Source organism: Nyctereutes procyonoides, unplaced genomic scaffold, assembly GCF_905146905.1.
Source record: "Nyctereutes procyonoides isolate TBG_1078 unplaced genomic scaffold, NYPRO_anot_genome, whole genome shotgun sequence".
In the NCBI taxonomy this organism is placed as follows: Eukaryota; Metazoa; Chordata; class Mammalia; order Carnivora; family Canidae; genus Nyctereutes; species Nyctereutes procyonoides.
Genome location: NW_026575120.1, coordinates 1,163,417 through 1,235,505, shown reverse-complemented (window position 1 = coordinate 1,235,505; position 72,089 = coordinate 1,163,417).

The window sequence follows — 72,089 nt, the reverse complement described above, 5'->3', positions numbered from 1 at the left end:
TGACTTAATATAATGTGTTTCCAATGGTTCTTTAGCTTTTAGATGCCCCATTAGCATTGTTTTTTCCCCATTAGCATTGTTTACTGTGTTATTAAATCTATTAAATGTGCACATGCATTTTATCCACATTATGAACTTGTATAAAATGATCCTATGCATTATATATAGGTGGCTGGTGGGCAGGACTCGTTGTCTATTTTGCTCATCTGTTTTATTAACCTACAAATATCAAGTACCTGGAACAAGGCCTGGCAAATGGTGAGGTATTATTTGCTTAATTAATTAAATAATTAATTGGCAATGAGATGGTAAATATAAATCTTGAAGTTATGAAAGAACTTCTATAACTTCTGCTTAGTCACACCCTGAATATTAGTATTGATTCTATTTACTACTTTATTCCATATTTTACCCAAATTAAATTAAATATTTCTCATTTCTTTTACAATTGATTCCAAGCTTTACAGTAAATTAGGCATATTACAACTAGGTAATATATTTCTCTTCTAGAATCCATCCTTCTAGAGACCCAGAGTATTAAAGATATTAGAATTCTAAAATGTTCACTACTTCTATTACTGCTTAAATAAAAAAAATAATGAATATATTAGTGCATCAACATGTGAAAGGAATTCTAACCATTTTCATTTTTGATAGCATTGAGAAGGTCAAAATAAAAAAATTATAATCTTAATGTTGCCTTAAGTTTGGGCAATAGAGAAAGAAAACAAAGAAAAGTAATTGTTCATGGGATCCCTGGGTGGCGCAACGGTTTAGTGCCTGCCTTTGGCCCAGGGCGCGATCCTGGAGACCTGGGATCGAGTCCCACATCGGGCTCCCGGTGCATGGAGCCTGCTTCTCTCTCTGCCTGTGTCTCTGCCTCTCTCTCTCCCTCTCTCACTGTGTGACTATCATAAATAAATTAAAAAAAAAATTTTTAAAAAAGAAAAGTAATTGTTCATATGTTTACTATCACAATTTACTGGGAACATCAAGGTCAGATACTTGTCAATGTCTTAGATAACAACAAGTTGGGGTTTTTTAGACAAGTTTATTTCTTTTGGTAATACAGAGGCCACAAGCTGCCTCCTAGGGTCATTTGGAAGCTCTTAAATGACCCTGGATGTATCATCTCTTTCAAATATTTTTCTCAAGTCATGTACTTAGTAAAAGAAAGCCTGTTGCATGATAAAATACTGCTGGAAGATTGTATTTGAAGTTCATCTTTTGAAATAAAAACTCTCCATTCTGAACCTCCCAGCAAGCTCTCAATAAATGAAGGATTCAAGAGTAAAATCTTAGGAATGGGAAGAGAAGAAAAAAATGCTGAATTTAATAATTATCTTGTATTTTTTATATAAGATACATGCCTGTACATGGGAGAGACTAAGGAAGAGAATAGAGTTTTAAGTCAACTTTTACATAAGCAATCTTTACTTTTCACTCCTGCAATGATAAACCCTAATAAAAAAATCCATAATTCAGTGGCTAAAATACTCACACTACTAAGTAAAGAAGTTACATTGAAAGAAGTATTTTCAAATATCTTTGAGAATTTTTTAACCAGCTTGAATCAGCTTGCATTTCTTTATTCTAGCTACATTTGATTCCATCATCTTGAAAGTGTAGAGACACTGCTTTATGGTGCTTATACCCATATATGTAGGAAACCAAACCATCCTTACCCATGTTGTTCATATGGAAAAGACACTGAGGCAAACATGAAGATCAGAGTCCTACCTTCCCTCAAGAGACTGGACTGTAAAATCTGAAGACTGACAAACTACTAGGTCCTGAATAACCACTTAATGCTTTTGTATTTCAGTTTCCTATTCTGTAAAACAAAGTAGATTCCAAACAGCTTCTGGTTTCAAAGATGACATGAGATGCAACATGAAATTACATTTTATAAATTCTGAAGTATTATACAAATATTTTATACTCATACTATAATGAGACTTTATTAGTAAAAACTATAGAATCTAACAGTCTAGCTTTCAAGTATTCCACCAAAAATACTTATTTCACTGAACTATCATCACTACAAATATATTTTAGAAATCTTCTCTCAAAATCCCTTCAGAGCCTGATTACTATCCTCATGACACTATCAATCTTGTTCAATCAAAACAAGATGATTTTACTGAAGCTACTCATCAACGTTAATTCTCAAAATTTGAGGCATTCCCAATAGGTGCACTTAGGCTTAACTTTAAGAACAGTTTATTTTTAAGAACAGTGTTTAGATGGGGGGTAGTAGCACTTATTCAAATATTGAGTTCTGGCTAATTTTATTTAGAAATAACTCAGATTTTTATAATACATTAAATATTTCATAATTTCTCTTTTCCCCCAAGAGGACTAGAGTGAATATACTTTAATAAAAATGTAACTTTTACTTAAGAATTATTTCCTTGGTAGAAGCTCACTTAATAAGGACATTTCTGTTAATAATGGATTGGTAATTTTTTATATGTTCAACCAAGCAGTGAATCATTCAATCAGGAAAAATTGAGTCCCTACTGGAAATACTAAGTCTTGGCCCTAAAGATAATCAACCTAGTAGAAGAGACAAAGTAATGTCTGTGTAAGAGTAGAGAGAAAAAGACAACAGAAAGCAGAATACTATGGGGGAAAGTAGATTTATTTACCAATTATTAGAAATCCTATTGAACAAGCTTTTGAAAAATCAGCCTTGGAATAAGAATCCAAAAAAACCTACAAACACTGGAGTGCTTATTTGCAGTTTTACTTTTTAAAAACATTTATTTATTTATATGAGAGAGAGAGAGCTCGGGTGTACACACAGGAGAGGGTGAGGCACAGCGAAAGCCTCAAGCAGATTCCCCACTGAACATGGGGCTCAACATGCGGCTCCAGATGAGGGGCCCCACAGGGTTGATCCCAGGACCCCAAGGTCATGACCTGAGCTGAAACCAAGAATCTGATTCTTAACCAACTGAGCCACCCAGGTGTCCCAACAGTTTTAAATTCTAAGTGTCCCATAGCCTTGGTATACATAGAGGACTTGATAACGGTCTTAAGAAGTGGAGATAATTTTATTTTATTTTTGAAGTGGAGATAATTTTAGACAAAAAGACACAGCCCTTTCCTCAGCAGCTGATAGTATAGCTGGAAAGACAGATATTAGACAAATGATTTCAAAATAATGAAATCATTACAACTGTGAAAAGTGCTGGAAGAGCATACAATATGCTCTGGAAGTATGTACTACAGAGAACTTGTCAGATTTCAATATTCATCTGTTTTATTTGAGAAAATGTAGACTGCTTTGTGTTTAGAAAAATTAAATTATCGAGGTGCCTGGGTGGTACAGTTGGTTAAGCGATCAACTCTTGGTTTTGGCTCAGGTAATGATCTCGGGGTTGGGAGATTGAGCCCTGAGACTGCTCCATGCTGAGCACTGAGTCTGCTTCAGAGTCTCTCTTCCTCTCCCTCCCCCTCTGTTTCTCTCCACCCACTACACACACATGTTCGTGCAATATTGTGCTCTCTCTCTCTCAAATAAATAAATAAATCTTTAAAAAATTTAAGTTACCAAAATACAAATATGCTGCAAAACCATCATGAAAGCTGCATTGTTATCTTTGGTGTAAAACATCCACACACAGGCTAGCTGTGAATGAATGTATTATTGTCAGTGGACCCTTTAGGAAGGTAATTTTTGTTTAGTCCTTCCAACTTGTCACTTTTCTCTAGTTCAAAGTTTGACAGGTAACTTTGGAAATCAGAACAATCCAGGACTACATGGGCTTTAACCAATTTGTATTTTCAAGTAGCTAACAAGTTACCCTTTGATCTGTGAAGGAATTCATCAAGTAGGAGGCAGTAATTAATCATTGGATTTCTATCTGGGTTCCACACTGAAAAATCACATAAATTACTTAAAATCCGACTTATAAATTTTATCAATTTAAAATTGAAGCAAGGAAAATATTTGTGAACTTTTGCTTCAAAACCATATCATGAGGAACCTGGGTGGCTCAGTGGTTGAGCATCTATCTTCGGCTCAGGTTGTGATTCCAGGGTCCTGGGATTGAGTCCTGCATCGGGCTCCCTCCTGGGAAGCCTGCTTTTCCCTCTGCTTGTGTCTCTGACTCTCTCTGTGCCTCTCATGAATAAATCAATAAAATATTTCAAAAAAAAACAAACCATAAGGTAATCCTCTAGACAACCACGAACTTTATGATGAAAGAAAGGTATGAGCTACATTTTAGAAAAACAAAACAAAAAAATTTTTAATGTACTAAAGATGAAAATATGTTAAAGAGAGGAGTAAAGATTTTTAAATTAAGGAGCTTTGTAAAGTGGAACAATTTAGAGTGGTCTCCAAACAAATCAGAACGGTTGAAGGAAGTTTGTTAAACACCTCTACATGACAACAGGATTCTCTTTTGGGGAAAGGCTGTATCATTATCAAGCAAATACCAGGGCAGCCCCAGTGGCTCAGCGGTTTAGCACCTCCTTCTCCCCAGGGCGTGATCCTGGAGACCTGGGAGAGTCTCATGTCAGGCTCCCTGCATGGAGATTGCTTCTACCTCTGCCTGTGTGTCTCTCATGAATGAACAAATAAAATTTTTTTTAAAAATACCAAATTTGTGTTCCTGTTAGTTTATAGTACAAATGATCTTAGAAATTTGGCTAGGTATCAGATTACAATATACCTACGATCATACCTGCTTCTTTTCAAAACAAAGCTCATGAAACTAATTTACTATTATAAATAATAATATTTACTATTTCCTTTCTTATTTTAGTTACAAAAATAACATGATTAATTCTCATTGCTAAAAATCAAATATAAGGAGTTCTAGTTCCTTTAGGAATATGGCCTTCATCTTCCCATTATTCTGCATGGCACAGGCCAATAGAAATGCCTGGGACACTGGAAATATTCTATATTTGCTGTATCCAATAGGGTAGCCATTGAACCACCTCTGGCTACTAAATACTTGAATTGTGATTAGAGCAGTGGAAAGACTGAATCTTTTATTTAATATCATCTAATTTTAATTAACTTGCATTTAAATTTAAATAGTCACTACGGTACTGGACAAGGCAGTTTTAAATGAAAACAGAGGGGCATCTGGGTGGCTCAGTGGTTGAGCATCTGCCTTTGCCTCAGGTTGTTATCCTGGGATCCTGGGATCTAGTCCCATGTCAGTCTCCCTGCACGGAGCCTGCTTCTCCCTCTGCCTATGTCTCTGTCTCTCTCTCCATGTCTCTCATTAATAAATAAATAAAATCTTTAAAAAAATAAGTCTAAAAAATAAAAAATAAAACAGATAATTCTTATCTTCAGGAACTTTAGACAAGTGAAATCTGTAAATAGGAAAAAAGGCAGTAGCCATATGGGAAAACATTAACTAACCATCCCACATAAAAATTAAGACTTTTTATTTGCCAAAAGGAATCCTAATAATATAAAGAGACAAACTCACATGTGAGACAATATAATCAAATATGACAAAGGACTCATCTCCAGAATATATAAAGAACTCATAAAAATAAATTAGAAAAAAAATTCAGTAGAAAAATTAGCTAACTTGAATAGCACTTCAAAAAAGAAGGTATCTGTCCTCATTAGACAGAAGGGAAATTAAAATAAAACCACACTGAGATACCACTCAAAACCCACTAGACTGGCTAAAATTAAGGAGTTAGCAAGAATACGGTGCAATTGGGGATCTACTATATTGCTGCTGGGAGTGTAAAGCGGTACAATTACTTTGGAAAACTGCCTAGCAGTATCTAGTAAGGCTTAAAATAAGCGTTCCTAACAGCCCAGCAATTTTATACTTAGGTAAATAGAAATGTGTACATATGTACATTAAGAGACATTCACAAGCATGTTCAACATCAATTTTTTTAAAAGATTTTATTTATTTATTCATTAGAGACACACAGAGAGAGAGAGAGGCAGAGACACCGGCAGGGGGGGAAGCAGGCTCCATGGAGGGAGCCCAACATGGGACTTAATCCCAGGTCCCCAGGATCACACCCTGGGCTGAAGGCGGTGCTAAACTGCTGTGCCACCGGGGCTGCCCAAGAGCAATATTTTTAATGGCCCAAATTGGAATAACCAAATATTCAACAGTAGAATGGATAGAATATTCACAGAATAAAATACACATCTATACATATCTACACACAAATGGATGAATCTCAAAATATTAAACAGACAAAGCAGACACATTAGCATATGTATTTTATTATTTAATTTTTATGAAGTTTAAATAAAAGGTAAAACATTAGGCATAAAGTTAGATTTAGGCAGGGAGGGATGACTCAATATTAAGAAATCTAACACATTGTCTTAATCGAACAGCTTCTCTTGGGAGGCTCTTGCCCACAGCTCTCTCTCTTCCCAGAACCTCCATTTCTTACTTCCCCTTTGGTCCTAAGGAGGGACATGCCACCTCACTACTGTTAGTTCTATAAACGTTACCATCCCTTTTCAGTAGCCTTAATACTGTCCACCATTTTATAAAAGACTTCTCTTCATTAAACTCTCATTAATTACTTAGTTTGGTTGTACGGTTGTGATGTTGTGATATAATAAGAAATATAAGTTTATTCTTTATCCCCAGTTCCTGGGGATAAAGCCCTCGTAATCTCCTGAGTTGGAGGGGCTAGAGGAGCATCTTCTGTTATTCATAATAAGCCCTTTTCAAGGCCATACCTGAGTTCAAGCAAATGAGATGATTCCTAGAAGGGGGGGCTGGTGACCAGAGGAACTAATCATGGGATTAGAAGGTTGAAAGCTTCAGCCCTGTTCCCCAACTCCAAGGAGGAGAGAGGGGCTGGGGATTGAGTTAATCCTAATGGTCAGTGGATTTAATAAATCATACCTATGTAATGGAACTTTCATAAAAATCCTAAATAGGGAGGTTCAGAGAGCTCCCAATTTGCTGCAAATCCCTACAAGCCCAGAAGATCACATATCCCAAATTCCACAGAGACAGAAGTTCCTACACTTGTAACCCATCAGACCTCTTTGTGTACTTCTCCATTTGACTATTCATTTGTGTCCTTTATATTCTGTATAATAAACTGGTAATAATAAGTATTTCCCTGAGTTCCATAAGCTGTTATAGCAAATTATTGAACCTGAAGAGGAAGTCATGGGAGCCCCCAATTTGTAGTCAAGTTGGACAGAAGTAGGTAACCTAGGAACCCAATACTTAAAATTGGCATCTGGAGTTTGAGGCAGTCTTGTGGGACTGAGCCCTTAACTTGAGGGATCTGCCTTAACTCCAGGCAGTTAATGTCAGAATTGAATTAAACTGTAGGATATCCAGTTGGTTTCTGCAGAGAATTGGGGAATTGCTTGGAGTGAAAACCCCACACATTTGGTGTCAGAAGTGTGTGAGTAGAGAAACAATCTTCCTTTATCTATTGCAAAGAACCCAACTGATACAACATGACTATAGATCATCCCAGACCAAATACCAGCATCTTTCCTAATGAGGAAATGCTGAAAGAACAAGAAAAAGATGGCCTCTCTTAACACTGCTACTTAGACTTGTATTAAACATATTCAGCTACATATTTACACAAGAGAAAACATTTGATGCATAAAAACTGGAAAGGAAAAGATGAAACTATATTTGCAGATGGTTCTACACTTAGAGAATGATACAAGACTTTTCATTTTGGGTTTTCTGTTTGTAGCAGAAAAGGTCTAGCAACAATGCAAGTGCCTAGCAAATATTGGACTGGTTGAAAAAACTTATTTCCACACTGTAGAATATTATGCCATTGTAAAAAATAGAAGAAGAAGAAAGAAGAAAGTACATACTGCAATGAGAAGATCTCTATGACATACAAATGCAAGAAAAAAAGCAATGCCAAGAACAAAACATAGGTACTAAAGGGGGAAAATAATAACATAAATTTGTTTTTTCTTTTATTGTCATTAAGGGCTTTGAATAGATTAACAAGATACTAATTTATTATCTATAGGTGGCAGAAATGGAGTGGAGGGAGAAGAGAGTGGAAGCTGATTTTCTTAGTGTATATTTGTAATGTTTTGATATGTGAAACATAAAAGTATGTCACCTACTCACAACTTAAGTTAAAAAATTAAAATAAATTCAAGAGTATAAAAAATAATTTTAATTCCCTCTTTACATTTAATCTGAATTCTTAGAGATAAAAATTAATAGTCTGGTGGCTACTGTTCCTGATCTTTTCTATGGACTCACACACAAATGTATTATTATATGGATCAGCTATTGTAGCAATAATGTTGTATAACAACCAACCTCAAAAATCAATGACTCAGAATATTTTTTTAAAGGTTTATTTATTTATTTTCGAGACAGAGCACTCTGGAGGAGGAGCAGAGGGAGATGGAAGAAAGTCTTAAATAGACAAAATGCTGAGATTGGAGCCAGACGTGGGGCTCAATTTCACAACCCTGAGATCAGGACCTGAGCCAAAACCAAGAGTTCCAGAAGCTTAACCAACTGCACCATCAAGTCACCCCTTAGAACATTTATTTTTATTGGCCAAGGAGTTATGGGGCAGCTAGAGCAACTCTGCTCCAAGCTCTGGATCAGTTTAGATCCTTGAGGCAGACAGCAGATGTGTAAGAGATCAGGTGAAACCAGACAAGTACATTTAAAGCTTCTGCTCACATCCTGCCCTCTAGCATTCCATTAATCAACACATTATGTCCAGGAAGATGATGGGCAGGGATATACAGACAAAAATAATCATAGCAATTTAGTGTATGATAAGGTCAGCATTTCATATAAAAATGATGTTAAGGTGCAATTCCAGTAGAGAGGCAAAGGGAAGAGTTGGGAAATAGAAAGTGATCTACCATACAAACCAAAATACAGTTATTTTGTTTGAATTTGTTTAATATTATCATCTTCCTAGATGCATTGTCTTGAAACCTATTTTCTTCAAAACTTAACAGTGTATCTTAAGTGTGTTCTACAACAACATATAGTAATCTTAGCTCAATATTTTAACTGCTCCACAATTTCCAATATGGCCATAATTGACCTATCCATTCCTTCATTGATGGACATTTATTTGGTCTGTTTCCAGTTTTCCACCTTTGCAAACACTAAGGCAATGAATATAGCTACATCTAAGTCTTTATGTGTATATGAAATTTATCACAAATTTACCTCCAAAATGCACACAGCGGGCATAAGGAATAATCTGATATACAATTTGAGAAGGAGGCTATAACCACTTACTGTGTTCAATTATAGGGCCTGGAATGTAGAAAGTATCCAGTAAAGGAATGATTAATGTTCATAATTAGATTGAAATCACAAAATCATAGAAAAGAACTTAAAGATTGTTTCTCTTTTGCATTATATATCATGTTTTGCCTCACATACCAGCACCATTACTACCACTAGATTTTGAACTGCTGTATCTTATTTATTTTGTCAAACAAGTGACCAACCTAAGAAAACATTTTTTTATTGTTTTCTTGTACTACCTTACTCCTGATCCCTTGTACTCTGCCTGTGTTCCTGCTTTAACAGATTTTAACCCAGACTACATGATTAAATATCTATTATGTTGTTTATTATCCATTTCCCTCAATTTAAAGGTAATATCCCCAAGAGCAGGCATTTTTTAAAATCTATTTTTCTTCATAATGCTACCTCAAGGGCCTCATATATGCTTTGAATTAATGAATTTTTAAAAATTCCCTGGCAGGGATCCCTGGGTGGCGCAGCAGTTTGGCGCCTGCCTTTGGCCCAGGGCGCGATCCCACGTCGGGCTCCCGGTGCATGGAGCCTGCTTCTCCCTCTGCCTGTGTCTCTGCCTCTCTCTCTCTCTCTCTCTGTGACTATCATAAATAATAAAAAAAAATTCCCTGGCATATTTATAAAGTGCATAAATGTACATATTTAAATGTAGCCCTCAAAATATTATAAGGGATATATAAATTGGATCAAATGCCATTTTGAAATTTAGTTTTCCCTCTGCTTGCCCCTGTAATAAAAATAGTTTCTTATGGTCATTATCAAATAAAGTAAGTTATTATGTTCTATAGACTATATTCGAAAACACAATCATAGAATATATACTTGACAGCTAAAAAAAATGTTCACATGAAATTATGGAATATCTGTCTACTAAGTAGAATCATTCAACACACCTTCTGTACGACATTCCAAAATGGTTCAAACTTTTTTCCCCAGTTATCTCTCTATGGAAGCAGTATTTCTTTCATTGTAAAAAGAAATGTATACTTAGCATGTTCATTCATGTCCCACAAATTCTTCCATTCTATATATCATTTTTAAATTAATACAATTTTTTAAAAAGAATTTGATATATCTCACAGGAAATAGGTAGTTACTTATCTATCAGAGTTCTCTAAAATTTCCGTGTTTGAACTAGGAGAAATTAAACAATAGCTTTTACTTTTTGGAGAAACTGGCATTTTTTACAGCAGATCCACCTCAAAAAAACCCCCACAATATGTAAATACTCAGAGCATCATCATCAAAAAAAAAAAAAAAACTCTCATTCTGTAACCAATAAAAAATGTTTTCAATGACCCTGGAATCAGAGTATTCTATAACAGACTTCTTATTTTCATTTTGAATAAATTTTTAGAAATTTTTTGAGATTTTTTTTTTTAGATTCCATATTATCTTAAAAAAAAACTATGTCCTAAAATCAACATGAATCAAGATTCATGTTTAAAAGCAAACTGTTGGTATTTCCACCAAGACTATTGTAATACTTCTTTATCTAATGTTTACATTTTAAAAACCTTTTTTTCACTAAATCATTCATGTAAAGCCCTCAATAATAACAAACTTAAAATCTCACAATGTCAACTATTGAAGAAAACTCCATATTCAGTTTAAGTACTTTTAAAACAATACAGATAATTCCTAATTTACAAATTTCATGTTTAAAAATTTCTCCATTAAACATTATAGTTAGTATCTCAACATCTCCCCCAAGTGAAATACTGTTAAGTATATGCCACTTAAAATACTCTTTAATGAGAGGGATCGTTAATGTAATTATGATTAAATAGAAGTTAATAATACTATTAGTATTAATTAAATGACAATAACATTTATTTGAATAATATTAATATATATAATTATGTTCAAAGAGGAATTCTTAATAGAACATTCTTAGGATATATTATGTTTAATATAATTATTCCCAATTTCCATCTTGTCGAAAAGAATTCTTTGGAAGAGGTCCACAAATTATATATTTCTTAGAAGTTATACAGAATAGTAGTAGTGTTTTTAAACAGAGATAATGGAATGGAATACAAGTAACCTACATGTTACCCAATATTACTGAAGGTAAATTGTTTTTAAAGACAGAATAAATAGGCAATTTTTTTCTCTGAATTGATTCCTCAACTAAAAACCTAGACTCAGGGGCAAATTCCTATGGAATCGATTTGTTTTCCGTGAGTCAGACTATAACACCAGAAAAAAAAAATCTTGAAAAAACCTCTCCTCCACATCCAAGGGCTCTGACCTAATTTCTGGGCACCATGCCACATTTCTAGTCATTCAAATAGATGAGGCAGTGCTCCACGGCCCTCCTCTGACTAGGTCCACTCAGCGAACAAAACCTCTTCATCTCCCCACAGACATCCTCTGTGATGTCCTCATTTAATGTAAAAGGCAAGGCTCCTTCAGTCCACAGATGAGGACTCAGAGAAGAAAGAATTCTCATTTTATTTCATCATTTATTCCACCTTGGGCTGCTTTCCAGTAGACTCATCGCCCACTCTGCAGACTATTAGGTAACCATCATTCGCAGGTCAATGGTTGTTTGGTTCTCTCAGTAATAACAATATTTGTCTCCCACATAAAAGAGTAAATTGTTATTAAAAGAATAGATTTTGCTTTCTGCTTTTTATTACCTAGGAAACAAGCCTCCAAATATGTAAAAGTACGGTTTCCATATATTCACCTCGGAACTCTCTTTTCCTGGGAAACTTTAATTTCCAGGAAAATCTGGGATCTCTTTTATGAATAGCAAAGGAAGAAAGGCAAACCACATAAGGATCACTTAAAAGGTAAGGAAAAATAACTAATAATTAAATAAAATTCACTTAATTCTACTATCAATTAGCAATTCTCCAGTAAAATACTGAAAATGTGACAATCTATATTCACATGGCACATTATTTCCAGAGTGTTTGTGTGTATGTGTGGTCTGTGTGGGCTTATGCAGTTTATCAAGTACCTATAACATTCTGGGTACTACATTAGGCATTTATTTTAGATTCTCATATAATACTCACAAAAATCCAATAAAGCAGGGGCACCTGGGTAGCTCAGTCAGTTAAGCAACTGACTCTCGGTTTCAGCTCAGGTCATGATCTCAGGGTTGAGATGGAACCCCATGTCCAGTCATGTACTAGAGGTGGAGCCAGCCTACTTAGGATTCTCTCTCCCTCTACCCCTCACCGCACTCAGGTGTGTGCTCTCTCTCTCTTGCTCTCTCTCTCTCCCTCTCCCTCAGAGGGGGGGAAAACCTGTATGAAGCAAATAATGTGTCCTCTTTTTGCAAGTGAGAAAACTGAGGGAAAGGTGGAGTGACACACCCAATATTAACAGAGAAAAGAGTTTGGGTGACTGTTCTTAGCTTGGCCTAGAGGGTTCCAAAGCTTTTACTCCTGCTAATGATATTCCTTCCCATACATCAAAGTGAAGGACTTGCATATCCTTTAAATCCAGTTCAAATTCCATCTCTTAAAACACTTCTCAATATCCCCCTCAATCAGAAATGAACTCTCTCAACCATATATTGTTATAGTACTTGGGTTTGATTTATTATTAACGGTTTGTATAACCACCAGCCTAATGGTAGAGTGCCCTATGAAGGCTCCACCTTGCCACTAGTTTGGGCCACTCAAGAACAGGAGCTAAGCCCCATCTTTGCATCACTCATAGAGCCTAATACAATGAACACAGCAATTCCACGTTGAATTGAATAGGCTCATCATTAACAACAAATAGAACCACCTGAGTAGCCCTTTCCTAAAGTCAGAGAGGCTGCCTTTAGGCCCATCCTGCATATCTATGGGAGACTGGTAGGTATAAAAACCTAGTGCCATCTTACACAGTTTCATCAGTGACAGCAAACTGAAAAAAACATGGTACACACATTTACAAACTCTACAGACACTCCAAATTTATAAGTCCCTAAAGTCTAAAACCCACTTAATGAAATACTCAAATTTTAAAATTTAAGAATGGCAGTCTCACATAATAATAAAATATATAATTCTAGATTTTAATTTATTCTGGAGAAAGACTAGTTCTATGGTCTGCCTAAGTTTATGTCAAAACTTCAAAATTTCATTAAAACTGAAAATAGACGGGATCCCTGGGTGGCGCAGTGGTTTGGCGCCTGCCTTTGGCCCAGGGCACGATCCTGGAGACCCGAGATCGAATCCCACGTCAGGCTCCCGGTGCATGGAGCCTGCTTCTCCCTCTGCCTGCGTCTCTGCCTCTCTCTCTCTCTGTGACTATTATAAATAAATAAAAAAAAAAAATTAAAAAAAAAAACTGAAAATAGAGTTGTTAAAATCCCAAAAGCAATATTTATCAAATTACTTTATGTGAACCTGTCCTTAGGACATAGAATATTGAAAATGATGTATTCTATTTAGAAAAGACTTTTCAGAGAATCTAATTTAGGCAATTTGTCTCTTTAATCTTATATATATTTGTTATATAATATTGACCTAGAGTCTTACTACCACAGAATGCCTATTCTTTTTTTAATATTTTTTAAATTTTAAATTCAATTCACCAATATATAGTACATCATTAGTTTTAGATGTAATGTTTGATAATTTATCAGTTGCATATAATACCCAGTGCTCATCACATTATACCTTCCTTTAGATCCATCACCCAATTACCCCATTTCCCCCTACCCCACGTCTAGTAACTCTCATTTGTTTCCTATAGTTAAAGTCTCTCATGGTTTTTCTCCCTCGCTGATGACTTCCCAAGAATGTCTATTCTTAAATGTAATTCAGTGAAACAGATCATAGCTGATTTTTTTAAAAGATCTATTTATTTATTTGGTGTGGGGAGGTTGCAGAGGGAGAGGGAGAGAAAGAATCTCAAGTAGACTCTGTGCTAGGTCAGCCACCCAGGTGCCCTGAGATCATAGCTGAATTTAAAGAATCATTATTTTATTTCAAGGAGCAAATCACATATATTATTTTACTTGAATGACCACATTAAATCATGTACTTGTGAAATACATGACTTTATTTTCAAATGGCCTGGGTTCAAACTTCATCTTTCCTGTTTACCAACTAGGCAATCCTGAGAAAAGTACTTGACCTCTATGCACCTCCATTTTCTCATTCAACAGATGGAGGGAATAATGGGACCTACCTCATATGGTTGTCAGAAGGACTGAGAAAATCCATGTGAAATACTTGGAAAAGTAGCAGGGACATTTCAAGTTAAAATGCATTTTAAGTACTATTTGCTCTTACTTTACAGTTGTAATGATAGTACTATTGTTCTTTTTATTATCATCATCATTTTTATTATATAAGGTTCTTAGCAGAACACCTTGCTTGCTCATAAGTGTATAATTAATTCTAATGACTGTCAATGGTGTTGTTGCTATTATTATTAGCTGGCAATAATTATATCCCTTCACAGGCTATATATATATATATATATATATATATATATATATATATGATATCATGATATATATGATTATATATATCTTTCATATATATATGGCTTATGAAGGGATATAATATATATATCATATATATACATGTGAATATGAAAGATTTATTTACTTATTTGAGTGGGGAGGAGACAAGAGAGAGGGAGAGAGATAATTCTTAAGCAGACTCCAACTGAGCACAGAGCCAGACACAGGGCTCAATTCCAAGACCGTAAAATCATAACCTAAGCCGAAATCAAGAGTCTGATACTTAACCAACTGAACCACTGAGGCACCCTGGACCAATATGCATTTTTAAAGTTAAGTTTTTAAAGTAACTTTAAATGGTACAGTAAATAACAAATCCAACATTAGGTAATCCAGTATTGTAGCAGGACAACAATTTACACATTTATCTATCCATCTGTTCATCCATCTATCTTTCTATCATCTATTTATTTATTTGGTGCGCATATCACCTAATGAAAGGGTGGCTTCCAACTTAGACCCACCTCAGCACTAGTTTCCAAGTTAGATTTTGAACTCAAATCTCAGCTCTACCACTACTGGCTGTGTGACCTTGGATATGTTGCTTTATAATTTCCTCATCTGCAACAAGGCCAAAATGCCTAACTTGGTTGAGTCATTATGAACAATAAATGAGACAATGCCTATGAAATGTGAAATGCAATGCTTATTAATAGCTGTGATGGGAAAAGAATTAAAATGAAGTACTTTTTATAGTGCTACTTATACCAATGAAGAAATTGAGAAAATTATAAGGGTTGCCTTTCCTGAAATTAAAAAAAAAAAAAAACTAGTTATTAGGAAGCCCTGAATTAGTAATAAAACTGCCATCTGGTCTTATGTTTCCACTTTTCTGGGGATGCTATCTGTCCTTGGGAGTCCAATTGAAGCAACTTAGAACAGCTCATTTTTTAAAAGTCAGGGCTCATTAATTTAAAACTTCAGTAAATGAATCATGAATACATGCAACTAGACAGCTCAGGAATTTGATTAGATATTCAGGAAAGAGTCTCATGGAACCTCTCTTGATCTAGTATTTTTACAATGAGAGAACACTGAAGTATTCTCTATTACCTTATTATGAATCTTTAGAATAAAAAATTAGAAAATTTGCCATGTTTTGGATAGCACACCAAAGAGTATTTATAATGGTATCCTAAGAAGAGAATCTAAATAAAACAGGACTATACAGAGTGTAACGTATTTTATACTTTATTTTTTCTTTCAGTTGTTAGCAATAAGCCAAAATTCGTCATTCTATAGAGAGTAGAAGTGATTAAAAGGTTTGCATTTGTAACCCTCCATAAAGACCCCACTGTCGCCCAGGACACTCTGGCTCCAGAATGAAGTACCAAGCAGCAGAGAAAGCTGGATTTCAGCCCGCACTCACTTGTTCAACGTGCATGAAAGCATACAGGACATTCTGTGGCTTCACAGATGCAGTCAGATGGTGCCTAGGAGTCAGGACCAGGCCAAAGCACTGAAAGGCTAATAATTTCATATTCCTGCAATTCTCCAGCCATATGGAACAAGCCCTATGGACAAATCTCTGTAGAGGCTTGAAGGTGGTGATGCTAAAACTTCTGGGGACTGTAGGAGTAGGGGCTGCCTTAACAGCAGACCCCTGTGGTGACTGGGAAGTTTCATCTAAAAATATGTATTCAACCAACTATTATTGTACCTTTTTTATCACTTTAACTCTTGAACATTTCTTTCCTTTAAGAATTCCTTTCAAAATATCTTTCCAGGGCAGCCCCAGTGGCTCAGCGGTTTAGCGCCGCCTTCCGCCCGGGGTGTGATCTTGGAGACCGAGGATGGAGTCCCACATTGGGCTCCCTGCGTGGAGCCTGCTTCTCCCTCTGCCTGTGTCTCTACCTCTATCTCTGTGCCTCTCATGAATAAATAAACAAAAAAATATATATATCTTTCCATTAAAAGTCTCAATGCTCGGGATCCCTGGGTGGCGCAGCGGTTTGGCGCCTGCCTTTGGCCCAGGGCGCAATCCTGGAGACCCGGGATCGAATCCCATGTCGGGCTCCCGGTGCATGGAGCCTGCTTCTCCCTCTGCCTGTGTCTCTGCCTCTCTCTCTCTCTCTCTCTCTCTGTGTGTGTGACTATCATAAATAAATAAAAATTAAAAAAAAAAAGTCTCAATGCTCCAGGCTGCATCCCAGCATCCCTGGGGGTGGGATCCAGGTATCCGTAGTTTTGCCCACTTTCAAATGCAGCCAAGACTGAGAAGCACTGTTAGCCCATCATTGTAATCCCCTCTTTCCATGTTAAGGAATAAACGTGACCCAATCCTTACCAAGGCATTACAAGTCTCTTGGATGGCTACTAAGAAAGCTTTCTCCACCTTAAAAAAAAAAAAAAAAAAAAAAAAAGATTATATTTACTTATTTGACAGAGAGAGGGAGCACAGAGGCAGGGGAAGGAGCTGAGAGAGGGAGAAGCAGGCTCCCCACTGAGCAGAAAGCCCCAGTGCAGTGGTGGGGGATGGTGGGAAAGGCTTTATCTCAGGACCCTGGGATCATGACCTGAGCCTATGGCAGATGCTTAACTGACTGAGCCTCCCAGGCACCCCAGCATTCTTCACCTCTTAAAAAAAAAAAAAAAGGATGTAAAAGTCTTGAGTCTGTCTTCCTCTGAGCATTGTTGATCTGAATCTGTGGCCACCATTTATGACCATGACAAAAATCAGCCTAAGGGTGGAGGTGACTTTGAAGATATCAAGGAAAAAGAAAGAACTTGAGTCCTTGACATCTTTGAGCATTGCATTACCTAATCTAGAGCCTGGCCCACTTCTGGGTCTCTTGTAGAATGGAATAAATTATCTTATCATTTAAAATATAGATGATTAGATAGATAGATAATAGATCTCCTCTGAAAAATGCTTACAAGGAGGTAAGTCTCAACCCAATACCTGCCGATATCTTAATTACCTGTTCATAACCAAGCAAGGATTAGTAACAAGTCTCCTGAAAGAACAGATGGCATTCGTGATGGAGTGTTTTCTGTACAGATGCTAGAGAGCTGGGCAAGACAAATGGGAGATTGGGTATCATAGAGACACAAAGTAGTACTGAGGAATAGCAAAGAGAAAGTCCTGCAGAATCATGTGACACATTCATTAAATGAGAAATGGTAAGTAATTTTTACAAAACCATTAATATTACAAATAAACAAAAGTTAGATTCTTAAATACAGAAAACAAACTGGTATTTGCCAGGGGTGGAGGTGGCTGGGTGAAATAGATAAAAAGGGATTAAGAGGACACTTACCTTTTTTAAAAAAAAAAGATTTTATTTATTTATTCATGAGAGACATACAGAGAAAGAGAGGCAGAGACACAGGCAGAGGGAGAAGCAGGCTCCATGCAGGGAGCCTGACGTGGGACTCAGTCCAGGGTCTCCAGGATCACGCCCTGGGCTGAAGGTGGCGCTAAACCACTGAGCCACCTGGGCTGCCCCAAGAGGACACTTACCTCGATGAGCGCTGTATAGAATTGTTGAATCATTGTATTTGTACACCTGAAACTAATAGAACATTGTATGTTAATTATACTTCAGTTTTAAAAACCATTATTATGCAACTCTTAAAACACTAAAGATTTAGGTTAAATACAGTTTCTAATATAATGTCTCTTTTAAGTAGACTTGTAAAGATCTTGCTCTGCTCATATTCTTTTACATTAAGGAACTGTCAAAAATCCTTACATATGCATCTATTACGATGAGTTGACTCATTGTTAACTGCAAAAAGAAGCCATTTGAAATATGATTTTATACAGTAATACCAATTTATTCTCATGGAGGAAGCTCTGAATGTCTCTCAACTTCTTTGGGGACCCATGAACATCTCAGCTTCTCCATGAGAAAAAGTTAGTAATATGTAAAGTACTCGCTAAAGTAAATCTCGATTTTCTTTAATTTTTTTTCTTTTGTAGGAGTAAACTGATTCTGAAGATGGAGGGGATACAAAGACCAGCTTCTTATTTCAAAATGTATTGTCAACTCGTGTAAATTTCTCCCTATCGAATTAAGATCAAGAAAGTGAATGTTGGTGGATTAGTTAACTATCAACAATGTTGATTTGGTTCCAGTTTGCAGACCCTGGTTTTCAGACAGGTAGTATCACATAAGAATGTTAACTGTGAAGGTGAAAACAAATACCTATTCTCGGTTTTCTTCTTTTATTCTTCCTTTATTTTTTTTTCTTTGTTGGACTTCCTTTGTTCTTATACTTTCTTTACCCCAGACTGACCCCTGTCTTCCCTCGGTTTGATTTCTCTATTTCATGTCTCCCATCTCCTTTTTCTACTCTCTCCTTTTCAAGTTCCTTGGTTTTGTTTAGGACTCTTCTATTGAAAGCCATCCTCTGCTTTTCCATAGATTGTGCCTCTGTCACTGGCACTCCCACCCTCACCTCCATTCTCTTACTGTGTTCTAGTCCTACCTCCTCAGCCTGGCACTCAAGACCTGCCAAGGCTGGCCTGTTGCAGAAGGGTGTACTACTGAACCCAGAGTCTTACCTTAACCTCGTCTTGACTATCAAAAACTAATTCGTGTGAGTGGAGGCAACTAATCTTGGAATTTTAGTAACTTCAAGGAACAACCTTCCAAAAATGCAAACCTAATCAGAGCCTCGTGTTTATGATACAAATAAATGCTATTGTAATGTGCCAGGAATTTATCACTGATGAATACCCCTTCAGAGGAGTGGGACTCCATTTACCACATTAGACTATGAAAATCAGGATTAAAAAAATCCCTGGGGGCAATGTTTAAAGAGAAATGAAGACAAAAACACCTAAATAATACAGTATAATTAAAAGATGAAAAGAAAAGGTGGAATAATTACAGACTAGAATAAACTGAGTTGTAATGAATTACCTTGGAATCTAGCTAGATGGTGCTAGAGCATGTGTGTGGCTAGTGGGTACAGCACAGTTACTGAATGGAAATTACTAATCAAACAGATGTTTCAGATTTTTTAGGGTATAGGATTCTGTTGGGAATTAAAGAGAACACCATAATTAGAATTCTTTAAAAATCTAACTCTTCTGAGAGTGATATTTTGTCTCTTTGAAAAAAAAGGAGGCATCCATTAATATTTATTACATATATTCTGTGACCTTAAAGTAGGTCTATAAATATTCATATTCAGAAGTGCCATCCTTTTGAAATCCTCTTTTTTTAAACTTTGCTCATTAATTAATAGTATCAACGTGTTTCCTGTATTTGGGAAATTCTTCAGCAGAGAATTTATAACTGGTTTATAAATCCCAAGGATCTTTGGGATTTAGATTATTCTGCCAGAAGCTTCTCTTTGATCCAAACTGGCAGTGACCCCGCTGATTTGTCAAGAAATGTTTCCCTCCCAAATGATATAATTTCAAATGGGGCAAATGCAAATACATAGTTCAACTCCTTTGCATTGCATACACATAGCCTAGTACTAACTACTCTATAGCCAACTTTTCTAATATGTCATTGTTCAGCTTTAATTATCAATTTGTTTACATCTTTTCAGGAATGTATTTTGAAGTTTGAAGATAAGCCACTTTCATCAGCAAGCCCACTAAAGAGAAGATTACTGTGCACTATGCTCATTTCATCTATATTAATTTAAAAATGAATCACAAAGTACTAAATAAAAGACATGAATGGATTTTAGTTGGTTGTTGTATTTAAAATTAGTATTTTTTATTTTTAGTATTTTAATGCTTTTTCAGGAAAAGTTTTTATTTTTATTTTGGTCTTTTAATTTTTCAGAAAAAGGGTTTTAAATTCTCTCCTATATATAGAACATGATGATTATCACTGCCTTCAATTTCTACTTGCAGAAACTGAAAAAAAAGATAGAATTACCATTTATATCCAGTATTTGAACTATAGTCCATAATTAAGCTATATGGTAAATATCATGTGTATGCATACACATATTCATGCTCATGCATGGAGTATATGACTACTCCAAATTTATTCAAGAAAAATGGTAAAATTAAAGCATGTATCATTTGACAGTAAAATTAAAATGTGTATCATTTTTAGGGCAGATTTTCCACCTTTTTTTTCTTTTTCTTTTTTTAGAATGCTATGGAACCTCTAGAAAGTGTCATTTAATCTGAAATGTCATATTTAAGTTAACCATTCTATCTTAATCTTCTTGAATTTATTTTAAAAGCTTCAAATAGATACCCACAGTGGTAAAGCCTAAAACAACCCTTTTTTTCTGACCTTTCTGATGGAACTCCGATACAAGCAGATGTTGAGACTGTATATTCTAAGCACCTAAGATTCCTACGCTCTACAGAAATAGAAACGAGCCAGCTACATCCCCTTATGGTCTGAAACATCCCTGCCATTCCATCCTTTTCCTCACTCACATTTATTGAGAACCCACCATGAGCCAGGTACTGTAGTGGGCAAGGAGAATTCAAAATGAATCACAAGTAGTCCTCCAAGAAATTCACATTTTTAAATGGTTAGGCAAATACTCAAATAGACAAATAGAATAAATGAGATGAGTATCATGATAGAGATACACGTAGTTTCTGAGCAAGGACAAAAAAAGTTCAAGTCAGGCTTCCTGGAGGTGGCAATGCCTGACATAAGCCTTACCCAAACACTAGATGTTAACCAAGTAAAAAATTCAGTCCCAATGAAACCTCATTTATGTGAAAGAGTCCTAAGAAAGAAATTGCAAAGACAATGAAAGAAGAGAAGTATTAAAAGAAGCCAGCTCTTTAATAAATTCCACTTGCTCCCTACACTAAGCCATTTCAAAACTATAAAAGAGCAGATTATAGGCCTTAAATACACCCTGCCTAGGAGCTGGATAATATCCTCTAACAATTTTATAACTTTGAGTGAGCAAATCTTTGAGACTTCTATGCCTACTTTATAAAAATAAGGAAATTATTACTTACAGTATTGTTGTAAGGATTAAATAAGCTAATGTACATAAACAATCTAGCACATTACAGACATTAATTCCCTACCCTCTTTTGTCTGCAGCCATCAATACCTAGAATAATATTGGATATGCAGTATGGAGTACAACCATGAAGGGAAAAGTTTTGGATGTAAAGTCAGAAAACAGTTTGTGTCCAACTTTACCAACTACTAAACTCTGCAACATTAAGTAACTTTTCTGAACTTATATTTAAAATATTAATAGAATTGGGATAATAAGACCTTCTGTACCTACCTAGACAGACAGGGTTGTGATGACTATCAAATAGGAAAATACATATTACAGTGCTTAAGTAAATAAAAGATGCTTTACATATAACACAGGTTTAATAAAGACTGTTGGCATTGATATTTTTACTAGGTGGAATGTCAACAATGAATGTGTATGGGTGAAAAAGAGAGAGATGCTGCTAGAAAAGTGAAAATATTTGGTGCCTTTTGCTTTAGAATCAAGGTCTAAATAAATGTTATTTTAAAACACAATAATTTTTAAAGTATGGTACATTATTAAGAAAAAGCTATTTGCATACTATCTAATAAACTGAAATCATTAATATGGAATGACTCTTAAAATCAGTAGAGAAACAAATATCACAATATAAAAATCACCAAAATTTGAGCCAGAGTTTGACTAAAAAATAGAATATCCAAATGGCTAATTAAACAGTGAAAATTTGATCAATTTTTATTAGAAATTAACATAAATAAAATTTATCTATCAAATTGTTAAGTAAGAAAAATAATTATAATATCACTGTTGGCTAATACATAACAAGGGGATGACTATCTCACACATTTCCGGTAGAAATAAAAAATCAAGGCAATCTTCTTGGAATGATGGGACTTGTAATATCACCAATATTCTTGGAATGATGGGACTTGGTAATATCACCAACATCAGTAATATTACATAATAAAATGTTTTTTATTCAAGTAAATCACTTTTAGATTCATATGCTTAAAAAGTAATGAATAAGCAATATATTTATGTAGAAGAATTTTTTCACAGAATTATTTAGTATCATAAAATGAATAATAAACTAAAAGTCTATGCATTATTTCATCAATTATATTTATATAATAATGCAATATATTTTACCATGAAAAATCTGGTTCTGTTGGTTTATTTAGTATTATAGAAATGTGTAGGAAAAATCAGGGAGCAAAACTATATTTATGTTATCCTAATTTTAATATGCATATATAGTTGTTTCTTGAAAAAAAAAAGACTTGAAAAGAAAACAATGAACTGTTATCAGTTGTATCAGTTATCTATTTCTGAGTCACAATACCCCCAAAATTAGCAGCTTAAAGCAACACACATTCTTTATCTTTCTATTTCTATGAGCCAGAAATCCAGGCAGGGCTTAATTGGGATCTCCACTTCAGACTCTCACAAGGTGGTAACTACATCATCAATCAAGCCTTGGGGTCTCCTCTGGAGTCTTGACTGAGGAAGAATCAAGCTCACTTACATGATTGTTGTCAGGGCTCATTTCTTTGAGGAGCGTTGGACTGATGGTTCACTACTTAATCACAAAAGTTACATCCTCTCAACACTACTACATTCTATTAGAAGCGAGTTACTCAGGAGGAGGGAATTCACAAAACTAGGACGGCCAAGAGGTGGGGATCATTAAAGTTCATATCAAAAGCGTTTATAACATCAGGGGGTGTCCAATTCTCTTCCTTATATATCTTCCTTTTTATAAATATTATTATAAAAAATATTTCATATACAAGAAATTATTTGACACTTGACGGGATGAGCACTGGGTGTTACACTATATGTTGGCAATTCGAACTCCAATAAAAACATATGCCAAAAAAATTATTTGAATTTACTAACTGATGCATGAGATCCAGTGTGACATGTAAATGTAATATTTGAATGTAAATATAATAAATTGACTAATCTGTTAAGAAAGCAACTAGAAAAGACACAAGGTAAGTCATTAAACTGTATCCTATGATGTGATAATAAAAAATACACTTATTTATATGACCAGTATCCAGAGCAGTTTAAAAATACTAAAGAGAGGACTGGGTGCCTCATCAGTTAAGCATCTGCCTTCAGCTCAGGACGTGATCCCAGAGTCCCAGAGTCCCAGGATGGAGGCCCACCTTGGGCCCCCCATGCAGCGTCTGCTTCTCCCTCTGCCTGTGTCTTTGCCTCTCTGTTTCTCATGAATAAATAAATAAAATATTTAAAGAAAAACCACTAAGGAGGAAAGAAGGGAAGGGAAAAAGCAAAGAGACGAGAAAAAAAGTGATTTAATTGTCAAACACTTGGTGAACAATTGGCTGAAAAAAAGTAAAAATTATGTCATTACATTAAAAAATCTTTTAAATGAAAAATATTCAGCAACAGAGATATGAAAATGTCAAAAATTTTTAAATTCCAAGTAAAAAACATCAAAAAAAATATACTATCATTTTGTAAAGTAAGAGTTATGCCTATACCATTATGATTAAACTCTACTTACCCATCAGTGATATGGTAAAGGCATATTTCGTTTTTAAGTCATGTTTGTATTTCCTATTGAAATGAGATAAATACCTTTTTAAAAACTAAATTAGTCTCGTTATACTTGATCAAAGCAGGAAGATGCAAATTATTTTCTCACCTCAAATTTTCCTAAAGCAAATTTTTAGATTTTTAATGGCAATTTTCTCTATTTCTCATAACTATTAGAAGAAGAATAAAAGTCTAATACAAGTCTAAGACTCTTTCTCCTTAGACTGAACTATGTCCTTATGTTGGACAAAATCTCTTTTGGGGAGAAAACAGAGCTGTCTGTGAAAAGAAAAGACCTGTGTTTCAGGCCAGACAGTTTATCTGATTAAGGAAAGAGAAGAAGGTTTACAGTCAAAGATTAATTCTCCAGCACCACACAGTAAGCTCTCCAAACAAGATTTGTGTCACCCCCAACTTCATTCACAACAGCTGAAAAGTTTTTCAATTCCTGGTGGTATAACCGATTCGTGGGTGCAGTTGTTCAGCCCAATCTCTTGCAAAATGGCATGAGCAAAGAACAAGCCACACATACCTACTGCCAGCCCCAGACAGAATTATCAGTAACGGTGTGAGATGCTCCACCCACAACACACTTGTTGGAAGCTGATTTTACTAAACAAAATTAAACCACGAGTTTTAAAATAAATGAATACACCATCTATCGTAAGGCTTCTCTTCAAAATTAAGAAAACCTGAATTCATGCAAACAAAAGTTTAATGCTAATGAAGTGAGCTGATAGATGTCATTTGCTTAAGAGAATAATCACTCCAAGAGATAGTAGCAGAATGAAAAATATTTAGTTATATATTGGATATAAAGTTGTTTATCTCCACAGGGCATAAAGAGCTATCAGAATCCTTCTATTGCAGAGCTTTGGGGTTTTCTCTTGGGCTTAAAAAATCCAATAAGAGAAGACAGAAATAGAATGCTGCTGTGTGTCTCCTACCTACGAGCATTATTTCTTGCCCACAAACATTAAAGATATTTAAGAAGTTGGAGTTCAAAGACCCTAAAGAAAATGACTCCTATATTAGAACAATGCCAAAGAGTTATTTTATCTTTATCTCGGCAATAACATGCAAAGACTTTTTCTAACGTATAGTGTTTCTCCTAACTTGCCTTTGTTCTGTGGGGTTTGTTTTGGAGTGGGGATTTTTTTTTTTTTTGATGTAACTAAACTGAGATTGAATCATTATCAAAGCAGCTACTGTAGTTCATCAGCTTAGTCACCAAACTAACCACAGATATTCCCAAACGGTAAACAGAAATAGGAAATTAAGCTTCAAACCTGGAGTCAGGACCTCAATTGTGTTAAAAGATTCTTTTTCCTTCATGTGTGTATAGTAGTGACATAACGTGATTTATGACAAAGCAAGATTAATGAGCACTTTGTTCAGGTTTATAAATAAGAACTTCATCAATATGTAGTGAGGAGGGAAAAGAGCAACGGAAATAAATTTTGTATTGATTTCTAATTATAACAATTCCTCATTCTACTACCAAGAGACCTCACCCTGATCATGTGCATCATTTATTTATTTGTTTTTAAAGATTTTACTTATTTATTTGAGAGAGAAAGCATGGGCAGTTGTTTGAAGCAGGAGAGGCAGAGAAGGGGGAGAGAAAAAAGCAGACTCTCTGCTGGTCTGGGAGCCTGACTCCGGACTGGATCCCAGCACCCTGGGATCATGGCCTGAGCTGAAGGCAGATGCTCAACTGACTGAGCCACCCAGGCATCCCTGGACCACCCATTTAGTTCACATCCTTATTTCCCAAATAATATGGCATGTGGACTCTGAGTTCAACTATACCTTGATCTGACTTCTGATTTTTTTTCACTTACTACTTGTAGGGGCCATAAATCAAACACTTAATTTATGTATAAATGTATGTCATGGCAGCAGCTTCTGCACAAGAGTATTGAAATAGAAGACAGGTAAATCATTCAGCACAATGTCTGACATACACAGAAACATTTAATATTGTTCTATAATATTATTGTTAATGTTATTATTTACGTTGATGCAATAAATAAGTTTCTGTTGGCATGATCTAGGAAATAATTTACCCTTATATCAGATTCCCTGTGGTTTCCAATACTTTCACCTACAGTTTATCTAACCAAGTCACTTAAATAGATTTACCATCAAAAACTACTTAGTAAGGTGTTTCAGGTAAGCCTCATGGTAAATTCTGGGATCTAATGCACACTAAGGTGCCTATAGTTAATAGTACAGTATGTTTGGAATTTGCTGAGAGTAGATATTAAGTGTTCTCACCATACTCCCCCAAAATAATAACTGTGAGTTGATGGATATGTTAATTAATGTAATTGTGGTAATCATTTCAAAATGTACACATATATCAAACTATCACGTTTGTACACCTTAAATATATAGTATTTCTATTTGTCAATTATGCCTCAATAAAGCTGGAAAAAATGTTTATTTGCTTTCCAATTTAGAGCCAGGCACAAAGGGATTAACCCAAGAAAAAAGAATAAGTTAAATAAAATAAAGTTTAAAAATATCAGGCCCAGGGAAAAATAGAAGAGATGAATAATACACTTTTAGAGAATTTTCTCCTTAAAGAAATACCTTTATGAACCGAGTAGTAGGCTCTCACATATGGTTCGTAAATGACAGATCTCGTAAATAAAGAGTTTCATAAATGGCCAACCACCATAAAATATATTTCTTGATACTTTTTCCCCAGTTATCAGCACTTTGATGTAATCATTGCTGTTTTCTTCACTAGCTATCTTTCTACTAAAAATCCATATATCCTAAATCCACAGAATTTATTCTAATCAGTGCTTCTGATGCAATAATAAACTTATTGACTGTTACATGCTGTGAGAAATATTCTGTTGATATATGGTGAATTTCTTCTGTTTTTACTACCTTCTCATCTTATGGTGATTCTTAATTATGTGTTGGGTGGGGAGGGTGGTTAACAATAATGAAAATTTCCAAAAAAAAAAAAAATTAAGTAGAAGTGTTTTGGAAAGAAGAAACATTGGACAAATTTTGGTTTAAAATTGTGTGCATAAAAAACACTATATTCATCTATAGAGTCAACAAGCATTCTCCATTTGCCTGACATTGTGCTAAGGGCTAGGGATTCATTTTGAGAAGACTTGGGGAGGGAGTGAGAAAAGGGGCTCTGGGAACCCAGAGTTGAGCACAATAAGGGACAAGGCAGCCCAGGAAGCAATTCCCAGTGACGGCAAAGGCAAAGGATCATTTTAGAAAAAGGATTTGTGGTATTCAATTTGAAACCCAAATGTGCAATCAAGTTTACTGTTTTTACCTATTCTTTGTGTAATTTTATTTGTTAGGTTGGTTAGTCCCTGATTGGGTTTGGCCTTTGAACCTTGGTTGGGGATTGGGAAAAGAGCTGATTTGTACATCTGGACTATCAGTAGGCAGGACAATCCAAGATGTGTAGGTCAGTGAGGTGATCCTCAAACCAAACTAATTCACAGGATTATGAGTTGACAACAGGATATAAGCATCTCAGAAAACGCATATATCTGTGGGTAAAAAGGAGCAGCTTTGGCCTTTCAGAGAGCATTGGCAGTTCTAATCAATCTTACCTAGATTTCAAAAGACAAGAACTAAGAATGACATGTGGATTACTCAGAAAATACCCAGTAATTATAAACCCAGTTATTCTCAGTGAGCTATAGTCTATATATTTACAAACCAATGAGCTACCACCTACAGTGCTTCATATTTAGCCTTACATTTTAGCTTGACTTTCTCAAAAAAAAGAGCCTGAGACAAAAGCTGGCTTGTGGATAATTTCTTTGAGGATGGAAAGCCAGGGGGGTTGGGGAGAAAAGAAATCACTCTGATCCAAGGGTATGGTGCTACCTGGGTACTGCCACACACAACTAGGTCTCAATTCCACTGGACATAAGGTTGCCAGATTCAGAAAATAAAAATGCAAGCACTCCGATGAAATTAAATGTCAGATGAACAATGCTTTTTTTTTCCCTTTGGTAGATGTCTCATGCAATGTTTGTGACATACTTCTACCTAAAAAAAAAAAAAGTATCTGTTGTTTATTTGACATTCACAGTTAACTGGGAATCCTATATTTTATCTGGCAACCAGAGCTGGGAGCTCTCTGAGAAACTTTGTATAATGTGCTTGCCTCAGATTATCTGCCCAAAGATGTGAAAGAAAGGAGTTTTTACCGCCTACCCGCCTACCTCCCATCCCCATTGGCCAAAGTTTGCAGGGGTGGAATGGGCAAGCAAACAGAGAGCAGAAAGCAAAAGATAAGCAATGCCCTGAAGCAAGGTGGCCTCAGGCTACAACCGCACACTGCCGGTTGCCACAGCAACAGCAAAAAATGTGGGCCGATATAACATTAGTTAGCACATAAAATATGTCTCACATATCCTACATCGGAATTGCAATATGAAATTTTCACATTTGGGGAGGGAAATACAGCCTAAAAATTGATGCTACCACTGCTCCTTTCCAATGACAGATGGAAAAATCCTATTTTCTTTTTTTTATGGGCACCAGCATCTAGGAAAAAGAAGCCACAAAACAGGACTAACACAAGCATGGTATTTCACCATGTTCTAACCTCAGAAAAAGGTGAGCCAGGCTGTTCTTCAAGAACGCATCAAGAAAAGCCACACAACTGCCGAAAGCTTTTCTGAAGGCCTCACAAGATCACCACGAGTCACTGTGGGGAAATGGTTTGAATGTTCCCGATGAAACAATGAGACAAGCAAATGAGATTGTATCTGGATCCCAGTAGAGGTAAACAAGAGCAGCCTGGACACACAGCCTTTCCCAGGACAGACAATGCCATTCAAGCAAAGAGCTTCCAGCCACTTGGCAAGCATTCCAAAGGGAAGATTCTCTCTAAACAAAACTTGAAGAGCAAATCTCCTGGGAGTGAGCAGAGGGGAACTTCTGTGGGAGGAGCTGAAAGGTTTGCAAAATGAATCTTTTCCAAACCAATTGAGACTTTCTCAGAACTAATGTAAAGTTCCAGGGCACCGGTTCCTGAAGAATGAGAATTGAGTTTGAGATCCTCATCTTCTGACCTTTGCCAAGAGCTGGTGATTTTCCGTATTTCCACTTGATTTTAAACTGTTAATAATTCTCAGAAGAAAATGGTGTAAGATTTCATATCTCAAGGATTTATTACTCTGTGAACCATTTGTATCTACTGACCTTTAAAAATAATCCAGTTTAATTCTCAGTTGAGTTATTTGCAGAATTTTTAGACAGTGGTATTTGCTTATTACAAATACTTATCATCACCTAATAACCTGGAGCTGGGAGGGAGAATCAGGGGGAAGAAAGAAAGAGCCCATCCTGTATTCTTACAGAATCAATTCTCTTGCAATATTTGGCACTGAATAATATATCACAACAATGAATGATTTTGTAAATGATGATAAGAAGATGAATTTCAAAGTGTTCTTCTAATTCCATTTGCCCTAGTAACCAAAACTCACTGGTAGAAAAATTCTACCTACAGAAGTGACATTCTCCCCACAGCGAAGTTATATACCACATTGTCATCCTGGTTGCTCTTTCTTTTATTTCCAAGATTTTGTTCACCTTTGAGTTCATTGCTCCTCTTTTCTACAGTGAAGAGGGTATTTAGTCCACCTGGCCTCTGAAGGGTGTGCTATTCACCTGAGTGGGTGTGTTGACACAGGTAGTTTCTTGCAAAGCACCGAGGAGGGTCTCCTTTTTCGAACTTTGTTATCAAAGTCAATAGGCCCCTGAGTTTACTCTCTGTATGGTTTACTATCTGCATTGCCAGAGAAATTCCACATAGAGCTAAGCCCATTAGTACATCACTTAAGTGAGGAAGTTAGAAAGCTACAGAGAGTATTGAGGATCCAGATAAGAGGGGAAAGTTTTTCAGCATAAGGAATTACACATTGAATGAACACTGTGTGCTAACCTCCTTTCTTCCAGATTGTCTAAAACTAGAACACCAACAATCGCCACTATGCTCCAACTGTTTTCTCATCTCAGAGAAATCACATTGAGTAGGCACTGAAATAAATTAAGGGCTATTTCCAATTTGAGGGTTTTTTTCTAATTATTCTAAATTTTAGGTGTTCCCTGGACCAGAGGTCAAGGATATAGGCATGTAAATGTCTGACTTTTTCTATTTTTGTTTATTTAGAGCCCCAAAGAGAGGATGGAAAATAAAGCAGTCCCATTCAAGATTTTTAAATACTGAAAAGTAAGGCTTATACTTCTATGTCTGTGGCTACACACATTGCCTCCTACCTATCATTCCTAAACACCTACAGTTAAAGAAACATTGTGGATCAACTCTTTTGTTTTTACATATGAAGAAACAGAGACCTTCCTGCAGATGTCAGTTACTGATGAAGCTAGGAGGGGTACTTGAATCCTGTTGACCCAAAACTCCCTTGATTCCTTTTTACCTCTGGCTAATACTTCTTCCTTTCTTTTCTCTTTCTTTCTTTCTTTCTTTCTTTCTTTCTTTCTTTCTTTCTTTCTTTCTTTCTTTCTTTCTCTTTCTTTCTTTCTTTCTTTCTTTCTTTTCTTTCTTTCTTTCTCCCTACGCCTAACATGGGGCTCAAACTCATGAACTCAAGCTCAAGAGTCATACTCTCTACCGACTGAGCCAGCCAGGCTCCCCCAGCTGAGATTTCATTCGATTCCATCATAACCATATGATGTCCCACTCGTGCCCAACCACCAATGGGAGAAAGGCTGAAATGCAACAGAAGTCCCCTTTGTCTGTTCAATGTCTAGTGGGCTATTCTAGCACTACAGGAATTTTTAATACCTGAACAGCCTTTCAAAGTAGACATGCCGGGGATCCCTGGGTGGCCAGCGGTTTAGCGCCTGCCTTTGGCCCAGGGCGCGATCTTGGAGACCCGGGATCGAATCCCACGTCAGGCTCCCGGTGCATGGAGCCTGCTTCTCCCTCTGCCTATGTCTCTGCCTCTCTCTTTTTCTCTCTCTCTCTCTCCCTGTGACTATCATAAATAAATTTAAAAAAAATAAAAAAAAAACAAAGTAGACATGCCTTGATCTTTTCTCAATAACTCTGTGGTTTTCATTAATCAAATCATTAATTGAGTTCAATGAATATTAAGCTTCTGGACCTATTCCCAAAGGTCAGTTATTTCTGCATTGATCTATATCAATTTCTGGCAATATATATGTTCTATATATTTTAGGTTCATCTTTTGAAGTCTCATAAATGAATATGAGACATATACAAAAGTGTGTTTTTTTTTCCTTACTCTAACGATTTCTCTTCAAAGTTCTCATTTTTCCACATAGTAGAAAACCAGGACCTAGCCTGGTTTTCTGGCTAAATTTGGTCATCTGTGGTTAAACAGAGTTAGTTCAGGATTTTTCCTACCTAATCTTTCTCTTCAGGACAGTGTATATTTTTATGGTCACTATTTAGGGGACACAAAGCTAGAGGAGATCTTTGGCCACCTGTCAGCTGGCATCATCCTGACAGTATTCATTCTTCTCTTATGGCCTCCATGCAGCTGCTCCATCTCCATATGGTATGAGTCTTTCAGCCCACTACTTCTAGATGTAGCCTTCTGTTACCGTACTCTTAAATAATAAGCTCCTTTCAATTCCTCAGTTCTCTACCATCTAATGTCCACACTGTTTGCAACAGCATGGGAAAAGTCACACGCTACTCAGGGACTCCAGGAAATTTGCTGCCTAGTCAGCGTCACTCTATCTAAACATGGCTATCTGTCATTGCTACTATATTCTCATTTCACTGCAACAGGGTAGGACACACTTGGGACCTTATCAACTTCATGGTTTCTGCCTAGGAAACAAGACCCAGGTCTCCTCTATTCTAGAACTCCCAAGCCTAGCTGGGTTCTATCACTCTTCCCACGAAGAGTTCAGCTCTTTTCTATCTCTGATTTTTCTTTGTTTTGCCTTCATCCTACTCAGTCCAGGTTTTATTTATTTTTTAATTTAAATTCAAATAGCCAACTTTTAGCACATCATTAGTTTCAGATGTAGAGTTCAATAATTCTTCAGTTGCATATAATACCCAGTGCTCATCACATCATGCCCTCCTTAATTCCTACCACCCAATTACCCCATCCCCTCACCAACCTCCTCCCTAGCAACCTCAGTTTGTTTCCTAGAGTTAAGAGTATCTCATGGTTGGTCTTCCTGTCTGATAATTTCCCATTCAGTTTTCTCTTCCTTCCCTTATGATCCTCTGTGCTGTTTCTTATATTCCTCTTATGAGTGAAACCATATTATAAATGTCTTTCTCTGATTGACTTATTTCCACTTAGCATAATACCCTCCAGTTCCATCCATGTTGATGTAAATGGTAAATATTCACCCAGGGTTTTATATTTGGGCTGCTATAATACTCTTTTAATCATAACATTATTGCCAGGACCTTGCCCTTATAAGTTCAAGTTCTGTTTCTTTCTACATTTCTTCTGTGGCTTCCCTTCCCTGAGGTAGGCATAATAAAAGGTAAAGTCTAAGAAGAAAAACAATCATCTGAGTAAGCAATAGTATTTTAGTGGTAATCCAACAAATTGGCTCTTTTTTTTTTTATCTCATCCACCTGACAAAGAACCAAAAGAAGTTGAGAAAGATTGTATAGATCGGTTTCCTATTATTTCAAGCACTAACTATGACACAATTTAAAATTTTTTCCAGAACAACCCAGCCCGGGTGGCTCAGCGGTTTAGCGCCGCCTTCAGCCCAGGGCCTGATCCTGGAGACCTGGAATTGAGTTCCACCCACTTCGGCAACCTGCATGGAGCCTGCTTCTCCCTCTGCCTCTGTCTCTGCCTCTCTCTCTCTTTCTCTCTCTCTCTCTCTCTGTGTATCTCTCATGAATAAATAAATAAAATCTTTAAAATAAATAAACAAACAAATAAATAAAATTATTCCCAGATAAGGAGACCCATAACTTGATCTTGATAATGCAACCCAGTTATGATTGTATGGTTGACAATGTGTGTGTATGTGTGTGTGTGTGTGTATGTGTCTTGCTGCTGATCTAAGTTGGCTATGCCAATTTAACCAATGGAAAATAGCTGTTAGCAAAGTAGGAAAAAATAAAATATCAATAGAAGTATAGCAATGTAAATAAAAATTGATAACTTTATAAAAGAGAGGCAAAGTTGGAGTCATAATAAATGTTAAGGTTTGGGATTTCATTTAAAATAGGAAAATAAATAAATAAATAAATAAATAAATAAATAAATAAATAAATAAATATAAATTTAAAAAAAATAGGACTACAGGGGCAGAGTGGGTGGCTCAGCAGCTTAGTGCCGCCTTCAGCCCAGGGCATGATCCTGGGGACCTAGGATCGAGTCCCATGTCAAACTCTCTGCATGGAGCCTGCTTCTCCCTCTGCCTGTGTTCCTACCTCTCTCGGTCTGTCATGAATAAATAAATAAAATCTTTGAAAAATATATAAAAATAAAGCAGGACTACGTAGATGTAAAGAATTTTTTTATATGCACGCTAATTAGAGATGAAAATAGGTAGACCAGTTTTACAAACTGAGAGCCTGTCCTTCACCTCTGTAATGGAAAAAATAGAAGAATGATAAGTTACTATTAATATTATGTCTAAGTTCAAATAATGTTACCAATAGTGAAGTATGGTTTAAAAGCTTGAATATTTAAAATTCTAATTTTAAAATTAAAAGTAAGGTATTTTTACCTTAGGATATAAAGTGCTCAGAATTCTTTAATATCTGCATGTTCAAGATAGTGTCTAGGAGGAATCAGTTAGCAATAAACCATTGGTAAACAGTTTTGATGTTTACAGTGCTGACAGAAATGAGACCTACAATCTTTTATTATATATGATCAGTCAGTCCAATCACTGTCTGTGATTTTGACTTTTTTAATCTCAGAAGCAGTTGCAAACTATTGCTCAAAATGAGTTTATCCAAGATGTGGTTTATGTATACAATGGAATATTACTCAGCCATTAGAAATGACAAATATCCACCATTTGCTTCAATGTGGATGGAACTGGAGGGTATTATGCTGAGTGAAATAAGTCAATCAGAGAAGGACAAACATTATATGTTCTCAATCATTTGGGGAATATAAATAATAGTGAAAGAGAATAGAAGGGAAGGGAGAAGATATGTGTAGGAAATATCAGAAAGGGAGACAGAACATAAAGAGTCCTAACTCTGGGAAACGAACTAGGGGTAGTGGAAGGGGAAGAGGGCAGGGGGTGGGGGTGAATGGGTGACTTGCACTGAGGGGGGCACTTGATGGGATGAGCACTGGGTGTTATTCTGTATGTTGGCAAATTGAACACCAATAAAAAATAAATTTATTATTAAAAAATCAAATCAAATCAAATCTGAACTTTAAAAAAAATAATAAAAAATAAAATAAAATAAAATCAAAGACTGACAACGTGAGGTTGTAATTTTATATTATTCTGGAACCGGTGTGTAAGACCATGGTGTCAGTACAAATACAGTATTTTCTATTTTATTTTTTAAGAAATCTTTGCCTTACTTGATGGGATGGGCACTGGGTGTTATTCTATATGTTTGCAAATTGAACACCAATAAAAAATAAATTAAAATAAATAAATAAATAAATAATGAGTTCATCCATTTCTGGCTGTCAGACAACTAAAACTTATTTAATCAGTGTCCACTCTAGAGATACTTTGCTGACCAAGAAAAAAAATAAGAGAAATGAAAGATGTAGTCCCTCTTTCTAGGTGCCTACAATTTAAATTAGGGCATAGGCCTTCCATATAGGAAATAATTAAGAAAAGACACTAAATATCCTGAATATGCTAAATTTGATTTTCAACAATTGCTGAAGTGAAGTTACAAGTATCTCCTATATTTCTGTTGCTGCTGCTATAGCTGAGCCTTCACCTCCTCTACCTAAATAATCTAGTTCACTTCCTTTTCTTAATTCAATTTCGTTAACATGTATACTGTATTATTAGTTTCAGGGGTAGAATTTATTGATTCATCAATTACATATAACACCCAGTACTCATTCCATCAAGGGCCTAATTAATGTCCATCACCCAATAACTCCATCCCCACCCTCCACTACCCTTCAGCAACCCTAAGTTTGTTTCTCTCATGGTTTGCCTCTCTCTGTTTTTATCTTATTTTTCATTTCCTTCCCCTTATGTTCATCTGTTTTGCTTCTTAAATTCCACATATGAGTGAAATCATATGGTATTTGTCTTTCTCTGACTTATTTCACTTAGCATAATATCCTCCAGTTCTATCCATGTTGTTGCAAATGGCAAGATTTCATTCTTTTTGGTGACTAATATTCCATTGTATATATACACCACATCATCTTAATCCATTCATCTGTCAATGGACATCTGGGCTCTTTTCATATTTTGGCTATTGAGGACATTGCTGCTATAAACATCGGAGTGCATGTGTCCCCTCTAATCTATCCAGTCATCTACCATTAGTGCTCCACTCTGCCCTGAATATCTCTCCATAATGTTTTTACTTTTTATTTTGTTGCTTTGTTGGTTTATATTTCAAAATCACAGGTGATATTCCTTCTTTGCCATTAAAAATTACTAATAGTCTTACTAACATTTATACTTTTTAAAATAACTTTTATAACTTACATTACTGTTTAAAATATCCTTTCCATTCTCGTTGACCTGGAAATTCTACTCATCCATCTATAACCAGCTAAAATTTCACCTTTTGTGAAAGTCTTCTATGATCTAACTAAACAGAATTATACATGTAATCTTCTATACTTCTACTCACTTGGACAATAATGCTAATAGAACACTTCTTATATTTTATTAAGATAGCTCATATCCACTCATCGACCTTCCCTGAGAGACTGAATCTAACTCTGTTCTATTATCTTTGTATTTCCCTGATCCTACTCCATACTGATATTCATTAATATGTTTAGAAAATGCACCTGAAAACTAAAAATGAAGTAGGTGTAGAGAAAGTGAATTCATTAACAATATGTTGAGAAAGAGACAAAGAAGTCCTATTGCAGAGGAAAGACACTGAGAGTAAGATTTAGAAAAATGAAGGAGAGGGAGTTTCATGTCAGGGCCCAGTGTTGCCTTTAGGGTACTTGAGGTGAAAGTCACTGCACATATGACCCACTTCAGAAAACCAAAGCCAGTTGAGAAAGATACAATTCAACAAAATCTGTCATGTTATGAATCTTTACAACTAAGCCCACACTGCTTTTCCCTAATGTCTCAATTAAGTTGAGCCTCCTGACTGAAACTGGAATGCACTTCATACACACAACAGCCTAGAAAACTGATATGCACTGAAATGCAAAATTTTTCAATTATATTATGACTGAAAACTATCCTTATACTAACTATCTGCTGGGAAGTCATAAACTTTATCTGGTTAATTTCAGATACACTCAATCGAGATTCAGGATTTTTCAGTCAGTGAAGGGTGATACTTGCTAGTTCCAAAGATACACTTGATACCGTCTTTACCCTCTCTTTGCTAGAGTTCATTCTAATCTCCTACAGTTTTATACAATTGCTGTAGGGCTGTGGGAAGGGTTCTTCTTCTCTAGATTGCTCAATAGCAATCCCATGCTGACATCCCACCCTAAATATAATTTGCTTTGTTGTCTGCCAACCTCTACCAGGTCTCCATCTCTGACACTACTTTTCAGAGGTGTCTGCACTTTGGCCACAGTGTCTAATCACCAGGTAAAATCAGGTCTTTTACGGTCTTCTCTCCCTGAATTCTAGACCTCTTGGGATTCACCAGACCCTCCATCAGCCTTTCTATGTCCTCCTTGAAGGCAATACATAAGTTCAATGATTCTCGCACACCTTTCTGGTATCCTTGGGAGACCTGGGGTTGTCAGGGGACAGTCTGCTGCTAATACCTCTCCCTGTCATCTCTGTAAAACAGCTAATGGCAGACAAGAATGGGATCTGCAAACCAAAATTTCATCATGTCTTACAAAACTGTCTCCCAGGGGAGTGGAATAAAGGAATAAAGGGTGCTGAGCACCTGGTTCACTTCTAACCCTTCTTGTCTCATTATTGGCACAACTCCACTTTAGCTTGAAAGCTGTTTGTGTTGTTTCATTTTGTTTTTGAAGTCTGTGGGTAGGCATGAAGGGATGGAAGACAGGTTAGAGAGATGTGGCAGTACTACCAGGTCACTTTCAAACTTTCCTCTCTTACAACTGAGAAACAGACCATCATGTTATCAATTGAGGGGTTAAGAACTTGGTCTCTTTTTCCTTCAGCTGACCTGAGAATTATTCCTTCCTGCTCAAAGGGAATGATCACAGAGCAAAATATGTGATGATTAATTGCTTAAATTATTATTATGTCCGGGATCCCTGGGTGGCGCAGCGGTTTGGCGCCTGCCTTTGGCCCAGGGTGATCCTGGAGACCCAGGATCGAATCCCACATCGGGCTCCCGGTGCATGGAGCCTGCTTCTCACTCTGCCTATGTCTCTGCCTCTCTCTCTTTCTCTCTCTGTGACTATCATAAATAAATAAAAATTAAAAAAAATTTTATTATTATGTCCAATCTTGATGACCTCTCTTCTATTCAGCTCTGGAAACTCCTTCTTAGTATAGCCATGTTCTTTTCTTTACTCAATTCACATTAATCTTCCCAGATGTTATGTTTAAAGCCCATTGGCTGATTCTACCTCATGATTGTGAATTAGCTGGTTTTGAATGAGAAAATTCCCTCTCTACTATTATTACCTATTTATTGCTCTCAGCTGGACAGTATAGATTCAAAAAGAGAGATATAAGTGTGAGGTAATTAAGAGACAGGTAATGGATTGAACCAGAAGGGTTTAGAATAAGGTTACATATAGAAAAATATAATGTTGAATATGTTGAGTTGGATCAAATATGGATGGCCTTGACAACTATATTTCATTGTTTTGAAAATGATATGGCAGGCCATGGGACCCATGGGACCTTTATGGAAGATAAGTGATATGATCACGATGATGTGTTAGGACTATCAATTAAAAGATGAATTAGAAGGAAAATGCCATGCCCAGAACTCAAAACTTCAACTTTCCAGCTGAGTGTATCTATTGTTGCTGTTTCTCGTTTGTCAAGACACTGTTTCAAGACATAAAACTACATGCTTCAACAAATATTGATGCTAGACTTAAACAAAAATTTCTCAATTCACCTGTTATGGTGAACAATTTATAACAGATAGAAAATAATGTCAACAACCTTTCTTTGCAGGAAAGACTATCTGACATAATGAACTTGCAGATGAAGCTGTTATGCTCCTACCAAGGGTCAGTTGTATGTTCATGGGGGTCTGTGGCTCAGATATTTAGGAATTATAGTGACTGAGGATGAGAAGTGCACCAAGCTGAGAGGTCCTGCTCTTAGCTGTTTCTCCCATGATATGCTAAAGCCAGGCAGGATGATGGCAGAGACTGATATGAATAGAAAGCCTGTGACACAGATGCCAAAGTTTTAAATGAATAAGGGAAAGTCTACTACAAGCACTATTTAAATGCCCCAAAGTTTGCCTATGGGCCTGCTCCCTTCTATGATTCCAAAGCAAAAAATTGAACTAAGGGACAATTTTAATCCTTAATAAATACCAACTCTTCATATTGCCATAAGTTCTATCCTATTTAGTCTAGATATTTCTATACTCCAGGAAAATTTACCAAACTGGAAATAGGAAACTTCTTTTCTTAAGAATAACTATATCTACTGAGTAGCTTATACTCTAAATAACTTTTCTTTGATAATCTCTCTAAACCAACTCTGTTTTAGCATGTCAGTCAATTCAATGTCTAACATGGGAAGGCCAAGAGATTTTGTTTTTCTTAGGAAGTACTTTCTGACTAAGAAGTAGTATTGAGTGCCTGGGTGGCTCAGTTGATTAAGTGTCTGTCTGCAGCTCAGGTCATGATCTCAGAGTCCTGGGATCAAGCCCTATGTCAGGCTCCCTGCTGAGCTGCTTCTCCCTCTACCCACCCTTCCCTATGCTTTTGTTCTCTCCATCTTCTTCTCTCATGCTCTCTCACTCTCATAAATAAATAATAAATAAATAAACAAACATAATTAAATAAAAATAAACAAAAATAAATAAACTCTTATAAATAAATAAATAAATAAAATTATTAGGGAAGAAAAAACCTTAAGAAATGTCCAAAAATCCTTAGTAAAACAGTATTAATACAGGTTTGGGATGGAACTGGTACAATCCTTGACTTAATACAAATAATTGAATGGAAGAGAAGGAAAAAGAGGAAAACCAAAATATTTAAATTCTGATGTGGAGGTTATCAAATGTGAATTGGTTTTGTGATTGATTAAGCAAAACAGTGCTGATCCTACTGCTAAGAATGTTGGGTATATCCCCTCTATATCCAATTCTAACTTAATAATATCTAAATCAGAATCATAAATACCTTCTCCAAATATATTTGAAGTTATCACAGAGCCTGCAGGACTCATATGTATCTCATGGATATCGTATTTTTAATTTAGCAGCATTTTACCTAGTGAGAAGCAGAGGAGAAGAAAGGTTACTTTGGAAGTAACCAAAGTCCTAATTATTGCTCTCAAATAAACCCTGATAAATTTAGAACAAATAACACAAAATGTAAGTGATTAGGAGGACACTATTCTTGGCTCCCAAAATAGCACAGCCATTGGTTTCCTAATAGTATCTGATAAAATGTGTGTATCAAACCTATACAGTCATCATTTTTCCTATTCACCAGATATGGGTGAGTATTTCTCTGGTCTCCCTTTAAACAAAGATTCCTTAAAATATTAAATATAAAGTATTAATATAAGTGTATAATTTACTTCCTGAAGTTGTAGTGGCATTCAAATCTGGCATAAATTTTTCCAGGTTTCTCAAACTAGAGACTTGAGAAAATGTGCAAGGGTTACTTCAGCAAACCTGTTTCAATGTTGCAAAATGGTTTCAAGCTTTGCTGTATTAAAAGGTCCTAGAATTCATTATAGCTTGAAACAAGAGATCAAAATATCAATGCAAATGAAAGATAGTTCGCTCCTGGTGAGAATTGAGATGATTGACCACTTTGCAAAATTGTTGGGACTTTCTTTAAAAAGGAATCTTCCATAAGACTTAGTCGTTCCATTCCTAAAAATTTACCTAAGAAAAAGAAAAACATACATTCACACAGAAACTTGTACACAAATGTTCATTTGCAATAACCAAGCTAGAAACCACCCAAATGTCCATGAACAGGCAAATAGATAACTATGGGATGTTCAGACAATGAAATACTACTTAGCCACAAAAAGGATTGATACAGGGATGCCTGGGTGACTCAGTGGTTGAGCATCTGTCTTTGGCTCAGGGTGTGATCCCGGGGTTCTGAGATTGAGTCCCACATTGGGCTTCCTGTAAGGAACCTGCTTCTCCCTCTGTCTGTGTCTCTGCCTTTCTTTCTGTCTCTCATGAATAAATAAATAAAATCTTAAAATAAAAAAGGATTGGTATACATTACAACATGGATGTCTCTCAGAATAATGAAGCTGAGGGAAATAAATTAGATAAAAGGGAATATGTATTGTTTGCTTTTGCATATACACAACTCTAGGAAAGGCAAACTCATGTATAGAGACCAGGGTTACTTCAGAGATAGTGGGAGCATGGAAGAGAAGAAATGTGGTGGAGACTTATCAAAGAGCTGAAGGAAACTTTCAGCAATGATGGATATGTTAATTAATGAATGTAAGTGAGGATTGTATGGGCATTTTCATATTAAAAGATGTCATATTGCATACTTTAAATATGTGTGTCCTTATATGTCAACTACACTTCACTGACGTTGTTTGAAAATAGAGATTTTGCAAGAAGTAGGTGTATTATTGAAAATACTGTTACTTCTTATCAAAAGAAGAGCTTTTTGTTGTAAAAAAGGCAATAAAATGATAGTTGTATCATCTGGCTACCTAGCTTCAAGAGTTCTATTGTCTGTACACTGACTTAAGTATGCATGAATTACACTGACTGGGAGAAAATTTTACTTTTTGTCCTAACACTTCTCAGCATTAACAGTTTAAACAACCAACAGTGTAAGTAATTAAGAGCCTCATTTAAAGGTGCTTCTTTCTATCCAACACTGCATTTTAAATAATTTGAGATAATGTAAAAAGTCGTAAATTAGAAAGAATTAAATGTTGGGTTTATGTTGTTAAACCAAACTGCCAAATTTAAACCTGAGCCTCCTCTGATCTCATTAACCTTCTCTGATCTCATTTTTCAGATCATCCCAACACCACCTACATTTTCTTTCCTGTCCCTCTGCCTGTCCCATTTCATACCCATTTCATCTCTCTTCTTTGACCCATTGTCCTTCATTTTCCTCTATATTGCTCCCTTTTCTACTTTTTTATGTCTTTTTATATTTCATACATGTTACTCCTTTTTATTCCTTCTACTGAAAAAATTTTTTTTAATTAAATTCACTGTGAAGGGTTTTTATTTTTTTCTTTCAGAAAGAGAAATATTAAAGAGCATGGGGCGTCTTGGGTGGCTCAGTTGGTTGAGTGATTAACTCTTGGTTTTGGCTCAGGTCATGATCTCAGGGTCCTGGGATCCAGGCTCTGTGGGGAGTCGGCTTATGATTCCTTCCTTCTCCCTCTGCTCTTCCCTCCTCCTGCGTTCTCTCTCTGTGTGTGTGTCTCTCTCTCTCAAATAAATAAATAAATAAATAAATAAATAAATAAATAAATAAATCTTTTTTAAAAAGCATGAATCTCTAAATCCAACAACCATAAAATATGTATTTCAACAGACATAGAAAGAAAGAAGAAACACTGAAACAGAGACCAAAAGGCCTATGGTGTGGGTAGGGGGAGGATCTTAAAAAGGAGGCAAGAAGGAAGCAAGAAGAGACCTTTAAGAAAAGTTGGTAGTTTTGCTATTAATCTCAAATGCTTGATTGCTGAGATTTACCTTGCAGTTCATCTGTGATCTTTTGTGAATGAACTTCATTCTCCAATTTAGGATGTCTGTTTCTAATGGTTATGACAAGTTTTTCTGGAAGTTATTAGGTTGCCCTACCTTTGTCTTTGAAAAATTATAGTCATTTCATTACAGTGCATGTTAAAACAAGGCTTGGACCAGTATTGATTTATTCTCCGGAGTCATTTTTGCAGTGATTCAGATTGTGTGGGTTTTTTTGTTTTGCTTATTATTGAGGACAGGAGCATTGATTTCATGCTAGCTTGTATGTTTAAAAGTCTTCACCCACATACAAAAACACGAATCACTCTAGAGTTCTTTGTATACTACTTGATAAAATTCAGAAGCTCTTTTTCCAAATGGAACAAACCACGGGGATTAAAAGGAGACCATAGGCCTTGGGTCAAAAGATACTTTTAATCCCTATGCCATATGTAACAAAAACAAACTAAAGGTTAATGTTGGTCTCCTTGGTAAAAACTCCATGCTCTGAAATCCATAGGCCTCAACTGTTCTAACAGCCATGATGCTACAGCAGAGAAGGAGCAGGAAAGCACAGATAGGATGAAATAATGACATAACTCATTTCCTCCTTAATCCATGGGGTTCTGAACTTTGTGGAAATTTCTTTGACAATGATATCATTATCAAAACCAAATAAGGAGCATGAGGCTCAAGCAAAATCCTGCATTGAAAAAAAAATGTTCTTATCAGGACTTAATGCCCTACAGCTCAGAAGTATGAGAATTTTGTTAGTGATTTACACTATCTGTGCAATCAGACATAAGGTAGCCGTCAATATCCCTAGCAGCAGGTGATAGTTCCAGATAGTTCACAGGTGGGTATTAAGCCAAAGGATTACAAGATTGTCAGATTTTACTGGTATTTAAGTCACCTCCACTGAGCTGAAATGATAGTTATTACCAGGACTGCTCAAAAGAGAAGTAGTTTACTATGTTTTGAAGGGCAGAGAACAGAGTAGCAAAAGGGTAAGGTATCTAAGGATGAGCTTAAAATAATAGTCCGGAACACACTTGATCACAAGTCTACCATAGTTCTCGAAAGATACAAAAAAGGCACAAAATCTGCATTTACTTTGCCTTGAACTATCCAGGAATAACTGAATCCTTAATCTATGGAATATTGACCCTGGAAGCATACCAGATTTGTGCATTTGCCATGAACTAGGCATCTTTTAAAAGGTCTTTCATAATTTTTATAAGTCAAATGTAATAGATCTTTTTTGTTTACCATGAAACTATGAATGTTACATTGTAAATTACTGAAAAGCGTGTATAATAGAAATTAATGAAATCTCTTCTAGCTAATATTGAATTTTGCTAATTCTGATCTTAGAAGTCAGAAGTATCCCTGAAGATGAATCACCAAAATTTACCTCTGAAACTAATAATACACTATGTGTTTATTAATTGAATTTAATTTTTTTTAAAAAAGATGTCATCAGATTTGTAATCCCAGAAAATATAATCTTATACTTCATCAATTGAAAATGTTTTCAGTTTGATAAACTACAATGCCATGAGAGCTTTACCTTGTCAGTTTTTATTGAACATTGAAAATATCAATGTTCAATAAAATATCAATGATTTTTGATAGGGATTTGTAAAGCCTAAATGAAATAATGAAAGTCCTTATATAGTCAGCCTTGTCTGCCAAACAAAGTACCATAGACCAGGTGATTTAAACAATATTTCTCATGGCTCTAGAGGCTGGGGATTCCAAAATTGAGGATCTGACCAATTAGGTTCTCTGGTGGGGCTCTCTTCCTGGCCTATATATAGATAACTGTCTTCTTGCTGTGCTGTGTGTGACAGGGAGAGAAGGGGAACAAATTCTCTAGTGAAGTCTGTCCTTATAAGGGCACTAATTCTGTTATGAGGATCTTATCCTCAGGCCCTTACCTAAACCTAATTATCTCCCAAAGGCCCCATCTCCAAATAGCAACACATTAAAGGTTAAGGCTTCAACACACGAATTTTGGAGAGACACAATTCAGTCTGTAGTAGTCTCTATGATGGTCCTATAATTTGCTGGCATTCTTATGACATAGATAGATATTGTATTTGATAATATAAGCCCTCAAGAGTTTTTGAATTGTTTTCTGCCTTCCATCTTAGCTTCCATTATGCCTCATAATTCTGATATTCAAATTTTTATAACCACTCTTCCCCATCTTCCACTAGTTTCTTTTTCTCTTCATACCCATAGCTTAAGACTATCATAGTACCAAAAATGAACAGCAGATGAGAAACTAAGACCAGGGAAGGAAATGAAATGCAAAGGATCAAGTCAATGGTGTGGTCAGAGTCCAGAAAAACTAATGGAAATCAAGGAGATGCAGATTCTGGAGGTCAGAATAAGAGCCATGATTCTTTTAACTTGAGATTTTTAGCAAGAATTGAAAAAGCAGGGCAGACAGGTAGTTAAAAAACCAATGCGATAGAGATAAAGTTTTAAGTGAATATATTTGAATAGATACTGAACTTAAATTGAGGAGCAATGGATTTTTGACAGTCCTCAGCTCTGTTCTCTTTACTTTATAGTCTCTTCTTGAGTGATCTTATTTACTCTCATGATTTTAAATATTATCTCTAATCTTATAACCCTTAATTGACAGTTACAAGCCTAGCCACTCAAATCTTAAATTTTCTCCCTGTGCTTGGGCATTCTATGATCATACATTGAAACTAAATATGTTTAAATCTAAGTTCATCATCTTTCTTTTTAAGTCAACCTCTAACCCTATTTCCAGGTCAGCAGTACTACAATTCTCATAAGCAACCTGGAATTTCATCCTCTATTGTCAATCTGTAATCAATTTAGTTCATTTTTCATGTACAATAATTCTTATATTTGACTTACCTTTTCAATTTCATGCTCACCAACCTCAACAAGGCCTTAATTTCCTTACTTCATTGGGCAAGTGGGAACAGTGAAGCTTTCCTGAAACAGAGAGAATGTGGGTTATAGAAAAATAGAGATAAAAATCATACAAATTGTGGAGTGCAGTGAATGTGTCTTATAAGTGAGAACTCCGATACAGATGTGACTCAGGACACATCTATTCTATAAAGCCTTCATTTCAACTAAGAATCATTAGGGAAGGATTTATGTTATTACATTCTTATGTGGTCTGGATTATCTTGAAGGTTGGTGTTTGACCAAGCAGTGAAGAACACATCATATCACTTGCTCTACTTAAAATTGTACTAAAATGGTAAGCCAGTGAAATATATAGACTCTTTACTCAAATAAATCTGTAAGTTTTCACATTTAATAAATTGAAAATATTACTTGAAAATTTAATCTCTTAAAATAATCTCTAAATTGTTCTTAAGATTAAAAATCAAGAAATACAAATTATTTTTATAAAGTCTTATTGTAGCAAGATGTTTTAATAAGATGAAAATCATCATTAAATATCTCATTCTTGTAGGAAGCTAAAAGAAATCATTATTAAGTCATATTTTTTTACCTGAAAAATGTGAAGTATAAGAACAAAAGGTAGAGAAGAATTTAAAACAACAGAAATTTTTGGTTGCCAGTTCAAGACCTTAGACTTTATTCTATTAGTAATAGATATTGAAGGCATTTGAACAGAGGAAATATGTCAAAGATTTTATACTTTTTAAAGATTTTTATTTTAAAAAGATTTAAAAAATATTAATCTGACCTGAAATAGAATGGACCAGGGGAAAATATCTGTAGTCTGGAACCCAGTTAGGAGGTGGTCATGATGGTACAGGGGAGCGGTGATTGAATGTTTGAACAAAGCCAGACGTAGAGTAAATGAAAGGGAGATATGATCCTGAACAGGGTCACAAAGCAAAACAAAACAACAGATTTGATCAGCAAGTTAGGGTGGGATGATTAAAAGAGAAGAAGCAAGATGATGCTGAGATGCAGAAAAATGGTAGTAATATTGAGAGAATTTAGAACTTCAAATAGGAAACCTACTTGTGGAGAGGAATGATGATTATAATTTTTAGCAATACTGCATGTGAAGTGAGAAGAGCATACACAAGCTATCCCACAGACATTCCTATCCACAGCTGGAAATGAAAGTGTAGGACTCAAAACAAGGGTCAGGATTCAACAGATAGCTTTGGTATCTTTATATCTACAGATACAGATAGGAGAAAGACAGACAGATAGAAAAACAAGAGAGAAAGAAGAAAAGAAAGAAAAAGAAAGAAAGAAAGAAAGAAAGAAAGAAAGAAAGAAAGAAAGAAAGAAGAGAAAAGAAAAAGAGAGAGAAAAGAAAGAAAGAAAGAAATTTGAAAGGTAAAAGAGATGTGAGCAGACACAGAGCTGGGGGAATGGGGAATGGGTTCTGGCTGAGTTTTGGAGCATTCTTTCGGACCAACAGATTTCTGTGGAAGTAGTCTTCATTACAGCTGGATTTAACTTGACATTTTATAGTCACACACTTAAATGCAAATCCTACTGTTTTATAAAGTACTTACCTATTTGCTATAAAAGAAGGCATTATGTTGAAATGTGAAAAATGTGTCTTTATGATGGGTCCTGATACAACAACACCCATGAGTGCTGAGACAGGAGCAGGGAGTCCTGGATTCCTCCTCCCAAATCCTTACTCTCCTGCTAATGCAAACTCTGAGAACAGGAGCTGGGAAAGAGACCGACCTCAAAGTGCCTCTTGCCATCTCCTTCCTGAGATCATCTACATTTTCACATCTCCAGCACTTGTTTTCAGAGAGGCATTTCCTCTGTGCATTAAGCCCACAGGTCCCCTCCCTTTCACAGTTTAGTTGGTCCTCTCACCCAACAGAGACAGTCCTAAAAGCTTCTTATCTTGTCTTCATTTGTTTTTTAAATTAGCCCAAATCCCCTTATCTGCTTTTATTTCTTTGTTTGTCGAAACTCCCAAAATGTCCTTTGGACAAGATGAAGACTAAGAGGATCTTGGTTTGCTCAAAGAGCTGAGCTGACTTAGCTGCTGTGCCTAGAAATTTGTATAACTAAGACCATTTGATTAGAACAGAAGGCATTTGTGTGCTCTGCCTCTAGCATGTAAAGGGCACTGCCAAGTCGTCTTGCTCTTATCATCTATAAAAGTATAATAGTGCTTATAAGTTTCATTCCCATAACTGCTTAGAGAAGTGTTATGGGAATTGATGGACACAAAATAGTTAAAGTCCTTAAAGGGAAATACTCTCAGATATATATGTGTGTGTGTGTGTGTGTGTGTGTGTGTGTTTATTTTTTTTTGTATGTGTGTTTATATATAATATGTATTATATGTATAACTTACACTTTATATATAATAGCATACATTATATATATGTTATATATGTGTATTAGATATTACATACATATTTATTAAATTTAAGAACCTATTGCTTTTAAATGCTTAAAAATATGAACTACTCACTAAGCAAATGGACAGAAAGCACAGATTCTTACAAAAAAGTGCTATCTAGGTGATGGGCACTAAGAGCACTTGATTGGATGAGCACTGGGTGTTATCTGTTGGTAAATTGAATTTAAGTTAAAAATATGTGAAAAAAGGTGCAATCTAATTTTTAAAAAAGCAATTTTAAATGAATAAATGATATGACTATAGAGCACAGGATAAACACTCTATTACTAGATCGTTTCCAGGTTTGGGTCAAAATCTCCCCTTGAGGCCTGTGAAATTAATAAGGTACCCCTGTATTCTCCTAAGTAAAAGATCATATCGTTTATCACTCAAACCAGTACATTACTGAAATTGAAAGGGGACACTCTTAGGTAATTAACTCCAGGGAAACAGTATCAACTGGAACTGTCCCAGGCAAACAAATCTATGGTCCCTGTAATAGGCTGAATTGTGTCCTGCCCCATCCCTACAAATTCATATGTTAAAGTTCTAATCCAGTATCTCAGAATGTGACCTTATTTTGAGATATGGTTGGTCTTCACAAAGGTAATAAAGCTAAAATAAGGTCATTAGGCCCTAATCCAATATGACTAGTGTTCTTTTAAAAGGTGAAATTTGGAGACACACATGTATACAGGAAGAGCACCATGTAAACTGAAGATGCCATCTATAAGACAAAAAGAGAGTACAACAACTTCTTCCTCATACCCCTCAGAAGGAACTAACCTTGCCAACACCTTGGACTTATAGATGGTAAATTTATGTTGTTTACCCAGTTTGTGGTATTATCTGGCTCATGAGCCCTAGCAAACTAATACAGTCACTCTACTAATAAATCTTTTGTTGCTGTGTTAATTCTTTTTTGTTGTTGTTAAGATTTTGTTTATTTATTCATGAAAGACACAGAGAGAGAGGCAGAGACACAGGCAGAGGGAGAAGCAGGCTCCACTCAGGGAGCCTGATGTGGGACTCCATCCTGGGTCTCCAGGATCACGCCCTGGGCTGAAGGCAGCGCTAAACCGCTGAGCCACCGGGCTGCCCTTGTTGTGTTAATTCTGTCATATTTTCATTACTTATAACCAAAAGTCCTTTGACTTCAAGAGTTCAGAAAGCCAATGTGAACAAGGAAAGAAGGCACTGTCCAAATCGTTTGGGGCAGCAAAGTGTAGGCAGCAGGAGTGTTTTAGGCTTACCCAAGCAAGAAGGTTAACTGGCAAGAAGTATCATGTTTCAACTTTTTCTTTTTTCTTAAGAATCTACCAAGGGTGTAGAGAGTCTGAGCAACAGCAAGAATGACTTCTGAATATAGGATCACAATTGTGGAGGATTATTATTTAGTTATTCCTCTCTTCCCTTGATCATGAGATTTATTTTAGCCTCATGGTGTATCAAAAGAACTTCTGATTGTTTTACTTTGGCCACAGGGATATGGCTTGCTTTAGCCAATGGGGTCCTAGCAGAAGTGGTTCAAAATGAGGTTGGAAATGTATAAGGGCCATTTAACTTGTCCCCTGGCACCTGAACCATCACACAAGATGAGCTTCCATTGGGGAGTCCCCATTCAGTTTGGACTATACAATTAACACACCTGGAGTAGACCTGAAACCATATCCACAGGCAGACACCAAGCCCAAATGGACCCACAGCTTGGAGCAGAACCAGCCAAGCAAAATCTAAATCAGCCAATCTGCAACCAACCCACTCACAAGTAAATTACATAAAACTATTTTTATAAGGCACTGAGTTTTGGAAGAGTTTGTTAAATAGCATTATTAGAGCAATTGCTAACTAATATGCAGACTTATTGCAGATATTATTAACTATGCTATATGGTAACTGTTATGCCAATCTTTGAGCAAGGGAGACAATATTCATATCTTCAAGAAGCTTCTAGTTTGAAAGAGAAAAGCACATTTTAAAATTGAAAATTGCAAAATAGTATATATCTAAGTGCTAAGTAATATACCATGAAGAGGTATGAAGAGCATTAACAGTGATGCAGACAAAAATCTTGGTCCCACCTGGGCCATGGATTATGTAATCTGTTGGGAGTTCTGTTCTTTCAACTCTAAAATTAGTGCTTTGGATTAGGTTGGCCCTGTGGGGACTTCCAGTTCAAAAGATGCAAGACCTTGTGCTTACTGCTCTTGGGATCAGCCTGGGACTAAGTCAGGCAGGATTGTTCTCATGAAAGAGCATAATCACAAAGAAATATAATATTCCTTGAAATACAGGTTGAATTTAAATAGGTTGGTGTATAACAAAACAAAAATTATATGAATAAAGGATCTCAGCATGTATCAAGTAAGATCTGAACCAGTAGAGAAAGGAATTATATCAAGGAAAACACTATATCACATTGTAGCTGTTCAATACATGGCACAACCAAATGAAAACACCTTGATGAGGCTTTCCTTTTAAACATGCTCTTATTTTATGAGATTTTAAAATTATTCAGTGTGAAAAATTATCTTGCCCCCTGATTAGTTTTATATTCTGAGACTGTAAAGTATGAAATCTCTTTAACCACACTTTTAAGAATTACTCTGGCTTTCATGCTGTCCCTAAAAATGCCTTGAAATTGATTTTTGCCTCAGTAGCAGATCCACCCAGCACAATCTAGCTGTGTCTCTACATCTCAGTGAATAGCCAATCAGTTTGTAAAATCCGATATGGATTGCCACACAATAACTTAACCATAGAAATCTTTAGAGGTGGTGAGGACAACCATGATGCAATCATGAATATATATAACTAGAGCTCTTTGCTCGCTTTATGATGACACAGTCTTACAGTTCAAGAATATCATTTGAAAAAAAAAAAGCTTGAATTCAAATCATTTAGAAAAATAAGCATGTGTTTCTGGTTGTCATTACTTGCCTTTGGAGATCAACTCAGTATAAAGGCTTTTCCAAAATGTTTCAAAGTGTCCCAAGGGATTCTGGAAGTTTTTTGTGTAGGCTACTGTTCCCCAGCTGCAAACACTCATTGGGAGAGCAGAATCTTTCCAAATGGCTCAGCTTTGCAGCATTGGTAAAAATAATCACACAAGAGGAAGTCCTTTGACAGGGTGCCTGGAAAACTCTTCAGTGCATGTCTATGAAAGATAACAAGGGAATACAATAGCAACAGTCATAGGAATGTCATCATGAAGGCACCAATGAATAATTCCTTATTATCCCTTATTCTACCATTTAATTTTCAAATTGTTAATTCATAATTTTAAAATTACCATGCATTTTGAGATTTCTCTATACCTAGAATTGTGCAGTTTTCTAAACTTCATAGGTAAAATATTTTTGTAACTCTACCAAGAAGAAAGCTTTCTGTCTTTGGACTCTACCTATTGCTGGATCTTCAAAGAAATCTCAGGGCAGTGCTTGCAAAGCACACTCTGCAGGGAAAAGGGTGTGGATGGGTGTCTATAAATATGCCTCTGTGCTCTCCTTTGACATTCTACTTTTAAAAGTTATTACACAGGAAATCCCCATGAATGACTAATACTTAAATTGAATAAATATCTCACACACCACAGGAATCCTAGAAGTAACAACAGAGGAAAACAGCCAATTGACCTCTTCTATACTTCTGAAAAAGGCAACCAAAGACACTCATTAATCATTACCCACAGAACAGTGATGAATGGAGATTTGTCTTTTTGCTTAAGGTAATGAGAAAATAAGAACTACTATACACTATCAAGTTCCCTTTCATGTGTAACGCCACATACTGCAGATTTGGCAAGAATGGAGGTGGAGCGTTCTGTTGACCTTGTATGTAACTATAATAAAAACAAAACAGCTTAAGTATTAGGTCTAAATCATTAATATTAATTTCTACATAGGTTAATTGCTCCTTTGGTTATATATATTTTCATTTTGCTCTATTTTTAATAGGAAAATAGTTAAGTAATATAATTACTATTATTCTTTTAGTTCTAAGGGTATGAGTAGGGATAGATCATGGAAAAAGCAATAAGAAACTAGTAATGGAAAAATTGAGAAATACACAGACTGTAAAAGTCTGGACAGGGATGTATTTGAGAAACTAGGTAGATATCTACAAACCAATAGATTCTAAGTGCCAGAAACAAAGTTTACACAATAGATCAGAAATTATATTTGAAATCAGGTACCACACAAAGATGTCACCAATGAGAGGAAAAAAACATTTAGATCACTGCTTTTCAAACTTGAATGTGCATACATATTATCTGGGAACCTTATTAAAAATGCAGATTCTGGGGGTGCCTACGTGATTCATTCAGCTAAACCTTTGCCTTCAGCTCAGGTCATGATCCCAAGGTCCTGGGATTGAGCCCCACACCGGGCTCTGCTCGGTGGGGAATACTTCTCCCTCTCCCTCTGCTCCTTCACCCTACTTATACTCTCTCTCTTTTTTCTCTCTCAAATAAATAAATAATCCTTTTTAAAAAGGCAAATTCTAATTCAATAGTCCTGGGGCAGGATCTGAAATTCTTCATTTCTAACAAGTTCCAGGGAACACCAATCCTGACAGTCCATATACTACAATTAGAGTATCAGGAATTTAGTCTACCTAGAAACAGGAATATCAGAAAGACAGGAAGGGGGTCTAGCTGCAAGATAAGAACTCTAGTCACAACATGCTAATGATGTCTTATGCTTCAACCAGGATGAATACAGCAATTAGTCCCAGGGTATGAAGAGCCCAAAGCCTATAGATGGAAGTAGTTGAGCCAGGAGAAGTAAGTAAAACAGATTGTAGGAACAAACATAAGAGCAAATGGCAATATTACCCAACACAAGTATGAATTCAAACAACTTTATTTCACTGATTCCCATATTCTGATTTTAATAGGGGGAGCAGCAATTCAGTGTTTGTTTGTTTGTTTTTTAAGTTTTATTTATTTAACCTCTACACCCAACTTGGTGCTCCAACTCACAACCCCAAGACCAAGAGTCACATGCTCTTCTTATTGAACCAGCCAGGAGCCCCTAGTGTTTCTTTGATACAAGTTGAAGAAAAAGCTTTGCTTCATTTTCTCATTTAATTCAGGATAATTAAAGACATCAGGATATCTGGAAGTCAGATTGTCAGAGTTTGAATTCTGATCTAACATCCATCAGCTAGGTAACACAAATCAAGTTACTTAATTTCACTGGGTCTTAGATTCCTCACTTACAAAATGTGGGGAAAGAAGAATACTTTCTTCATAAAAGTATTGTGGTAACCAAATGAAAACATACAAAAGTCTTGGAAGAGTGCCTGGTTCAGAAAACAATAAATGTATGCAATTATAGTATGACCTCACTATGGCATCTCTCCAGCTACCTCTCCAGCAATGCAGTTAAAGAACTTTAGGTCTGCCATGAAAAATCTAAGCCAGGTAAGAACTTACCAGGAACTTCTGACCTGACTCCAGGTCAGATGGTTCTCTTCATGCCCATGGATGTAAGGATATACTGCCAAAACCTTTGTGTACTTGGCACTTTCTTTGTTTATCTCAAGGATATTCGAGCAGAGGGGGAGGGGGAGAGGGCAGGTGGGCTACTTCTGCTCTCCAGTAATTATCTCTTTTCAATATTTACAATCACAATTGTCTTCTTTTTCCCCTCAGTTGCTAACCTATTTTCTATAACTTTCTAGGTGTTTCCTGTATTTGAAAATATATGAGTTATAATGTGTTACATATATGTATGTATATACATATGTATTTCATATTATATCAAAATATAATTTAAGGAGAAAGATTTAGAGATATACATTCTAGTACATATAATTTGTAGACTTCTATTTTCCATTCACCTAGTCAATTGCATGACAAATCTGTATTTTAATGATTCTTTACATAATTCTTCTCAAATTTGCCTCTTTATGTCTTTCTAGGTGATACTTTCCTTCTGTCCTCTATGGCTCTCATGTCTTGACCCATAGATAAATAGTGTTATGTTCTCTTATCTCTAACCATCCCCTGCTTTAGGCTCTTTTGTGGCTCCCTGCTTTATTAAGATACTGCTTTTTGTCAAGTTTCTACTCTTCTCAAGAATCTTGTCTTCCACACCAAACACTAAACTCTTTTGCCCAGCATAACCTAACCTTTCTATTTGACCTCTCTGTATCTTACCCATCTTTCAAAGCAATGAATTGTGCATCACTCCATTCACCTACCATGCTGTCCTTAGTTGTCATTCTCCTTTGCTTTGTTTGCCACCTTTTTCATTTGACTCTCATGATCATAAAGCGTTCACAAAGATATGCATGAAGTGAATTCCATGAATTTGACTGGCAGTTGATTGGAGTATACACATTAGGAGAAGAAAAACAGAAAGGGCTCAAAATTACATTTACCCATATCTTTTCCTCAAAATTATGATTTCAGCTGAAGATTTACACAAAGGTGACATATACCAAAGGATGTTATAGTTTAGAACAAAGTTCTCGTATTGGAAGTGAATGCTGTGACTGACATATTACTCATTGTTTGACCATAGGTCAACATATCTGAGCTGAACATGATCCCTGCACCCTGCCTGGGATCGCATTACCAGGCTACACATGGGTACATAAAGCTGTCGGACTGTTATTTTAGAAGGCAGGCAAGGAAGAACATGATGACATGGGTCACCTGCTGCCAGGAATATAGCTTTATGGCATGATATAGCTGCTTAATGGTCCATTGATCATTCTTCAAGACACCTGAGGTGTTTAAAGCTTTAGCCACCCAGGGTGTATAAAGAGCAGTAGTCAAACTATATAGCTTTAAGTAATTACTTCCAAAATATATTTTTTCAAATATCAAATCTGTATTTAATAATTATATTTCTGATATTAAGGTATACACAGAAATGATGAAGATGGAAAGGGACAGCAAAATACTTCTCTACTCTATCACCCTTGTATTACTAATGAAACATGATATACAATTTATATCCTTCTCTTCTTTTGAAATCACTGACTTTGTGTCCAGCATATACATATATATTTTTATGTTTCTGTCTATATCTGTATGATATACATATCTATGTATATGTAGGTATGTGTGTATATGTGTGTATACACACAGGCATTATTCATCTGTGACACTCAACATGTCATTGGAGTTGACACAATGGCTATCTCCCATTAACAAAGACACCATTATATGCTACTTAATTAATGCCTGTATCTTCAATCTCAGCCCACAATGAAATAGAAAGGAGGAGTGAAAAAAGGGAGAGAGGACAATGGGAACAAGGAACAAAGAACAAAAAAACATTTACTGATTACTCCTATGCATCAGGCACAATGTGCTGCACGTGGTTTTTCATGTTTTGTGGTCATCTATTGCCAACTCTTAAGCATAAAGGAAGGCATATGAATATCTCACAAATTTATTTATTTATTTATTTATTTGTTTATTTTTGTATCTCATAAATTTTAATTCCAATTTGGAGCATTTGTGTTTCAAATTCTGCCAACTTCGGCATATTTTTCACTTAATGACACTACAATGCCCCCCAAGTCATGAAATTTTAAAAGACAAAGGTGAAATAAGGAAGGACTTTTAGAAAGCCAAAGAAACAATAGTAGAATTAAAATGTATAGAGGAGGCAGTGAAGGGCAGAACTTGGTGACATGAAAAACCAAATCAATGAACTGTGAGAGTCTTATAAAACTCTATTATAATGAAGAGAAAGGGGGGAATCCCTGGGTGCCCCAGCGGCTTAGCACCTGCCTTCAGCCCAGGGCATGGTCCTGGAGTCCCTATCAGGTCCCACACTGGGGTCCCTGCATGTGGTCTGCTTCTCCTTCTGCCTGTGTTTCTGTCTCTCTCTCTGTGTGTCTTTTATGCATAAATAAATAAAATCTTAAAAATAAAAACAAATAGAATGAAAAGAGGGGAAGCCTGGGGGGCTCATTGGTTGAGTGCCTGCCTTTGGCTCAGGTCATGATCCCAGGTTCCAGAGATCAAGTCCCACATCAGGCTCCCTTACAAGGAGCCTGCTTCTCCCTCTGCCTTTGTCTCTGCCTCTCTTTGTGTGTCTCTCATGAATAAATAAATAAAATCTTAAAAAAAAAAAGAATGGAAAGAAAAAATGCAAAGAAGAAAGAAAGGAAGGAAGAAAAAACAAACAAAGGAAGAAACAAAGAAAAAAAGCTGGAAATAATGAGGAAAATGGTAACAAAAGTGAAGAATAAGGAATGGAGATTCAATCTAAGGATAAACCAAACAAATTAAGATGGAAACAAATAACTATACTCACAATTGAAGAAATTTTTCCTCCTTGAAAAGCAAAAACACTAATGTTTCCAGTTAGTCAAAAGTCACTGCCTTTAAGAAATGTACTTTACATTATAGATGTATCCTTGGAAAATATTTGAAATACTGGAATAAAATAAAAACTCCACAAGTATTCAGCTCTATATATGAAAATAAAAATCAGGTCAGCCACAAATTTCTTATTTTTTCTACCCTACATATCTGAAAACAGTGGTATAATATCTATAGTCACTGCAGGAGAAAAGATTGTTATCCAAGAATTTTCTACCCTGTAACATAACCTAAATGTATGAAAAGAATAGGAAATTGAATCTATTACATAGACTGAGAAAATATATTAGTCTTTTTCTTTCTTTAAAGTTATTTGAACATATAATTCCAGTTAAGTACAGATAAATACCAAATAGTAACTCAAAAATTGGAAGAAATGTCATGAAGCCTATGAAATGTGCTTTTAACCAGTTTGAACTTCAAACTCAGAGATATAGATAGATTATATTTGGTCAGGAGAATTTCAAAGAATAGGGTAGAAGTTTGACTTTCAGTATTTGACTCAGTTGGTAATTATTTTTCTGCTATTACTCTTATCTTGGGAAATGTATTTGGTTATTGTGTCTTTACAATTCATATTCTTATATATCCAAAAAAATTGAAAGCAGGGTCTCAAAGAGAGACCTACATCCATGTACGTAGAAGCATTATTCACCATAGCCAGAAGATAGACCAACACAAATGTCCATTGACAGATAGATGGATAAACAAACTGTGGTCTGTACATACAGTGAACAGTACTCAGCCTTCAAAACACAGGAAACATTAACGCATGCAACAATATGGAAGAAACTGAGGCCAATATGCTGAATGAAAACAGCCAGCCACAAAAAGATGAATATGTAAGTATTGAGAATAATCAAACTCATAGCGACAGAATGGAAGTTGTCAGGGGCTGTAAAGAGTAGGGAATGGGCAGTTGTTATTTATTAAGAATAAAATCTCAGTTTTGCAAGGTGAAAAAGCTCTGGAGATTGGTTGCACAGTAATATGAGTACATTTAATATACATTTAAAATAATTAAAATGGTAAATTTTATGTTGTGTGTTTTAGCACAAATAAGCATTTTTTATTTTGAAAAATTCATATTCATAGTGAGCCAGTGTGTATTAATTTTAAAAAGACTAATAAACCATCCAGTAGTTTATTATTATCTGTCACAATAACCTTCTTCATAGCATATTCTACCACAAATTCATGAATGGCTCTGCATTAAGAATGCCTTAAAATCAATACATATAGTTATATCTCAATAACATAAAAATATATGTTCATGGAAGGAAAAAAAATGCTTTCATACAAATAGACCATGCATTCTCAACTGGGTAACATCACTCCCAAGGGTACAGAATTAGTTCTTGCAGAGGGGAAAAAAGAAACAACCTTAGACTTTGCATTTCTAAAGCACAGGTAAACATAAAATAGTAAATGAATATACAGTATATCTATGGTATTAAAATTTTATGGGGTGATGGGGAGGGCAATAGGATAATGTCTAAAAAGGCTTCTTAAGGGAGAGAGAATAAAAATAAGGTTAAGAAATACTGGGATACATCAAAATATTAACAATGGTAATTTTCTAGATGTCAGGACACTTTGTCATTTTGTTTATTAATCCTTGTTACATAACCATTTTTTCTTTTAAGATTATGCCTTAAAATTAATTAATTTTAAAAATTAGTAACTAAAATTGTATGTATGGTATATGATGGCAATCATATTTTAAAATGCAGAAGAAAATGACTATAAGGATATAGACAAATATATTAATAATGATTATTTATTTATTTATTTTTTTTTTTGAGAAAGAGAGAGAGTAAAGGGAGGAGCAGAAGGAGAAGGACACGCAGACTCTGTACCCAGGGCAGAGCCTGACATGGGGCTTGATGCAGAGCTTGAGCCCATGATCCTGAGATCATGACCTAAGCCAGATAAATAGGTCCTTTTTATCCTTTAGGTTTTAGCTCAAAGTGCAATCTTCTCAAAGAAGCATTTCCTCATTACCGTTCCTTAGAAGATCTACATGATCCCAGTTATCCTGTTGATAGATTACTTCTTAATAATTATAATAATACAAAATTATTTTATATATATTCTTTTTATTTATTTATTTTTATTTTATATATCTTCCATCCTTACTTTCACTCTGTCTCTTTCATTCGATGTCAGTTCCATGTGGGTATGATCTATGCCTATCTTGTTCATTGCAATGCAACCTGACACATAGAGAGGCCTAAAAATGGCTTTTTGAATGTGTTGTGAGGATATAAATAAATGAAAGAATGCCACTGTCTGCATCCAGAATAGTCTTTCCCTTCTACTTTAACTTAGTTAATATTGAATAGATCTCAGATTAATGGCACTTCTTACAGAAAATTGTCCTTGGATCCCCTAGTTCTTATCTTTCTATGTGCTCTCATGGCGTCCTGTATGTCATCGATTTTATCACCTGTTACTGTAATATTTCATTTAATATATACCTCAAAGTAATTTTGAATTTAACTGAAGTGTTAAAATTCTACCTGGCTTAATTCAATAAAGCTCTGGAGTACAGATCAATCAAAAACTTCCTTACAATAACATAAAAATGTAAAGAGAGTTCCATTCTCTGTCAAAATGGAGTAATAGAGATGAGACTTACCTGCCCAACTTAACCAAAAACCAGATGAAATACATGAAATAACAGTTTTCAAGAAATTAAACATGAGACAACAAATAATGGTGGTCGCTGAGAGACAGGAAATGAGACCCAGCACTACACCTCCCCCCACTTACTACATGAAAGAGTTTCCAGGCCATGTGTAAGGAAGGCGAGCCAGGCACAGCCCAGTGGACTATCTGAACTGAGAAGATGCTACAGAGAGTCCTAGGGACCAAAGCAGCTAGAGTTCACAAGACATGGTCCTGGAAATAAAAGAATAGCACAGGGAGAGAACTTCAGAGATGTGTCCTAAGTAGTTATAAAAATGTGCATTCAAGGAAACCATCAAGGCAAGGAATAAAACATCCAAAAAGGATTACAGGAAAGACAGAGTGGCACTGCTACAGGGTTGGCTACATTGCCTGTTCTCAATAGTCAGTCTGGAAAAAACTCATGAATTGTGGGGGCATGTGGCAAAGTATCTGTGAAAATGTGTAGAATTTTTAGATATTTAAAGGACAGGACAGTATAATAATATACTGAGCAGGGAAACAATGCAGGGCTCCATTCCAGGACCCTGAGGTCATGACCTGAGCTGAAGGCAGATGCTTAACCAACTGAGCCACCCAGATGCCCATTAGCTAACTGGAATTTAAATAAAAACTTTAATAAAATTAAAAACTGAATTTTTAAAAATTATAGCACCATCAAAATACAAAATAAGGAAAAATATGACAAAAGATGTACAAGACCTGTATGCTGAATATTTTAAAGCATTTCTGAGACATAATAAATGGAGAGATATACCACATTTATGGTTGAAAACCCAATATTGTTATAATGTCAGTTCTCTTCAAACTAAACTCAGTATTAAACATAATCCCAATAAAATCCCAGCAAGTTTTATACTGTAAAGATTATCAAACCAATTCCAACATTCATATGGAAATGCAGAGGACCTAATATAGTAAAACAAACAAAAAAAAAAACCTCTTTCAAAAAGAAGGACAAAATTAGAATTTTAACATTACCTGATCTCAAGCCTTATTATAAAGCTGCAGCAATCAAAAGAGTGAGTACTGGCATAAAGATAAATAAATATATTAGGGAAACAAAATAGAAAGTCCAGAAATAGATCCACACTTATTTGGACAATTGATTTTCAATAAAACTGGAAAAGCAAATTAGTGAAAAAATAATAGTCTTTAAAATAAATAATGTTGAATAATTGGATAACCATATAAAAAATGTATACAAAAATCCATTCCAAATAGACTATAGACCTAAATGTAAACCTAAAACTATAAAACTTTTTACAAGAAAATGTAAGAAAAAGTCACTGTGACCTCAGTTAGGTGAAGATTTCTTAGACACCTCTAACCAAATCAATTTTCAAAAAATTACAAATTGAGCTTCATCAAAATAAAAGCTTTTGCTTCTCAAAATATACTGCTAAGGACATTAAAACACAAGCCCCAGGAGAGAAAATATTTTGAAGTCATGTATCTGATAAAGGACTTGATCCAAAATATAAAAACCAGCCTCAAAATACAATAGTCAGAAAATAATACGATGTTTTAACGATGTTTTAAAGGGCAAAAGTTGTAAATAGATAAGTTTATCTATTCCATTGATGACAAATAAGATTAAACATGTTCTACTCCACTAGTCACTAAGTAAATGCAAATTAAGCTCACAATGAGATACCACTGCACATCTATTAAAATAGCTAAAATGAAAAAAAAAAAAAAAACAAGCACACCAAGTATAGACAAGGATGTAGAACAACTGGATTTCTCCTGTACTGCTGGTGGGAATTCAAAATAAGACCTTTGAAAAGCAGTTTGACAGAATCATATGAAGGTAAATTTACACCTGTTCCATGATTCATTCATTGCACTCCTGGGTATTTGCCCAAAGGAAACGAAAGCTTATGTTTATAGAAAGATTTGTACCTGAGTGTTCACAGCAGCTTTATTTGTAATAGCCCCAAACTGGAAATAACCCAAATGTCCATCAACAGATGAATAAATAAGTGAAGTGTGGTATATTTGACAACGGAATAGTACTTATTAATAAAAGGAAATAAACCATCAATACTCAATACAACATGAATGAATCTCGAAATAATGATGCTAAATGAAAGAAGCCACAAAAAATGAGTACTTACTATATATTCTATGTATTTAGAATTCTAGAAAATAAAAACTAATCTATGTGACTAACGGCAGAATAGTGGGAACCTGGCAACAGGGGCTGGGTACCGATTTAGGGGATGAGGCAAAAGGGAGAGATTACAAAGAGACATGAAGAAATTTTTGGTTGTGATGGATATGTTCAATAGTTATGGTTTCACAGGTGTATACACATTTTAAGATTTATCAAAATGTATGCTTTAAATATGTGTAGTTTACCTAATTTCTATAACTCACTAAAGCTGTTAAAAAAAAAAAAAAAGGAGAGAGTCTGAAATAAATGCCCTACTCAGAGGTCCCATAGCCTGTGAGCTGTCCCAAACTAAAATTATATCCATGAAACTGAGATGGAAATTGCATCAAGTCACCTAAAACTTCATTTGAGAGTCACCTACATACCCCTAAAGCGGCCACCATGAAAAGGCTAAAGTAAGCCCTAGAAAACTTTTTTATAACTAATGCTGAAATGAGAAGGCAAATGAGTAATGACTTGGCCAATTTAAACATATTCAAAAGATTGATACAATAGAAGGAGAAACTGAGAGCCTGGTGAACTATGTTTTCCAGAAATCTTTTTGCAATTAGCGAACTGTGACCTGGAGCATATCCCTTAGTTTCATGGACTATTATTTCTTTATCAATAAATTTAAGATGTTGCACTCATTTTATAGAATCTCTTCCAGAGCTATAATTCAAGATCTACTTCTATATTCCTTCTTTTCTGTCATTCTGTTTTTCTATGACTTATGAAAATATACATGTGTTTAAAATCCAGAGAAACATAAGAAGGAGAAGATGCAAAGTAAGAGACGATATTTATACACTGAACAAACAAGTGGCAACAGTTGTAGATACCATTAGTACTTCAATCACCAAATATTTATTTCTAGTGCAGAGTTATCATGTTTATAGGATAAGTGGAATATTAATAGTCAGTCAGCATGTTCTTCCTTACAGGCTCAAAGGTGAAACAGGGCATTTCAAATGGCAATAGTTTTTTATAATACAAAAATTTTCGAGACATATAATTTTCAAAAAATTGTTTTCATTGCAACCCATTCATAATCGTAATCTATTGCAAAATACCTTGAAAAAATCCAGGGCCCTGCCCTCTAAGAGTTTGCCTTCTAAAAAATAAACAAGTATTTGGTATCATCTACTGTCTTTGGGTCTCACGTGGTCATTGAATGAAAAAGAAACTCCCTAAATACTTGTGGTTAAAGTTCCTGCCAAAATGCTGCCTTCCTAAAATGACCTTCAATGACAAACCTACAGTTAAGGATTAACCTCGTAAGTCAAATAATAATAATGCTAAGTGTCCCTTCAAGTGGTAAAGATTAGTACTCCAGACAGGAGATTACCATGGAATTTCAAGCTCAAAAAATAGTACTAAAATCTAAGATTAAGGAAGAATTTTCTTTGAGTTTTAAGGCCTGGGCAGAAGTTCAGAACTAGAGTTCTCTTAAAGAGGCACTATTTCTTTTTGAAGTGAACATGCAGGAACAACTCTTAGTAAGCACATCTGTTGCTGAGCTAGCATCATTCTCCTACATTAGGTACACATTTAGGAATAGAAAAGTGCATCACTTCAGTAAAAAGGAAAAGTTTTGATGGTAAATAGCATGACATAAAAATTTAGACATTAACAGCTATTACTCTAAAGGATCTAATCTCGTCGGGCAGAATAGGCTAAAATACCCTCAAGTACATTTCTCAAAATTCATTTTTTTCACCATTTTAAGGAACCTAGAGATCTGCATCCAAACTCATTGTATCCAAGCAAATCTATTTATCTATTTCATTTCTTTTCTATTTTTGTGGGAGCATTTGATTCATTTATTCATTCGCAGATGTTTAATGGACTACTTCTGTGTGCCATTCAGCACAAGGGCTATGGTTGAAAGAGTAGATGGGAAGACACAAACATGGAGATAATATTCTTTTTTTAAAAAAGATTTTATTTATTTATACATTAGAGACACACAGAGAGAGAGAGAGAGAAGCAGAGACACAGGCAGAGGGAGAAGCAGGCTCCATGCAGGGAGCCCGATGTGGGACTCGATCCTGAGACTTCAGGATCACACCCGGGGCTGAAGGTAGGCGCTAAAGCACTGAGCCACCCAAGGATCCCACAGACAATGTTCTTGAGGAAACATTGTTCTTGAGACAACATTCATAGACCACTGGGGAAACAGATACTTCACTGGAGTAGGAAAGCTCCTCTCATTGTTCCAGTGTCATAGAAGTCTCTATAGAGAGGGAGGGCTTGACCGAAGCTTTGAAGACAGGAATTAGTCATAAACAAGAGGGGAAAAAAATTCCAAAGATACCAACTTGCACAAATGCTCAGATAGAATGTCAATGGTACTTTCTGAGATGGGAAAGTTACATGGTTTTGTTTCAGCATTTAGGAAACTGGCATGGGAAGGTAGAACTATAACCATAAAGATCTGGGTACAGATACAAATATATAACAACCCTAAAGTTTGATGGGGGAGGGGAGACTTTAGAGGGTATTGAACACAGTTTAAGAAGTTCAGTAATTATTGGCAAAGAGACATACAAAGACCTTTAAGCAGGGGAATGGAATGACCAGGTTTGGACTTTAGAAATGAAACTTAAACTAGTTTTCAATTCTTTAAGAGGCCCTACCAAGTGGTACTACTTTTCATGCAGTTCTACCAAGTTTTGGGTGGACCTCAGTGGAAGGCAAGGAAGGATAAGAGAGATGAGAGAGGCCAGCCTCAGTCATCTCACTCCAAAGACATCAGAGGTTCTCCTTTTATCTGTGTATTGAGTTCGTTTGGGTTCAACTGAGAGTTGGCTTGATTATAAAAGATTTGGCTGCATTCTTTTTTTTAAGTTTGAAAATAACTGGTGTAAAGAATAAACTAGAAGGAAACCTTAATGTCACCAGGGAAAGTACAAGGTTATTGCAGTAGGCCAGATAACAGAACACAAACTAAGACATTACAAGTGAGTTTGCTACTTGCATTCACTTATTAGAATGCTGTGCAACAAATAAAATCCAAAATGCATAGTACTTGTGGTATGCATCCACTCAGAACATAAAGCACTTTTGAGCCCTTCCTTATTCTCCAACAGGATCCACAACAGATTAAAAGACAGGTATACTATATTCCACTGCACATATAATGCAAGTAATAAATGATTCTTAAATGGCTCACCAAAGGAAAATTAATTTTTTACTGTGATTTTAAACTGAAGAACTAAATCGTAACTTGGGTCTTATCAAAGTATAATTAACATACAGTGTTATATTAGTTTCAGATGTACTATATACTATTATTATAGTATATAATATAGTATTATATATATACTATATACTATTTAAACACTTCTATACATTGCTCAGTGTTCATCATGATGAGTATATTCTCTAATAGCCTATACCTATTACATCCCTTCCCCCACAGACCTTCCTCTGGTAACCATATGTTTGTTTGCTATGGTTAAGAGTCTGGTTTTTGTTTGTTTGTTTGTTTTTCTTTGTTTGTTCATTTGTTTTGTTTCTTAAATTTATTCTTTTTTATGCCTGAGTAATATTTCAGTGTCTGTGTGTGTGTGTGTGTGTCTGTGTATGTGTGTGTGTCTGTGTATATACCACATGTCCTTTATCCATTCAATTCATTCATCTGTGGATGGGCACTTGGGTTGCTTCCATATCTTGGCTACTGTAAACAATGCTGCAATTAGCATAGGGGTGAGTAATAACACTGTGTTAATTATACTTAAAGAATACAAAAACAAAACAAAACAAAACTGAAAGACTCTTACAAAGTAATTTGTTTACAAACTCCTTCTATATTTCTGAAATTTTCCCCACCATTTATATTAGTGCCTTCCAAATAACATTATTAATTTTAAACATTCATGACCCTATAAATATGGTCATTTCATAAGGTTCATTTGTGATAGCAAATTTGTACACAGCAATAAAACAGCAATACTTATATACTTTGCATTTCATTTGACTTTTGACATTTTAATTTTTGAATCTTTAAAAGATAGTCAATTTCCTTTCAATAGAAAAATTGATTTCTTTCTGATTATATTTTACATAGATTTAAATAATGTTCAACTAAATAAATGTATTGGCGATAACTACAAAAAAAAAAAAACCCAAACAGCTATTGTCTCTAAATGTTAGTTGGAACTCTATGCTAAATGCTTTTATTGAATTGATACAAATAAAGTTTCTGATTTTATTACTAATCAAGAAAATAAAAGAGCAAAACAGTTGACATTTTATATACGCATTGACACATCTTTAGAAAAGGCATTTATTCCATGTAAAATGGATTTACTTTGGTCTGCACAAAGATCCTAGATTTTTTTTTTAATGAAAAAGGCACACATCCATTTTATGTCAGTAAAACATATGTAATATTCCATTTTGGACTCCATCAAAATTCAGCAACACCACATGATCTTTTTTAAAAAAACAGTATTACGGGATCCCTGGGTGGAGCAGCGGTTTGGCGCCTGCCTTTGGCCCAAGGCACGATCCTGGAGACCCGGGATCGAATCCCACGTCAGGCTCCCAGTGCATGGAGCCTGCTTCTCCCTCTGCCTATGTCTCTGCCTCTCTCTCTTTCTCTCTCTGTGACTATCATAAATAAATAAAAAAATTAAAAAAAAGTATTACTTTGAGTGTATTGTTTCTTCTTTGTGCTTATTATGCTTACATACCACCATACTGATTTGTAGGAATAGCCATTGGTAGCTAAAGGATGCAAATGGAAACTGCAATGTCCTCAAAGCTTTGTTTTTTGAGCTTTAATGACTTCTTTATGAAGCATGACATACATATACAAAACTATGGAAGTCCTAAGTGTATTGCACTCTGAATTTTCTTTTTTTTTAGTTTTATTATTATTATTATTTGTTTTTATTGAAGTTTGATTTGCCAACATATAGTGTAACACCCAGATGAACTATGAATTTTCATGAGGTGTACATATTCATGTGACTACTACACAGGCCAAAAAATAAAATATTCTCATATTCCCCCTTCCATTTATTACACATCACTCCTCCTCAGAGATTACCACTATCCTGAATTTTAAAACAATAAATTATTTTGGCCTGTTTTTGTATGTATGTAACTAAAGTCACACAATATGTACTATATTTTATCTAGATTCTTTCTCTTGAATTGACATTTATAAGATTTACCCATTAATTTATTTTTATGGCTGAATATAATGGACCATATGTATATATCACAATTTATTTGTCCATTCTTTAACTGATGGATATTTTGTGTTTTTTTCCCATTTTTGGTCATTAAGGATAATGCTTCTATGAATATTTTGTACATGTAATATATCTTGTACCTCTGTTTGCATTTCTGTTAGGGGAGGAATTGCTAGGGCATAAGATGTACATGTGTTTGATGTTACTAGATCTTGCCAAATAATTTTCCAAAATAGATGTACCAGTTTACACTCCTGTTAATAATGTACAGATTGAGGGGCTAGGGAAAGATGGAAGACTAGGAGGATCAGAAGCTTACTTTGTTCCATGGACACACCTTGAGAATAGCCATATCACTGCAACTAACCCAGGAAACAACCCAAAGACTGGCAGATCATACTTTCCACAGTTAATCATAGAGAGGAAACCATGTCAAAAAGGAAAGGAGGAGTAGAATGGCAGGAGGGGTAGAGACATGATCTAGATCCAAACTCCTGCTGAGATGAATCACAAATGGGAAGGACACCACAAACATGAAGGGAGAGGAGCAGATCTCACACCTAGACACTGCAGACACAAAGGACCTACAACTGGGAAGACAGGTTCCCAGAACATTTGGCATTGAAAACCAGTGGGGCTTAATTTTGTGAATTAACAACATGGGGCCCAAACTCTGCCCACAGCAGGCACAGTGGGCAATTGCAGCCAACGGGAATGAAGGCAAAAGCAACCCACACACAAAAGTAGTGTACATTTAATACATACTCCTGAAGCACCTGTTCCTGGTAAGTAGAGGACATTATACTATGTGGCACCACAGGACCTCTTTCTCATAAAGCTAGTACTTTCAAGATCAGGAGATGTAGATGATTTTCCTAATACATAGAAACAAGCACAGAGAATTGGACAAAATGAAGAGACAGAGGAAAATGTCCCAAATAAAAGAGCAGGACAAAACCACAGCAAAAGAACTAACTGAAATAGAGATAAGCAATATGTCCGATAAAAAATTCAAAATAATGGTCATAAAAATACTCACTGGACTTGAGAAAAGAATGAAGGATCTCAGTGAGACTTTAACAAAGAGATGGAAGATTAAGAGAACTAATTACTGAAGGGAATCAATAGATTAAAGGAAGCAAAAGAAGGTCATTGACCTGGAAGAAAAAGTAATGGAAAGTGACCAAGCTGAACAGCAAAAAGAAAAAGGAATAATAAAAAGTGAGAATAGTTTAAGGGAATTCAGCAATATCATCAAGTATAATAATATTTACATTATAGGAATCCTAGAAAGAGAAGGGAAAGAAAAGAGGACAGAAAATTTATTTGAAAACAATAGCTGAAAATTTCCTGAATCTGGAAGGAATTTCCTGAATCTGCAAGGAAACAGAAATCTAGATCCAGAAGGCGCAGAGAGCTCTAACACAATCAGCGCAATAGAATCCACACTAAGACAGATAATAATTATAATGGCAAAAAGATGCAGATGGAGCTAGAGAGTATAATGCTAAGTGAGATAAGTCAGTCAGAGAAAGACAATACCATGTGATGTCACTCATACGTGGAATTTAAGAAACAAAATAAATGATCATAGGAGGGAAAAGAGAGGAAAAACCAAGAAACAGACTCTTAACTATAGAGAACAAACTAATGGTTACCAGAGGGGAGGTCTGTAGGGGGATGAGTTAAATAGGTGATAGGGACTAAGGAGGGCATTTGTGATGAGCACCTGGTGTTGCATGTAAACATTGAATCACTAAATTGTACACCTGAAACTAATATTAGACTGTATGCTAACTTGAATTTAAATAAAAACAAAGGTCAAAAGCCTCCATGAAAATGAGACAAAAGTCAGTGAAAGACTATAGTAATAAAAATCACATGTAATTTTCAAAAAATATAAAGTAAAACCAAACAAACACTGTAACAAATGACAAAGAAGGACCTTACATTGTCATAAATGAAATAGTCCAACAAGATGTAACAGTTGTAAATGCATTCATCCAACATGGGAATACTCAAATACATAAAGCAACTATTAACAGACATAAAAGAAGGAACTGATAGTAATACAAGAGGAATAGTATACTGTAACACCCTGCTTACATCAATAAATAGATCATCTAGACAGAAAATCAATAAGACAACAGTGGCTTGACTGACACACTGGACCAGATGGATCTAACAGATACATTCAGAAAATTCCATCCAAAACAGCAGAATACACATTCTTTTCAAGAGCACATGGAACATTCTCCAGAATGGATTGCATGTTAGGCCACAAAGCAAGTCTCAACAGATTAAAAAATATTGAAATCATGGGACACCTGGCTGACTCAGTCAGTGGAGCATGTGACTCTTGATCTCAGGGTTGTAGGTTTGAGTTCCACATTGGGTGTAGAGATTATATAAAAATAAAATCTTTTTTTAAAATATTGAAATCATATCAAGAATCTTTTCTTATTACAACAGTATGAAGCTAGAAATCAATCACAGGAAAAAAAAAACTGCAAAGAACACAAATACATGGAGGTTAAATAGCATGCTACTAAACAATGAATAGGTCAACCAAGGAATCAAAGAGGAAATTTTTAAAAAGAAACATGAGGAGAAATGAAAATGAAAACATGAGAGTCCAACATCTTTGGGATAGAGCAAAAAAGCTGTTCGCAGAGGGAGGATTATAGCCATATAGCCCTACCTCAAGAAACAAGAAAAATCCCAAATAAACCACTAAACCTTATACCCTAAAGAAGCTAGAAAAAGAACAATGCCCAAAGCCAGTAGAAGGAAGGAAATAATAAGGATTAAAGTAGAAATAAGTGAAATAGAGGCTAAAATAATAATTAAATAGAACAATGAAACCAGGAGCTTGTTCCATGAAAAGATCAACAAAATTGATAAACCTTTAGCCAGATGCATAAAAAAAATTAGAGAGGAAGAGAAAGAGAGGGTCAAGTAAATACAATCAAAAATGAAGAAAGAGAAATAACAACTGATACCACAGAAATACATGGATTATAATCCAAAATGAATTATAAGAGAATATTATGGAAAATTATATGCAAACAAATTAGATAGCCTAGAAGGAATGGATAAATTCCTAGAAACATACAACCTCCCAAAATTTAATCAGTAAGAAATAGAAAATTTGAACAGACCAACTACTAGTAATGAAATTGAATTGGTAATAAAAAACTTCCAACAAACAAAAGTCCAGGATCAGAGGAAGGAAATCTTCCAAATTCATTCAACAAGGCCAATGTTAGCCAGATACCAAAACTAGATAAAGACACTATAATAAAAGAGAACTATAAACCAATATCTCTGATGAACATACATACAAAATCCTCAACAAACTATTAGCAACCAGAATCCAACAATACATTACAAAAATAAGTCTCCTTCAAAAAAGCTTTGGAGATGAAATTTGCTGGAGAAGTTCAAGAGTAAAGATGAAGATCTCTTCTTCCTCTCTCCTCTGGGTATTGTCCACTGAACTACATCCTATTTCACTTCTGTTCAGCTATGTGTAAACTTAAGTTAAACCTATCTGTGGAATTTTATTGGCTGTTGGCATACCAATTCAAACTCTGGCCAGAATTTTCCTAGATCAATTTTTCAAAGCTCCCTGGGATATCTCACAAATGTTCATAAAATTTCCGCGTGATCTTCTCCCCCCTACTCACCACCCCCTTTCTTTATACTAGGTTCTTATAAGAATATCTTTTGCCAATACTACTGAGGCCATGCTAAGGAAAATGTGCCCAGTGACAAAGAACTGGGTATGGTAGTGAACAAGTGGTGACACTTCTATTGTTGTCAAAGCTGCTAGCATCAAAGCCATTGTATTTGCCAGTGCTGAGTTGTGTTTTCAAAGTCCTGTGGATACTTTAGTGAATTTACTTTTTAACTTTAACGATTATGTTAGAACCCCTTCTCTCCAGAACTTGGGTCTTGGTCCTTACAAAAAGACCAGAGAACAAACCAAATGACTGCATTTTCTTTATGTTCCAGATAAAATAAGTGATAGTTCCTGGTACATGTTCATACATGAATGTATATATGTGTATCTGACTCAGTAACTTAGGTGAGGAAGGTAATAAGATCTTCTTAAGTTCTAAACACAGTCTTTTGACCCATTTAACTTCCTGTATAGCCAGCAAAAAGATGACACGAACTTCTTAGGGAATAAAGAGTCATGTCTTGATCTTCTCTGTATTTACCAAAGCAGCTAGCAGAGGATCTTGTAAATAGTAACCCCTTACTAAAAAATGCTGAATGAACAAATAAGTGCATTGTTATTAACAAATAAACTGGTGGTAATTGTCAGGTCAGCTCAGAAATTTTCCCATATTATTCAAAACTCAGAGAGAGAGAAGTGCATGAATATAGTCAACTGATCTTTGACAAAGGAGCGTAGGCAATACAATAGAGCAAAGATAGTCCCTCCAATAAATGGTGCTGGAACAAAAGGACATCCACATACCAAAAAGGCAAATCTAAATATAGACTTCACACTCTACACAAAAATTAACTCCAAATGTATTACAGACCTAAATGTAAAACACAAAACTGTAAAACACCTTGAAGACAACATAGGAGAAAACCTAGATGACCTTTAGATATACCACCAAGGGCATGATCCATGAGAGAAAGCATGGTAAACTGGACTTTATTAAAATTAAAAACCTCTGCCCTTTGAAAGACACAGTTAAGAGTACGAAAAGACAAGCGCCAGATAGGGAGAAAATATGTGCAAAAGAGACATCGGATAAAGCACTGTTAATCTAAACTATACAAAGAATTCTTAAAACTCAGCAATAAGGAAACAAACAACCTGGTTTAAAAATGGGCAAAAGACCTTAACAGACACCTCACCAAAGAAGATTTTGAGTGACGATTTTTAGTGAAATTACTCTGTACCAGAGTATAATAGCAAATACATGTCATTATACGTTTCTCCAAATCCATAGTATAAACACCAAGAGTGAACTTCAACATAAACTATGGACTCTAGTTGACTAATAGAACAAATATGCAATTCTGGTGGAGAATGTTGATAATGGAGTGACTGGACATTTCTGGAGGGGAGCAGAATAGGAGAAATCTCTGTGCCTTTTGCTCAATTTTGCTATGAAACTAAACTACTCTAAAAAAAGTAAAATCAGTTAAAAAAAAAAAGAAAAAAACACCTCCAATGACTTCCCACTGCAATCAGAATAAAATTTAAACTTTAATCACAAAAAACCCAAAACCCTCACTACATGTCCATCCTTTATGCACATAACAGTATATATTTGATTTGATTATTAAAAATAAAATCACCTTCATAAAATACCATTCTAAACATACATTAATCTATTCAAAATTATGATTATTATCATCATTTGTATTTTACAGGTCAGGAAATAGAAACAGAGGTTAGGTGTTAAAAAAATCCCAGGCAGCCTTCAAATTACCATGCTTAATGATACCATTTATAATACCTCTTTTCTAAGCTGAAGAATTAAGTTTGTCTTAATTAAATATGACTTCCAATACATAATTTTTATTAGTTGGTATGATACAGATACTTAGTATTTATCTGTTGTAGAAAGTATTAAGCTGATTAGAAATAATTTTTATAGAAAGAGCCCAGCTGTCCTTTGACTAATGAGTGGATAAAGGAGTAGTGGTATACATACAATAGAATATTACTTAGCCATAAAAAATGCCATCTTGCCATTTGTAACGACATGGATGGAGCTGGAGAATATCATGCTAAGTAAAATAAGTCAGGCAGAGAAAGACAAATAGCATATGATCTCATTCATATGTGGAATATAAGAAACAAAACAGATGAACATGAGGGGGGAAAAAGAGAGACAAACCATAAAACAGAATCTTAACTCTAGAAGACAATCTGAGGGTTCCTGGAGGGGAGGTGGGCTGGGGATGGGCCAGATGGGGGATGGGCATTAAGGAGGTCACTGTGATGTGCACTGGGTATTTTATGTAAGTGATGAATCACTAAATTCTACTCCTGAAACTAATATTGCACTATATGTTAACTACTTGGAATTTTTTTTTAAAGATTTTATTTATTTATTCATGAGAGACACGGAGAGAGAGGCAGAGACACAAGTAGA